Genomic DNA, 72,089 nt, shown 5'->3' with positions numbered 1-72,089 from the left:
TTAGCAGGCTAACAGAGAACCTGCATGCTAAGCTAGTTAATATAAGCTAGTTCATTAACAGTTAGGTTAGCTCAAGTTAGCAATATTACATCATGGCAAGAGAACAGTGCTAATTTGCATATTCATGTCAATTTATAAATCCTTGCATTTTTTTTTCAAAAGGATAAAATTATAGAGATAATACATTTCTATTTTTATTCCTATTTTTTAGGTATTAACACATTAAATAATTTACTAAGTATTTCATGGCCACACAGCTAATGCTAGCTAAACCGTTATCCTTAGCTTCCTTATGTATAGTGTCCATATTTTCTGGTTGCCTAGCAACAGGATTAGCCACCTATCGCTTGTTCAGGTTGTATTTGAACATCCCAGTACACACAAACATAGACATAAGTTAGGATGTTGAAACACACATGTGCACGAATAATGATAAAGCTCTGCCGCAGCATTGCCTGTAAGCATGGAGACACTTGGCACAGTTCGTCCTGCTCTTATCTTACGTATGTTGGTGGGTTTCTTTTGCACAGGGAACTTAATGACGCTTATTTAAATAACTAAACTAAATCAGGCCAATGGGGGAGGGGGGGTGCAAACTTTTGAACCTTTTAATATAGAGACATGTCTGGTGTATTATTTCGGCTGTGTGTTGTAACACTAAGGTTAAATAGAGGGAGAATTCTGTTTCATAGATGAATTGGAAAATTAAGGTGGATATTTTTTAAAGCAAGGGTGCACAAACTTTTGGATTCTTCATACAGTCTTCTGCTAAAGATGTTGTAAATTCTGTAATCTCTGAGTTTTCGCAGGTGGTAATACACTTCTAAGGGCCAATTTATGCTGACAACCCAGTCCTCGCAGATGGCGTCTGCGAAGCCCCCCCCACCTTCGCAGACGCTCTGCGCGCACCTCCCAAAAATTGTGACCACCGCAGACAGCCTCGCAGACAGCGTCGCAGACAAGAGGGCTCTGATTGGTCCACTCTACATCCGCTGTACACGCACTTCCGCTTCCCTACTTTCCAGGTTTGGTTTGTTTTCACGACCGCCATTTTTAAAAACACGAGCGAAGATGGAGCAGCACGAAGAGCGGTTGATCGAGGAAGTGAGGAAGTACGTACATCTATACGACTCCAGTTCTAGTCATTATAAGTAACCGGAGGATAAACACTCCACTAACCACACCCACCAACTATTCCTAGCGATTTCGCGACTTCGCACCCCCTTGCGTTGTGGCGGTGAATAACATCGCGCACGCCTATTACTCCCCGCTCAACGATAAATTACAACTGTCTGCGAAAAGCTATCTGCGAAAGCCTTGTCGCAAGAGCATGCAGAGGCCTTAAGTGTAATGAGTGTGGGCGTGGTTTACTGTCTGGAATCTGGAGGGTGGATTTTGGAGGAGGAGCTACAGGTGTGATGATTAGCATGGCCTTGTTTTCTCCCATAGACTAAGATTTAATATAATTTTTTTTCCATGAACGCTAAGGCCTAGCTGGACCAGCTCTATACCCTTCATAGGGTGCTCGAGGGTTCATGGGAGTTTGCCCAACCAGTCCACATGTGCTTTGTGGATCTGGAGAAGGCATTCGACCGTGTCCCCCGTAGTATTCTGTGGGGGGTGCTTCGGGAGTATGGGGTTCGGGGCTCTTTGCTAAGGGCTGTCCGGTCCCTGTACGAACGGAGCAGGAGTCTGGTTCGCATTGCCGGCAGTAAGTCAGACCTGTTCCCAGTGCATGTTGGATTCCGGCAGGGCTGCCCTTTGTCACCGGTTCTGTTCATAATTTTTATGGACAGAATTTCTAGGCGCAGCCAGGGGCCAGAAGGAATCCTGTTTGGGAACCACAGGATTTCATCTCTGCTTTTTGCGGATGATGTTGTCCTGTTGGCTTCTTCAAACCAGGACCTTCAGCATGCACTGGGGCGGTTTGCAGTCGAGTGTGAAGCGGCTGGGATGAGAATCAGCACCTCCAAGTCCGAGGCCATGGTTCTCGACCGGAAAAGGGTGGCTTGCCCTCTCCAGGTTGGTGGAGAAGTTCTGCCTCAAGTGGAGGAGTTTAAGTATCTCGGGATCTTGTTCACGAGTGAGGGAAGGATGGAGCGTGAGATCGACAGGCGGATCGGTGCAGCCTCCGCAGTGATGCGGTCGCTTTACCGGTCCGTCGTGGTGAAGAAGGAGCTGAGCCAAAAGGCGAAGCTCTCAATTTACCGGTCGATCTACGTTCTGACTCTCACCTATGGTCATGAGCTTTGGGTAATGACCGAAAGAACAAGATCGTGGATACAAGCGGCCGAAATGAGTTTCCTTCGCAGCGTGGCTGGGCGCTCCCTTAGAGATAGGGTGAGAAGCACAGTCACTCGGGAGGAGCTCGGAGTAGAGCCGTTGCTGCTCCACATCGAGAGGAATCAGCTGAGGTGGCTCGGGCATCTTTTTCGGATGCCTCCTGGACGCCTCCCTCGGGAGGTGTTCCAGGCATGTCCCCCCGGGAGGAGGCCCCGGGGAAGACCCAGGACACGCTGGAGGGACTATGTCTCTCGGCTGGCCTGGGAACGCCTCGGTGTTCTTCCCGAGGAGCTGGCCGAGGTGTCTGGAGAAAGGGAAGTTTGGGCTTCCCTGCTTAGACTGCTGCCTCCGCGACCCAGTCCCGGATAAAGCGGAAGAAGACGAGACGAGACGAGGCTAAGGCCTAGGGTTATAAATAAAGGACAAAGCCTCAGTGACGTCACTCAGAATTTCTGAAGAGGGGGTTTGAACCTCAAATAAGGAGGCTACGGGTGTCACCATCTCGGCAGTGCCTGACTCCGCCTAACTCCCAGCTATTCCATAAATGGAGAAAGGGGCAGGGATAGTGAAGCCTGGCTGCTGGAATAGTACAGCTGGAACATGCCTACTAACCTTGAAGCTAACAAGCTAGCCAGCAAGCTACAGGCTAAACTAAAAGAAGCCGCTCCATTGTACAGATACAGACCAGAACCTCAACGGGTGGTTTACAAAAAAAAAAAAAAAAAATCACCAGGCATGTAACCGTCTGATAAACATATTTGATCAAGGAGTGTCATTTTTTAGTCGCTCAAGTTGTCAAATTGTCAGTCTGAGCCTAATTTACTGAGGGGGAGACCCTGACAAAGCTTAATCAGCAGCGACTACATCAAAAATTATTGAAAGGTAAGTGCGATCTAATAAAGCAGATTAAAGTAACTTCCAGGGGTCGGAGTGTGTAAAATTTGTGTTTGCTATTAGACAGAAAAGCTCTGAGATGAAAATAGGCAAGGCTCCATCATTTTTTTATTTTCTGAGGTAAGTTCTGAGGTAGTGCCAGCTAGCGGCTAACCAGATGACACAAACCCAGCTATCACTCAAATTGACCCCGCCCCTCATCTCATCTCATTATCTCTAGCTGCTTTATCCTGTTCTACAGGGTTGCAGGCAAGCTGGAGCCTATCCCAGCTGACTACGGGCGAAAGGCGGGGTTCACCCTGGACAAGTTGCCAGGTCATCACAGGGCTGACACATAGACACAGACAACCATTCACACTCACATTCACACCTACGCTCAATTTAGAGTCACCAGTTAACCTAACCTGCATGTCTTTGGACTGTGGGGGAAACCGGAGCACCCGGAGGAAACCCACGCGGACACGGGGAGAACATGCAAACTCCGCACAGAAAGGCCCTCGCCGGCCACGGGGCTCGAACCTGGACCTTCTTGCTGTGAGGCGACAGCACTAACCACTACACCACCGTGCCGCCCTGCCCCGCCCCCGCCCCAATTATGTATAAATGTATGGCTCAATATAATAAAAATTGTTGAATTATATAAAAATTCACCCCCTGTACAGTTGTCATGAAGACGGAAACTAGCTATGGAGACCCAAACCGGTTCTGTGGGAATTGACTCGCTATCAGAGCCTGCCTCAAGTGGCCATTCGAGGAACTGCAGATTTTAGCACTTCACCATTGGCTTCACTTTTCAGGAGCGGAGGATATCGCTTGTTTTCTCCATATACAGTATTAATGTGATCTCTGTTGCTGTTTCTGTCAGCGAACTGGAAAGTTGTTTCTGTTGAAAAGTTTTACGCATGAGCCTGAATCAAAAAAAGTGATGCATTTCTTCTCTGACTTCGACTCAAGTGTCTCTGACAAGCACTTCTGGATTTCTGTATGTTTGTGTAATTTTCAGCTCTTCTTTGTATTTTTTACTTCGTTTAAATATCTTTTGTAGCTGCATCGCATACAAGTTCAGTTTGGTGTGTGAAGAATGATTCTGTTTTGAAGACACGAGTGAAATTCCAGCACTATGGAATGGAGGCGGTTCCTTCACTCCTGGGAACCCTGCCATGATATCTTCTTCATCAGGAGAGAAAAAAAAATCATACTGAACCGCCCTGTAGTGCATGACTGCTCAACACATTCACACTCTCCAGCATTCTTATCAGAACCATCGCACAGCCATCCAAAGCATAGGTTCTTGTAAACTACTGTGCATACACTCACCAGCCACTTTATTAGGAACACCCAGTAGCTACACCTGCTGTTTGATGCAGTTCTCTAAACAACCGATCCCTCGATGCATCAACTCACACAGATACAAATCAAGAGCTTCAGTTAATGTTCGCAATGTTCAAACATCAGAACGGGAAAAATTGTGATCTCACAGTGAAGTCTGACTTTCTTTCTGTCTCTCACTGTGGTATGGGTGTTGGTTTGAGCCAGATGAGTATGAGGTTTGAGTATTTCAGAAGCTGCTGATCTCCTCCTGGGGTTTTCACACACAACAGTCTCTAGAGTTTACACAGAATGGTGCAGAAAACAAAAAACATCATCGAGTGAGTGAGCGACAGTTCTGTGGGTGGAAACAAACGCCTTGTTGATAAGAGAGGGTCAGAGATCAGAAAATGGACAGATTTTTTGCCAGGAAGGATATACGTAGTAACTCATAATCACTCTTTACAACCATGGTGAGCAGAAAAGCATCTCAGCATGCAACAGAAGAACACATTGGGTTCCACTCCTGCAGCCAAGAACAGGGATCTTAGAGTCAGCAACAAGTTCCTATTAAAGTGGCCAGTGTGTGTGTGTGTGTGTGTGTGTGTATGTGCACTTATATGCATTGTATATTTACTATTTCAATTACAGCTGGTTTAAAATTAACGCCTGTGTGCTGCGCTTGATGTCTCACTCACGTCTAAAAACAGTTCAGCAGAATGTCGTGTGTTGTGCTAACGGTGCCATAGCATCACTAATTTCAGAGGAATGACAAAATATACCAAATAAAATTACATTAGGAGTGTGTTCCTGATCTGTGGTGGGTTTCCCAAAAGCCTCTTAATGCTAAGAGCATCTTAACTAGGAGAGAGAGTGTTCATTGTGTCCATTTAATGATGATCTTTGTGCTACGATGCTTTTGGGAAACTCTGCACTAGATTTTGAAAATTATTATTATTATTATTATTATTTTAGGAACTACAACCCCGATTCCAAAAAAGTTGGAACAAAATACAAATTGTAAATAAAAATGGAATGCAATGATGTGGAAGTTTCAAAATTCCATATTTTATTCAGAATAGAACATAGATGACATATCAAATGTTTAAACTGAGAAAATGTATCATTTAAAGAGAAAAATGAGGTGATTTTAAATTTCATGACAACAACACATCTCAAAAAAGTTGGGACAAGGCCATGTTTCCCACTGTGAGACATCCCCTTTTCTCTTTACAACAGTCTGTAAACGTCTGGGGACTGAGGAGACAAGTTGCTCAAGTTTAGGGAGAGGAATGTTAACCCATTCTTGTCTAATGTAGGATTCTAGTTGCTCAACTGTCTTAGGTCTTTTTTGTCGTATCTTCTGTTTTATGATGCGCCAAATGTTTTCTATGGGTGAAAGATCTGGACTGCAGGCTGGCCAGTTCAGTACCCGGACCCTTCTTCTACGCAGCCATGATGCTGTAATTGATGCAGTATGTGGTTTGGCATTGTCATGTTGGAAAATGCAAGGTCTTCCCTGAAAGAGACGTCGTCTGGATGGGAGCATATGTTGCTCTAGAACCTGGATATACCTTTCAGCATTGATGGTGTCTTTCCAGATGTGTAAGCTGCCCATGCCACACGCACTAATGCAACCCCATACCATCAGAGATGCAGGCTTCTGAACTGAGCGCTGATAACAACTCGGGTCGTCCTTCTCCTCTTTAGTCCGAATGACACGGCGTCCCTGATTTCCATAAAGAACTTCAAATTTTGATTCGTCTGACCACAGAACAGTTTTCCACTTTGCCACAGTCCATTTTAAATGAGCCTTGGCCCTGAGAAGACGTCTGCGCTTCTGGATCATGTTTAGATACGGCTTCTTCTTTGAACTATAGAGTTTTAGCTGGCAACGGCGGATGGCACGGTGAATTGTGTTCACAGATAATGTTCTCTGGAAATATTCCTGAGCCCATTTTGTGATTTCCAATACAGAAGCATGCCTGTATGTGATGCAGTGCCGTCTAAGGGCCCGAAGATCACGGGCACCCAGTATGGTTTTCCGGCCTTGACCCTTACGCACAGAGATTCTTCCAGATTCTCTGAATCTTTTGATGATATTATGCACTGTAGATGATGATATGTTCAAACTCTTTGCAATTTTACACTGTCGAACTCCTTTCTGATATTGCTCCACTATTTGTCGGCGCAGAATTAGGGGGATTGGTGATCCTCTTCCCATCTTTACTTCTGAGAGCTGCTGCCACTCCAAGATGCTCTTTTTATACCCAGTCATGTTAATGACCTATTGCCAATTGACCTAATGAGTTGCAATTTGGTCCTCCAGCTGTTCCTTTTTTGTACCTTTAACTTTTCCAGCCTCTTATTGCCCCTGTCCCAACTTTTTTGAGATGTGTTGCTGTCATGAAATTTCAAATGAGCCAATATTTGGCATGAAATTTCAAAATGTCTCACTTTCAACATTTGATATGTTGTCTATGTTCTATTGTGAATACAATATCAGTTTTTGAGATTTGTAAATTATTGCATTCCGTTTTTATTTACAATTTGTACTTTGTCCCAACTTTTTTGGAATCGGAGTTGTAGAAATGTTCGTCAAAACTAATCCAGGTCCATGCACTTTGTGTTTATTTTATGTATGAGACCTTACATTTGGAGGCTGGTCATTTTACTGGAGGTTATTAATATGCAAATTTCAACATGTTATATGAAATATGATATCATTTCACTCTTACATCTCCGGCACAACAAAAAAGTATGTAATGAGAAAGTTCTAAAGTGCAAAATTGACATGTTGAAACCTAACAACGTCCAAATTTGCTGTGTGCCAGGTAGGTGTTCTCAGGGTTCTTGGCCTCTGTGAGTGAAGCTCATGAAAACACCCTGCTGAAGGCAATGACCTTTAAAACAAACAAAAAAAATTGACATCCAGCTCTGGTTAAACATCCATCCATCCATCCATCCATCCATCCATTATCTATTACACTTATCTGTCAGGGTCGTGAGGGAAGGTGGAGCCAATCCCAGCTGACTTCACCCAAGGGGCGGGGTTCACCCTGGTCAGGTCACCAAACTATCACAGGACTACACAGAGATGACCAGCCATGACACTCACATTTAGATTCACATCTGTGGGGGATTTAAAGTAACCAGATGACCGAATCAACATGTCTTTGGGCTGTGGGAGGAAACCGGAGCGCCCGGAGGAAACCCACACAGGCACGAGGAGAACATGTAAACTCTGCACAGAAAGCCATGAAGTTCAAATCCAGAACCTTCTGGCTCTGAGGTGACAGTGCTAACCACTGCACCATCGTGTCATACTGATTTGAATATGTTTTACATAAAATATTTAAATTATTCAACATGCAAATGAACACACACAAAGATTTCAAATTATTCTGACAAACTGAGAGCATTCTACAAATTAAGTAAGAACAACAGTTATTTTTTTGTTTGTTTATCTGTATTACAGGGAGGCATGGTGGTGTAGTGGTTAGCGCTGTCGCCTCACAGCAAGAAGGTCTGGGTTCGAGCCCCGTGGCCAGCGAGGGCCTTTCTGTGTGGAGTTTGCATGTTCTCCCCGTGTCCGCGTGGGTTTCCTCCGGGTGCTCCGGTTTCCCCCACAGTCCAAAGACATGCAGGTTAGGTTAACTGGTGACTCTAAATTGACCGTAGGTGTGAATGTGAGTGTGAATGGTTGTCTGTGTCTATGTGTCAGCCCTGTGATGACCTGGCGACTTGTCCAGGGTGAACCCCGCCTTTCGCCCGTAGTCAGCTGGGATAGGATCCAGCTCGCCTGCGACCCTGTAGAACAGGATAAGTGGCTACAGATGGATGGATCTGTATTACACTCAAACAGGATTTCAAAAGCAAGCTTCTGTAATTTAATAACCTCGTCAATTCCTCCTTTGGAGCAACTTCCAAACCAGAAACATCTGGATGAACAACTGTATGCAAATATAAAAATATTTGGAGTACACAGACACTGCATCCTTAGAAAAGAGGCACAAAAGAACACCGGGGATGAAGGAACTTTGGCAAAAAACACATAAACTGAAGTGTGCAGGTGATCACCAGCCTGTTGGAGGAGTGTTCTCTGGTCAGATGAAACAAAAACTGAATTGATTGGACGTAAAGATCAGCCCTATGTACAGAGGAAAATGGGTGGGGTTTTTAATCTGAACAACGCCATCCTAACTGTGAAGCATGGAGGTGGTAGCATCATGATGTTGGGGTGTTTTGCTGTCAAAGGGACTGGTGCACTTCAGAAAATCAATGACATCATGAGGAAGGAGGATGGATTATCGAGAAATACTGAAGCAACACCTCAAGATATCAGACAGAAAGATAAACCTGGGCGACAACTGAGACTTTCAGCAGGACGCTGATCCTAAACAAACCTCCAAATTAAACAAAATATTTGCTTAAAGGCAACAAAGTGAAAGAACTGGATTGGCCATCACAAAGCCCTGAATCAAAATACCACAGAAAACCTGTCGACTGAACTGAAAAGGCGTGTCTGAGAAAGTGGAGGCAAGTATTGTGAGAAGCTTGTGGAAGGATATAACAAGAGTTTTTGATTCAAGTTCAAGCAATTAAAAGGCAACAATAACAACATCCATCCATTATTATCCATATGATTATCCTATGCAGGGTCGCAGGCAAGCTGGAGCCTATCCCAGCTGACTATGGGCGAGAGGCAGGGTACACCCTGAACAAGTAGCCAGATCATAGCAGGGCTGACACATAGAGACACATAACCATTCACATTATCTAAATGGTCAATTTAGAGTCACCAGTTAACCTAACCTGCATGTCTTTGGGGGAAACTGGAGCACCCGGAGGAAACCCACGCAGACATGGGGAGAACATGCAAACTCCACACAGAAAGGCCCTCACCGGCCACGGGACTCGAACCCGGACCTTCTTGCTGTGAGGCAACAGTGCTAACCACTACACCACCGTGCCGCCAACAACAACAACAACAAATACTTTCCATGTTCCATACTTTCCAGAGCAATTTCCTCCCAGATCACCAGAGGGCAGCCTCACTTACACTTATCCTTTTGTGAGTAGTTTTGGTTTTCATGTTGAATTTCCTTTGCCTTGCCCTGTCTTTCTTCCAAAAAAGACCTGGAATAGTGATTCATCTGACCACAATACATGTTCTCACTGTATGATGGTCCATCCCAGATGTCTCCGAGCCCAGAGAAGTCGACGGCGCTACTTCTGGACACAGTTAACATAAGACTTCCTTTTTGCACAGTAAAGTTTTAACTGGTGTTTGTGGATGTAACTCTGTATTGTAGCTTGACAAAGGTTAGCCAGAGTAATCCCGAGCCCGTGTGGTTCTATCAGCTATAGATGAATGACGGTTCTTGATGCAGTGAGGGATCGGAGATCACGGGGGTTCAGATTAGGCTTGAGCCCTTTGCCCTTTACACACTGAAATTCCTCCAAATTCCTTGAATGGTTTAATGCTATTATGCACCGTAGAGGGTGAAATATCCAAATCCCTTCCTATCTTTCACTGAGGAACATTGTTTTTAAACATTTCAATAAGTTTCTCACACATTTGTTGACAAACTGGAGATCCTCGGCCCATCTTCGCTCTTCAAACACTCGGCCTTTCCTGGATACTGATTTTGTACCAAATCATGATTACAGTCACCTGTTGGCATCACCTGCTTCAATTCACATCATTATTTAATAGTTTTACCTCATTACTAGCTCTAAATTGCCCGTTCCACTTTTTTTGGAATGTGTTGCAGGTCTGAAACACAAGAATGGATGTGTATTAACAAATGAAATGAAGTTGACCAACAAAACATGAAATATCTTGTGTTCATTCTGTCTGCAATGAAATACAAGTCAAAGTACATTTAGAAATCACGGAATTCTTTTTTTCTTTCTTTATTTGCATTTTCGACGCCATCCCAACTTTTCTCTGATTTGGGGTTGTAAATCTTTAGCTGTTCATAAAAGCAAAGTGTACATACTAGCTGATAGATTACAGTGATGCATATTAGCTCTCATGCTCTCTGTGACATCTATAAAAATTTAGATTCGTTACAAATTTCAGTATGAAGCTGTTTGATGCTAAAAGCTCACCTTATGACTTCAGTACAATTTGATGGAAATTTAGTGTTTGAAAAAGTAAATGAAATGCTTGTTGGGATTTTCTTTTTGAAATGTAGTCTGTAAAAGATAATACAGATACTTCAAAACAGGTGGTGTATTGGTTAGTGCTGTCACCTCACAGCAAGAAGGTTCTGGGTTCAAGCCCAGCGGCCAGCGAGGGCCTTTCTGTGTGGAGTTTGCATGTTCTCCCCGTGTCCGCGTGGGTTTCCTCCGGGTGCTCCGGTTTCCCCCACAGTCCAAAGACATGCAGGTTAGGTTAACTGGTGACTCTAAATTGAGCGTAGGTGTGAATGTGAGTGTGAATGGTTGTCTGTGTCTATGTGTCAGCCCTGTGATGACCTGGCGACTTGTCCAGGGTGAACCCCGCCTTTCGCCCGTAGTCAGCTGGGATAGGCTCCAGCTCGCCTGCGACCCTGTAGAACAGGATAAAGCGGCTACAGATAATGGATGGATGGATGGATACTTTAAAACCTGATTCAAGTACAGTAACAGTATAGTAAGTCATTACTGTAAATTATGTCTGAATAGTGCATTTTAAGGTCTAAAATATTCTTCAGTGAGTGATTCATAAAATATGGAGAGTACAGAGACCCATTATCTGTCAGGTAGAAAAGAAAAAAAACCCACAACATTTTCCCTTTATTTTTGGCAGCAGCAGTATTTCACAATTTTGACTGCTTTATCTAAAAATTCTGACTTCTCTCAGTTTTGATTTCAGTGTCTTTTAGCTTATGTGAAATTCTGGCTTACTGTCTCAAAAGCTGACCTCTTGAAAAGTCTCACATATCTCAACATTCTGACTTATTGCCTCAAAATTCATACTATTGCTATCAAAAGGAAAGAAAAATGTTTTGTGCATTTTTATCCCTATCTACCTGCTGGAAATGGACTTCCACTGGAGACAAAAAAAGGAAAAAGTAAACTTTGGGTCCTAAAGTGTATCTCTTTATTAGCATTAATGCTGCCCTCTAGTGGTTAATAAAGGAAAAACAGTCCATGTTTTATATGCGATTAGCCAAGCCATGCTACGACCACACCTACTTCTCATTTTGTTCTCAACACGAACTTTTAATCATGAAAAATTATAATCTCATAGAAAAAAAACTCAAAATAATGATATATATATATTTTCACATACAGGTGTAGTGGTTAGCGCTGTCTCCTCACAGCAAGAAGGTCCGGGTTCGAGCCCCGTGGCCGGCGAGGGCCTTTCTGTGTGGAGTTTGCATGTTCTCCCCGTGTCCGCGTGGGTTTCCTCCGGGTGCTCCGGTTTCCCCCACAGTCCAAAGACATGCAGGTTAGGTTAACTGGTGACTCTAAATTGACCGTAGGTGTGAATGTGAGTGTGAATGGTTGTCCGTGTCTATGTGTCAGCCCTGTGATGACCTGGCGACTTGTCCAGGGTGTACCCCGCCTTTCGCCCGTAGTCAGCTGGGATAGGCTCCAGCTCGCCTGAGACCCTGTAGAAGGATAAAGTGGCTACAGATAATGAGATGAGATGAGATTTCCACATACACATAATTTCACACTTTATGTTTAGCACCATAATGTTGACACACAGTAATTTAAAAATAGACAGAATGAAAGAAACATGAGATGAGAGTGGAGCAGCTTATAAATCCGATATATCATTCCATAAATCTGATATTTTCCAAATTTAAAGATCTCAAAATTCAAGAGTTCAAGAGTTTTCCCCCATCTTCAGCGTAGGAAGCACCTACTTGTGATTAGAAGATCAGTTGAATTATATGTGCTACAGCAGGGAAAACTGTGCAAATTAGGAGTTCAGGGATGGGGAACTGGTGGGCTAAACTGTACAATATATAACACCGTCGTCAAGTTTTTTCTTTAAGTTAACACACTGGTTAGAAACAATATGTAATGTAAAAAAATACAAAAACAAAGAGGAAAGTCTAGATGATGAAGGAAGAAGTAGAAAAACAATGCCCTGTTGATAAAACCATAAGGAGAAACATCTCAGTTTGTACAATCAGGTCTTGAAGTGTTTCTGTATTCAGGTGTCTACTGGACCGTCTTGTTTACGCACTCCTGGAGTCCATTTTTGAGCTGTGCAAGCTGCTGGGTGTGGCTAGTGAGGGTGCCATTGACCTGTGCCAGGTAGCTGTCTGAATGGCTCTCGAGTTCTGCACGAATCCTCTCCAGCTGATCAGCAAGCTCTCCCAGGCTGCTACACTGGCCTTCCACCTGGGCTATACGGCTTTCAACTCCCAAGACCTCACGATGAGCGTCCAACACTGTTCCCCGGCAGCCCTGCAGTTCCCCAGACAGCCTCCGCCTCAATCCCTGCAACTCACCCTTCAGCTGCACCAATCTGCGCTCTCCAGCCCCAAGCAGTGCCCCCTGCTGGCCCACCAGCTCAGCGATGCCATGCACTTGCGTGGCCAACCGCTGCTGGCGTTCCTGCCAGGTTGAGTTAACGTGACTCATTTCATGGGTGAACAGGTGCATGGAATCTCTCAACCCCTTTAGGGTGCGGTTTACGGAGTTGACATTAATCTTGAGGAGTGTGATCTCACCCTGTATTGAACCCTCTTGGTCCTCTTGAGCAAGCTGAACCAGAAGTCCTTGCAAGGTACCGTTTAGATGGTCCAACATATTAGCATGTGTGTCTAGACGCCCTGAAATCTTCTTTTCCATATCTTTGCAGTCTTCCATCTCCGTTTGGATGAGTGCTACATCAGGACTGGATGCTGGAGAGCAAGCTGAAGTGCAAAGAAGCTCAAGATCTGTTAATTGCTTCTGGAAACCATCCAAACCAGCTTCCATACGTCTACGGATGTTCTCAATCTCTGTCCCTAATGCTGGCACCACCTGGCCTTCCAGTAGTGCTGGAGATGTGGCGTTACTCAATTCCTCCACAGCCACAAACACACGCTCCTCCAGGCTTTTCAGTTTGTCCTCCCAAACGGTTTTAAATCCATCCAAGATTCCCATTCCTCCATCCAGGACATCTGACTCTGTCTTGCCATGCTCTGTGATGTTCAGACGGCCCTCAACATCTCGTAAACGAGTGTCCAAAATCGTTTCCAAGTGGATTGTTCGCTCACTCACTGCAGTCTGTTGTCTCTGAGACTCTGTCAGACCCTTAATGGACTCTTCCAGATGCAAGGTTCGCTGGGAGAGATCGTTTATCTGACCACAGCAGCCTGTGGTCACTGTCAGACCCTGGATTTGAGCCTGAAGATCTCCCAGCTCCTTCCTCAGGCCTGTCTCACGGCCATCCAAGGACTGCTGGATCTGCTCCTGGCCATTCAAGTATTCCTTATGGCAATTCTTCTGAACCTAAGGACAGGAAGCAACAAAGGGTTACTCAGCTGCAAATGTGACGACTGAGTTGAGGTTGTGGGGTTTTCTAAAAGCAACATCAATACACCTATCTTCACAATTTAGTATATTACCTGAGCTGTTGACATGAATGGAATAACCAGGTTTGCCAGGCCTCAGCAACATTTCAAACCCAACTAAAAATCTGAAACTAGCACAAAAGAAAAGGAGATGGATTTTTTTCTTCTTTTTCTCAGTCTTTCTTCTCTTTACTTGGGAAACAAGTTCACCATGGTGTGCATGCTTTGTTGATTTGCAGCATCTGCAATAGACCTTTTATCCCCTGTATGCCATAGATACAGTGTCTGTGCTTACACTTTCCCTTTGTTTGCCATGGCCTTTATTTGCAGAAATTTATTTAATTTAATTTGGATTTTTTTTTTGCCTTAAAATAATATATTGCCAGCCACTGACTATTTTTTTTAATGACCGAAAATACCACCCACAGACTTGTTTTTTTTCCACCAACAACCTTGTCCTAAAACTTACCCGATTTGGTATAAAAACCATGGCAACCCTTGGGATAATGCTACTTTTGACAACACCTATAGTTCTTCTTCTTCTTCTTTTGGCTGCTCCCATACAATCAGAGTCGCCACAGTGGATCTGTTCTGCATATTTGGTTTGGCATAGGTTTTACACTTTGCCCTTCCTGACGCAACCCTCCCCAGTCTATCCAGGCTTGGGACCAGCACTAAGTATGCACTGTCTTTTACAACCCCAGAGGCTGGGTATTTTACCTAATCTGCATGTCTTTGGACTGTGGGGGAAAACAGCACACTCGGAGGAAACCCACGCATACATGGGGAGAACATGCAAACTCCACACAGAAAGGCCCCTGTTGGCCACTGGGCTTGAACCCAGAACCTGCTTACTGTGAAACAACAGTGCTAACCACAACACTACCGCCCTGACAACACCGATGGTTCATGTAAAACAAAAAAAATATGGTTGCTCAGGAAGCATTTTACTGAACGATTCCCAGTCATATTACAAATTTGTTTTCTGAGAAGATGATGAATGTTTGAAGGCTTTTCAAAACATTAAGTGGTGATAAGCATGTAGTTGTGATGGCCTGGGGTACCATCTAACTGGGGTGTATGCCTGGGTTGTGCCCAGTGTTCCTGATTTAGGCTCAGGATTAATCATGCCCCTGACCAGGATAAGGCAGTTATTGAAGATGGATGAAGGAGGTTGTGCCCAGAAGATAATAGAATAATGTACTCCTATACATTCTTGTAGAGTTTGAAAGTGTAAAAAGTAAAATGCTTACACTGGGACTGGGAATTTTACACTGTGCTTCATCATGCTTTGTGATTACAAGACAACTCACAAGTTCAAGAATCTATTCTTGAATGGAGGAAGCCATTGCCTAGAGGTTAGAGAAGTAGCTGTGGGACCAAAAGGTTGCTGCTTTGATTTCCTAGACCAGCAGGAATGGATGAAATGCCCTTGAGCAAGGCACCTAACCCCCAATTGCTCCCTGGGTGGGGTGTGTCAGGGTCCTGTTGTACATCGCTCTGGATAAGAGCGTCTACTAAATGCCTGTAATGTAATGTATTGTATTCAAGACCCCAAAATACAACCTCTACTATTATGACTCACCTGTCCAATCTTTTCATTGCAGTGATTTTCCAGGCCACTTAATCTTCTTTCAAATCCATCCAGGATCTGCGCCCTGATACCAGCCAGCCTTTCATCCAAGAGCTTCTCCAGTAACTTCTGGATGCCCCCAGTTGGCACCTCCATCAGCCTCTTCAGCTGTCCATCATGGCCCATTACCATGCCATGAATCTCATCCAGCATATGACTCTTGATCCTTAGCTCATCCTTGACCTCTGTCACCCTTCCCACCAGCTCACCAAGGACTGGGAAACTCTCACTGCCCTCTGTAGTGTCTGGCAAGCCATCAGGGATGACAGCAAAGCCCACTGAAGAGTCTGGCTGGCGTGGAGCCCCACCTAGCAGGGTGCTCACCATCTTGGTAGTGTCCTCACGGAGAGAGACACGGAGACGTTCCTCTAGGCCAGAGATCAGACCATTCAGTGTCTCCAAACCACGTGAAAGCCCCCTGAGATCCTCCTCTATACGGTCTAGACGCTCGCCAGAGACACCCATTCTTGGACCTAAAGGCAAGAGGTCATGAATAAGCTTTAAGTGAACCACCATCTGGAATGCATCTTGTTTTGATTTACTGTAACTTTATATGGTTACCTGCTGAAGGCACATGTCCGGTTTGTACATTATCATGATGACCTCCAGGGAAAAGAGGCTTGCCTGGTTCCAGCCCTGACCCAGGGATTGGTATCTTGTTGTAACCCCATGGGAAACCCTTCATTCCAGGTCTGGGTCCATGAATGGAGCCCTTGAATGGTGGCATGATGGAGTCTGGGCCAGGTGTAGGGCCATCAAAGCAGTGTTCTCCAGAGTAGCCTGGGCAGCAACGCCATTCCAGTTCTGTTACTGTCTTGTGGCCAACTTTGTAGGTAGGTTTGAAGAATGTCCGATACCTGTGAACATACAGTCTAACATCAGCTTAAGTTATGCGGCCTCCTCACCAGCACTGCCCTGAGTACTGAACACTACTCAAACCACATCCTATCTGGGCAGTATATAAGGAAAATACACGTACCATAAAGTTATGCCTTAGTCTTTGAGAGTGACTTCTGAGCTTCGCATCTGCCTTGATACTTGGCTTCCTATATAGATTAATCTCTTGGATTTGCACTTTGGACAACATTTCCTTTCATTGTATTGTGACCATTTTTGCTTAGCATTTGGATAGTGAACTTTGGCTTTATTTTAATATAAGCTCAAACATCTCTGAAGGCTTGAGTGTTACTCACAGATTTTGGTTTGTCTGTACTGAAGAAGGTTGAGTAATACTCAACGACCCTCTTATTCGATGAAACACTTGAAATAAGTATAATTTACACAAATCAAACCACAGTTACTTAGCCCTGTGATGACCTGGTGACTTGTCCAAGGTGTACCCTGCCTTTCGCCCGTAGTCAGCTGGGATAGGCTCCAGCTTGCCTGCGACCCTGTAGAACAGGATAAAGTGGCTAGAGATAATGAGATGAGATGAGAAACCACAGTTACTTCCAATCAGCTCGAGGAAACACCTACAGGTCTTTATAGATTACACTTATGTCTCTGATTGGGATTCCAAGATCTCAGATCTCCAGATGGAAGAAGAGAACCCAAGATAATTAATAAAAAAAAAATTATCTTACCTTCCACGTGGAGATCCCAGACACGATCCCCCAGCAAAACTGATAGATTTTGATTTGTCTGTACCGAAGAAGGTTGACTTGATAAAGTATGAGTGATCTAGAAATACAAGTCTTCTGCTGCCCAGGAGATTCCGCCTCACGGATCGATCCGGGAGCAAGAGCCACTGACACAGGCAAGCAGTTCAGAGATGTTTCTCAGTTTATTGAAGGACAAACATGAGAATATATCCACATTCAAGAGTGTGTTGTAGTGATATGATTGGGAAAATGTAATATCAGGAAGCAGAGTTGGCTGAGTGTGATAGAGTAACTTCAGTGGGTGATGGAAAATTACTGAGCAGGATCACCTCATGAAAAACAGAGAGCAGATATGTGAGCAAAGATAAGTTTCAAGGATTTGACTGAAACTAGTCAAAACAGGCTGCAAGCATGCCAAATAAATATCTCTATCAGTTACACATAGGCACCTGATGACATTTGGAGCAGGAGACATTGAGAATCTCATGCACACCATCTTTCTGCATCTATGAAGTCTTATAGTTGTCAGCTGTGGTGCTTTCTAGGGCAGGCATTGCACCAGAAATTCTCCACAGCTTGAAATTTTCTGCTAGCATTAAATAAGTAAAGGCCCGGTCCCACTGCACTTACGGATGCAAAGAGGATGTAAAACGTAAAAAAATCTTTGCCATCCGTTGGAAAACACTATGCATCCGTTGTGTACTCATTGCATACGTGCTTCATACGCTCTATCCATCGAGCATCTGTCCACTGTGATTTCATCCGCGCAAAAAGTTTTGAGCTGCACAAAACTTTTAGAACGGATGAACTTTCCGCCGTGTACGATGTAAATCCGCGACATATACGAGCAACAAACGTTCTATGTCCGTTATCATCCGTTAAACGTCTGCTGTATCCTCTCTGCATCCTCTGGGCATCCTCGCAACTCACATCCGCTGCAGCTGAAAACGGAAAGAGGGAGGAAAGATAAGGTACATGAAACGTCTATTCATCGTTAGTAGCACGGACATAGAAAGGATGTAAGCGTATGCATCTCGTATATAAAGTATTCAAAACGGACAAAGCGTTTATATCTGGGATGTATCTCGTATATTTAGGATGTCTGGAGTATGTCTAGAGTATGTAGAAGGACACCTAGCGGACAATCGATATTTTGTATAAAAAGGGGGAGAAAATCATCTGGATCTCTCGATGTAGCCGCCAGCACGTCTTTCCGCTTTATGCTGACGGCGTGCGTGCTGTATCCCTTTATATCCGCGGAGCAGACGCAATTCATACCCCCCGCATGCGCAGTGAACGCTCTGCATCCGATATACATCCGCGCAACATCCCCTTTGTTTCCGTTAGGCGTACGTGATGCATCCCCTTCATCCGCTATGCATCCGCTCTTTCTGCTATGCCTCCGCTTCTCAGTTATCACCGGTAACCCCTTCGGAGCTGTCATCCACTTCCATCCGCTTTCATCCGCTAGGCTTCCTATGAACATGCGTTTAACATCCCCGCTATATACTACCCACGACCGTTCTTTTCCGTTCTGTTTTCGCAAATTTTCACCAATTTTGTCCATTTCTGGAGCAGATGAAAACGGATAGAGCCACCCCCGAAATTTTGCTCGTCCGCTGTGTCCTTTTTGCATATGTTTTGTGTCCATCGGCCAGTGGGACTGGGCATACTTTGTGTGTGTGTGTGATCAGCTTCCAAAAACATCCAGATTCATCAAAAAATGTTACTGTAAAACATTTCACATGATCAGTAATGTCCTCTCATCAAACATCGTGCTAGCTGATGAGGTGGATGCTGCTATGATCCTGTAGCTGTGTAAAGGAGCAAAATATAACAGTGATAGTGATACTGTAGAGACAAAAGAGATGTTAAAGTGTATATCCTGGACCAATTTCGTGTTTTTTATATGAAAGTATGTCCTTTTACACACTCATCCAGAAGGGTAATTTTGCACAAGGCCATCTGTCTACAGCAGAAAAAAAATAAAATAACAAAATGCGTCTGGAAAAATCCCAAGGGAGTCTGGAGCCAGATTCGTGACGTCACCTGCGGAAGCGCCAGCAGGCTGCACGAGCTTGCACGGTTTCAGTACACAGCCTGTGTAGACCAAGTTTAGCAGCTAGCGATTTTGCATTGAAATATAGAATTGTCACCTGAGCGCGATGTTACTTCACCTTTGGATGAAGAATATAATGAGATGTCAGAATTGGGGCTTCATCTGTTTGGATCTGATGATGATTCAAGTAGTGAAGACGACAGAGACAACACTGGGGATGTAAATAATACGGTCGTTTTCTCATAAACAAACCAGCGCTGACGTAGGATTCATAAGGAGACGTCCCACACTTGACGTCATGAAAATCAATGTTTGCCAGGAAATCAAAATGGCAAGTTTTTTCAAAGGCGGACGAATTCGCCTCAAATGGCTCGATTTCAACTGAATTTTTCTGGTATTGCGCAAGGTAAAAAAATTGCACAAAATGCAAAATGTGACAGATATTTGACCAAAGTTTAATATAAAATAGGAGAATTACATTGATCTTGCTCCTGAATTTACCCATGATATGCACTTTAAAATTCCTTCACCACTCACATTTTACTGAAGAGCATCACTGTGCTTTCTACGTAATACCTAGCATTAGCTTTAGCATCAGCCATCTTCTCTTCTTTCAGAATAGAAACAGTGCACTGATCTCATGTCCATATCAGATGACTGATACATTTGGAGGATTTTGTACACCAGAAAAACAGGGTACTAAACTGTATTTTTTTCATGGTACCCCCAAGGGTTCACCTTTCGCACCTTCCTACATGTCAACCTATACGGAATGTCCGTATTTTATACGGATTTGATTCAATAAACGTCGTATACGGGCGTATAAATAAAGTTATACGGATTCTTTAAAAAAACTTCAATATTTATTTAGAGCTATAATCAATTCCCACGATGATAAAAGAGCGCATAACATTTACAAACGTACTGTACACCGCAGACAGCCAGTAAAGAGTCTTATGAAATCACGCGTTATCTTGTGGTAGCGAGACTTCGTTCCACTTTTGATCATGCGCACACCGCATTGCGAGAATCCCTCCAACCGGGAAGTCATAGACATATAAACATAGACGCCGCCTTCTGCGTAGAATCATACGTCATCCTCGCCGCCATATTGGATGTGGCAAAGTGGAGATTCTTCAACCGTCTCTGGTATAGCGTCTAGACAGTAGCCGAGAATAAAGATGCCTCATTCATGTGCTGCGTTTAACTGTACCAACAGATTTACCATCCAAACGAGATCACATGGGATTACCTTTCACAGGTGAGACTGGAAAAATACTTTTCATTGTATTTGGTCATTATAACGTAATTTTACGAACAGATTTTTCTGACTTTGTGGCTAATATGAAGTCTCGCGCATAATAGCCGCTCGGTGAAACCTGTCTCCAAACAACGAAGTATTTCCTTCGTAACTACGCTGATAACACTTTGTGTTTTTGTCAAACATTGGAGCTTTGTATTCATTCTGAAGGTTTATTGTTATTAATATTGAATAAAAAGTAACTGGGATATATCATTGTTAATTATCATTCAAATTTTAGGTAAATTATTTTAATTTGCATCTTATACGGATTTTATAAGGGAAATACGGATTTTGGAGGTTGGTTATACAGGTTTGATTGACCAAAGGTTGACATGTATGCACCTTTAGTGTGTATCTCTTACCCAGAACAAGAACAAAGTGTACCTTTACTGTATTCAAAGCTAATTAAAGGTACAAACATGGTTCTTAAGGTCCAATTATGTGCCTTAAATCAAATTACAGGTATACTATATTCACATTAACATATAAGGCGGCACGGTGGTGTAGTGGTTAGCGCTGTCGCCTCACAGCAAGAAGGTCCGGGTTCGAGCCCCGTGGCCGGCGAGGGCCTTTCTGTGTGGAGTTTGCATGTTCTCCCCGTGTCCGCGTGGGTTTCCTCCGGGTGCTCTGGTTTCCCCCACAGTCCAAAGACATGCAGGTTAGGTTAACTGGTGACTCTAAATTGAGCGTAGGTGTGAATGTGAGTGTGAATGGTTGTCTGTGTCTATGTGTCAGCCCTGTGATGACCTGGCAACTTGTCCAGGGTGTACCCCGCCTTTCGCCCGTAGTCAGCTGGGATAGGATCCAGCTCGCCTGCGACCCTGTAGAACAGGATAAAGCAGCTAGAGATGATGAGATGAGATGACATTAACATATAAAGATACATAGTCGTTTTATAGGTACTGTATTCTGGTAGAAACAAGGAAATCATGATTTGTCAATCGATGATATATTTATTTGGAAAACTGGAAGAACTGATTGAGACTGAGGAAATGCCAAGATGGGTCAAATGAGGTTTCAGATTAGTAAGCAACTTCAAATGTTCAAAAGCAACATCCAGCACAGGACTAAAACTTGAGGCTTTTGTTTTTGATTTTTAAATTCCGCCACTAGAGAGCAGTAGTAAACAGGGTCCTTGGAGTGGTTTTGCTGTCACTGAAACTTTTAATATTTATCATATCATTTAAAATGCAATACAGGAAATACACTGGGCTTTAAAACATTACATCATGATGCTCTTACATCACAACAGGACACTTCTGTCCCCAGATGCACTTGATGGTGTAATCCGCCTTAACGTAGGTGGTCATTCCATCCTGAATGGTGCAAGTGATGTTCTTCTGGACAATGTAGGCACAGTGGTTTCTGAAAGAGAAGAAGATCAGGAGATGGGATTTTAGATTTCTTGGCCATTTGGATGCTGTATTTCCTGGAATCATTGCAAGTTCCTTTGACACACAACATTGAAAGGGAATGGAAACAAGTCTTAAGGAACTACATGTCATGGTTATTGCTAAATAAGAGGGCATCATGCCACACGCAAAACAGTGACCATTTCAACCCCCATTTCAACCCATTCAGCCCCACCACATGTCTCCCCTTTTCTCGCTTCTCCAGTAACAAATTAATCAGGTTCAAACTCCAAGGCGCAGCTATAGCAACTGTTAAATATTAGTTGGCCTCGGAGATTAGGAAACAATAATCAGCGCTCACATGGTGGTGAAATGACAGATTGGAGCCTTTGGGAGATTTGTGCAGCTCCACAGCTGTTCTCACGCAAGACTGGCATCCAACCAGGACTGGAGAACACAACTGGAAATTGATGCAATGCTGCCTTTTTGGTTGGATTTAGTTAACAGAGGTCAAATTTCATAATGGTAGCATAAAAGCTGAAACAGTTTGCGCTCAACACTACACGGTGCAACCAAATTTGTATTGGGCGTTATTCAAATTGGAGTGAGTTGCCGTTTCACCAGGGTTTTCCCACACAACTGGCCAATTTTATTCACAATCCACACTTAAACAATGGCCCAAGAGCATCATAAAGAAGTTAAAGTTAAGGTAAAAAAAAATGGGTTATTAGCTCATCCGGCCGACATGCGATGAGTTTGTGCCATCATCTGTCTGTTGTCCACATTTCACGAAAATCGCTTTTTCTCTCTCAATTCTTCACTAATTTTTCTTCTGTTTGGCAGGAAGGCAGGTCTGCCTGGGGTGCATATACAGTAGCTTCTATCCAAATTTGCATAATTGCAATTAATAATGAAGATATGGAGTAATTAATCAATCCCTAATGAGCAGTTTCCACACAAATCGCTTCTTCTCCCTCAATTCTTCACCAATTTTGATTCTTTCTGGCATGAAGGTAGGGGAACCTAGGGTGCATAGAACTTCTACCCAGATTTGCTTAATTACAATTATTAATGACGTTATGGACTAATTAAGCCTTCATGAGCAGTTCAACAAAAATCACTTCTTCTCGGTCAATTCCTCACTGTTTTGAATACTTTCTGGTAAATAGGTTGGTATTCCTAGGGTAGATATCGCTTCTATATATAGCTTGTATATACGGTAGTGTATGTAGCTTGCAACATTTATTGCACAAGGTGGCCCACTTTAGAGGGTTCCTTCTGGACTAGATGTGGCCGGAGTGAGCTACGCCGTCATTGACGGTCTCATTTAAATAGTAAAGTCGTTTGAGTTTTAGATGATTAAGTGGGTGAATACATTACAGGCATTTAACAGACCCTCTTATCCAGAGTAATGTAGAACAAGACCCTCACATATCCACAGCAATAGGCAGCCTGAGGAGCAGTTGGGGGTTAGGTGCCTTGCTCAAGGGCACGTCAGCCATTCCTGCTGGTCCAGGTAATCAAGCCAACAACCTTTTGGTCCCAAAGCTGCTTCTCTAACCTTCTCTAACCTTTAGGCTATGGCTTGAATAGTGGTGTTACGGCTCTGAAATCTTCTCAGTATAATAATCTAATCTAAAAATATCACACTTTCATGAATATTTAAAGAACACACACACACACAGTGCAAAAAATGACATTTTAGCAAGTAAATATCTTGAACATGATGAAATCTATCTACACTGCCTTGCCAAAAAAAATGTTGTGCAATTTAATATCTGGTTGCTCCACCTGTAGCTTTGATTACAGCATGTGTTTGCTGTGGCATTGTTTTGATAAACTTATGCAATGCCACAATGTTTATTTCAATCCAAAGTTGTATTAATTTTTCACCAAGATCTTGTGTTGACGATGGCAGAGTCGAACCACTGTGTAAGGTCTTCTCCAGCATCCCAAAGACACGCCTCTCAGTAGGGTTAAGGTCAGGACTCTGTGATGTGTGAAAATGATTCCTCATGCTACCTGAACCACTCTTTCACCATCTGAGCCCTAATTTTATCGCAGTGTTATCAGGGAATGAAAAAAAAATCGATTGATGTGACGTGAACCTGGTCATTCAGTACATTCAGATCATCAGCTGACTTCATTGTATTGCCCCGTAACGTTGCTGAGTCTCAACCTGACCAACTGAATCAACCCCAGATCATCACACTGCCTCCAGAGGCTTGTACAGTGGACACTATACATGATGGGTTCATCGCTTCATGAGCTTCCCTTCTTACCCTGACACGCCCTTCACTCAGGAATAGGGTCCATCTGAATGAACTCATCAGACCACATGACCTTTCCCCATCGCTCCAGAGTCCAATCTTTATGCTCCCGAGCAAACTGAAGCCTTTTCTCCTGATCAGTCTCACTAATGAGTGGTTTTCTTATGGACACACAGCGGTTTAGTCCCAATCCTGTGAGTTCTCGTCACAATGTGAGTGTGGAAATGATCTTAATTTCACTATTAAACACAACTGTGAGTTCTACTGTTGAATTTTTTTTAATGATTCAACTACACCAAGCATTTCAGTGATCTCTGATCATGGTCAGTCAGGATCTTTTTCCAACCACATTTTTTCCACGAAGTCGATGGTTCACCACTATCTTTCCAGGTTTTAATAATGTATTGAACAGTTCTTAACCCAAATCTACTAATTTCAGCTCAACTTTCCTTAGTTATTTTCTTTGCTTGATGTAGGCCGATAACTTGACCTTCTGAAACATGGTAACATCTTTTCCATGAGCACAGAATACGTCTTCCAGCATGTTTGTTTAAGAAATGAGAAGCTACTCACTGCATCAGTTCGAGTTAAAAGAATTGTTGTAGCTGAAACACATTAATCACTGCACTAATTATCCAATTATCCAATTTGCTTATATAAATCCAGATGGTGATTTTTTTTTTTAACTTGGCCAGACAGTGTATCTCGTATTTCATATTGTATAACTGCAATAAACCAAATACATTATATAATTATTAAACCTACTTCTAGACATTTCTAGATGATTTTCAACTTGAAAAGGTTTTATTCTGTTGGCAGATAATTTTTCCAGTTTGAAGCATGTTTATGTTTCTAGAAGGAAGAAAAATAATCTGCTAATAAAATAATACATGTTTTAGCTTGAAGTGTGTAAATTCCTTTATATATGTAGATTTGATTATTATGAATCTCATAGATAAGAAATATGAGGTACGTTCATCCATATTAAAGATCGTTTCACTTTTCTGCAGTGCAAATGAAATGAAAGAAAATTATTTGCATAAAAGTATAAAAAGTATATTTGCATGTGCTGTGTGTGTAGAACAAAACTGTCAAAGGAAACAAAGAAACCTGGGGTTATTTCTTCTGCTCGTTTTATAGAAGCTTCTTTCTCTCTGTTTTTAAAGAAAATTGTGAGATGACTGATTTGGATGTCAGTAAAATCCCAGTGATTCTTCAGTAATAATTCCACTCCCCTCCTGTACATGAGAAACTAATCCAGTCCAAATAGTGCTTTACTAAGATATGAAAATGAGACGGAAAATAATTTTGTGTTGATGCTGACTCAGCGCAAGTTTAACCGAAGATTCATTTCAAGCCAAACAGACCATCATGTCCTCTGTAATGGTCAGTAATGACCACAAGAAAAATGTCCTCATGGGTCCTGCTGGTTTAATTAACAGGTGGCCTATAATTGATTTGAGAAGTACTGTTTTTTTTCTTTTTAAGGATTTGGGATTCAGTGGTGTCCCACAGGAGTGTTGTGTGCTGCTCAGTGATGATGGTTTAACGGATTTAATGAATTTCCTGCTTTTTGGAGTGTAACAGGAAAACATGAGTTTACAGTATAGATACAAGAGCTGGCAAATATTTCATAAATAACTAAGATAGAGGAGAGCGGGGGAGACTTGGGATGGAGGAGACTTGGGACAGTTTGTATTCCCATAAATTAATTTCAACCAATCAGGTTTTAGATTCCATCAGAAGTTTGATGTTGTCTCTGAGGATAACTGACTTCCCTTGTATGGAATCAATTTTGTGCCAAAATGTTCATACAATACTTTTGAAATATCAAACAAAAATGACAAATTAAAAATACAAAAAAACAAAAAAAAGTCAATTTTTTTAGACTGGCAAACAAATTATTCGTGTAATCGTGCAAAATATCAGTCTATTACTCTTCAGAAACCTTTTATTTTTGTTCCGCGTCTTTCTCAGTTTTGTTTATGTAATTTATTTTGGTTGCGATTCCAGCTTTCCAGGATTCTGGTGGACTGTTTGACGAGTGGCCAATCCATTGATGGTAAACAAGGATGGAGTGGACTTCAGTGGCGACTATGATATTGAATTTACACTTTGTTGAATTAATTCAATATCATAGTCGCCACTGAAGTCCACTCGATCCTTGTTTACCGTCAATGGATCGGTCACTCGTCAACCAGTCCGCCAGAATCCGAGTAGGGAACGGCTGAGTGTAGCTGTCAGTCAAACACAAGTTAGCCAATGGGAATACATTCCTGGACAGCCCGCCCACACGGGAAGTTTGTGCCAAAACTGTAAGCAAAAAGTCAGGGAGCGCAAACGAGAAAGCTGGAATCGCAACCAAAATAAATTACATCAAACAAAACTGAGAAAGATGCGGAACAAAAATAAAAGGTTTCTGAAGAGTAATAGACTGATATTTTGCACGATTACACGAATAATTTGTTTGCCAATCTAAAAAAATTGACTTTTTTTTGTATTTTGTATTTTGATTTGTCATTTTTGTTTGATATTTCAAAAGTATTGTATGAACATTTTGGCACAAAATTGATTCCATACCCTTGGAGCCCTGAAGTTGGACACTGCAGTAAGGTTCAATATTTTAGCAACCAAAACTTCAAAGTATTTTCTCCTTCGCCTCCACCTCCATTCTGTGGTGTAATGTACGCTGGAGAATTGGGGATTTGTTAGGAATTAAAGTCTGTAGCCAAGAGTTACCAGATGTAGTATTATTTTTTTAAACTTCAATTCTGGGGAAAAAACATTTCATGATTTTTTTTTTCAAAATATCCAGTTGGGACAGTTCATCATGTTACAGGTTTTTTCTTATGGTCTACAAATATAAAATTGCTTAAAAATGTTTGTTAAAAATGTGGGCGTGTCCCTGCATGAGGATTAATCTTGTTTCATTCCTTCTTAAGAATGGAACTGTTTAGTCGAGTCAGGTTTTGGGTAAACTGACATTTTTCTAGTCTGGCTAACGTGACAAAGCTCTACGAGCTATTGGTCTGGCCAAGATATTAAGCCCAACCGTTTCCCAGAGCCCGTGGTTGACCCGCCTCCCTGAAATGCCTCAGTTTGCTACTGGTCGAAGCCAGAAAAGGCTGTGACGAAGCTTAAACCAATCACATCACTCTTTCCTCTGACGTATGTGACGCGACGGGGCTAACTGGTAGATTAAACTCTTACCGAAGCCGGTCGGGAGCAAGGCGAAAACGTCCTTCCTTTCAATAAATACCTCCAGGGCTGCTCTTTGCTCCGTTTTCAATGAGAACTTGCTCCATGTTCGTAATGTTTCTAGTGAATGAAGCGCTTCCGGCATAGATTCTGTAAACAATCTATGGCTTCCGGTCGCAGTTCTACTACGTTAGTGCATTGCACACGCCTCTACCCAGGGCCGTTGGAGATGCTCAAAGTTGATTGGCTCCCGATTTTTCGGGAGCTTGGAAGAGCTGGAGATAGCTTGCCTGGCCAGACTAAGCTCGCAACAGGCCCTCGTGTTGCGTCACGCTTAGGATGGGCGGGCCCAGGCTAACATTTTTCTACCGCTGTACCAGCATTGTGTGCTCATACAGTTCATATGGGACAAGTTTTAATAATGAATAAAAATTAAACGTGTAGGATTAAGCTAGGTATTTTATTTTTGTCCCAAGCCTCCCAACATAATGTCTCATGTCTCTTTGTCTTATACCTCCCTGACAGTAAAAGTGAAGTCTGAAGGCCAGTATGTGTGAAAGCTGAGAAACTCATGTTGTGCTAGGAGGGTAAAGTAAATTCTCTGTAATGCAGTATGAATGTGACGCGACCTGCAAAAAAATTCACACGATCTACAAAAGCCGAAAGCTCGTCCCAAGTCTCCCTTATAGTTTAGTTAATGAAACGATGAATAGATGTTGGATCTGTTGCTGAATCTCGATCATAATCTGCTCAACTTATTCCTTTAAGCTTATACAGTACTGTCCATGTTTTTTTTTTCCCACCTTAATAAAAGCCATACCTGATCTTAAAAGGCAGACAGGATGCGTCATGACAGACTGCAACTGTGGAACGAAAATAAAACTAAATCTTTTACTGATTTTTTTTTCTTCCATAGCTCTGTAAGGCGGATTTTGGCCACGCCCTTGTAAAGAAGCAGTGCAATGAAAAAAATCATTTTACATCCGTTTTCACAGTACAGTATTTATTTCACAACATGGAAATGCACATCATCCAGGAAGGATAAACAATCTGGGAGTGTGTGTTCCTGCCAGAATGCGGGGGATCTGACAGCAGCTGTTCTGCTTCTGACTCCCGGGTCGGCATCTGACAAAATTTCGGGGTGAAACTTCAAGCCGGCTGTTTTCTAAGCGGTCGTGGACGTGTGCCACGCCACAACAGAGCGTCTTTTATTCTGAAGTGAAGAAGCATCTCCAGTGCAGTACATCATCTCAGAGTCTTAGCACATGAGTGGGATTTAAACAAACACAAACAACAAATGTGTATGATATTTATCAATCACACAGCACTGTTCAGTTCTTGAATCTGATTTATATTTAGAGTACTCGCTCTAACAGCTCATTCGCAGGGACTTTTTACAGCAGATGATCCAAATCAGTGGACTTTAAAAGCTTTCTATAAGAATAAAAATATTTATGAAACATTTATGGAAGGAGTCTCCAGTGTCAGCGCTTTATACTATTTTTATTATTATTTTTTAGCTTTCTGTTGGGTGCGGCACGGTGGTGTAGTGGTTAGCGCTGTCGCCTCACAGCAAGAAGGTCCGGGTTCGAGCCCCGTGGCCGGCGAGGGCCTTTCTGTGCGGAGTTTGCATGTTCTCCCCGTGTCCGCGTGGGTTTCCTCCGGGTGCTCCGGTTTCCCCCACAGTCCAAAGACATGCAGGTTAGGTTAACTGGTGACTCTAAATTGAGCGTAGGTGTGAATGTGAGTGTGAATGGTTGTCTGTGTCTATGTGTCAGCCCTGTGATGACCTGGCGACTTGTCCAAGGTGTACCCCGCCTTTCACCCGTAGTCAGCTGGGATAGGCTCCAGCTTGCCTGCGACCCTGTAGAACAGGATAAAGCGGCTACAGATAATGAGATGAGATAAGTTTTCTGTCGGAGGAGTTTACACGTTTATGGTTTTTCTTTATCATGAAAAGTGAGTCTGGTGATGGAATGACTGTTTGTTTATAGCTGATACAACCCCAATTCCAAAAAAGATGGGATGCTGTGTAAAACATAAATAAAAACAGAATGCGAAGATTTGCAAATCAGCAAAACCCTATATTTCATTGAGAATAGTACAAAGACAACATATCAAATGTTGAAACTGAGAAATTTTATTGTTTTTGGAAAAATATCTGCTCATTTTGAATTTGATGCCAGCAACATGTTTTAAAAAAGTTAGGACAGGGGCAACAAAAGACTGAAAAAGTTGTGTAGTGCTAAAAAAACTAATAAGGTTAATTGGCAACAGGTCAATAAGATGATTGGGTATAAAAAGACCCTCCCAGAGAGGTGGAGTCTCAGAAAGATGAAAGACTGTGTGGGCAAACAGTGCAACAATTTAAGAATAACGGTCCTCAATGTAAAACTGCAAAGAATTCGTGGATCACATCATTTATGGTCCATAATATCATTAAAAGATTCAGAGAATCTGGAGAAATCTCTGTATGCGAGAGACAAGGCTGAAAACTGGCATTGGATGCCTGTGATCTTCAGGCCCTCAGGAGACACTGCATTAAAAGCAGACACGTGTCTGTAGTGGAAATCACTGTATGGGCTCAGGAACACTTCAGAAAACCATCGTCTGTGAAAACACTTCATTACTGCACCCACAAATGCAAGTTAAAACCAGATATAAACAATATCCAGAAACCCCGCCCCCTTCTCTGGGCCCGAGCTCTTTTACGATGGACTGAGGTGAAGTGGAAAACTGTCCTGAGGTCTGACAAATCAAAAGTAGAAATTCTTTTTAGAAATCATGGACACCACGTCCTCCAGGCTAAAGAGGAGAGGGACCGTCCGGCTTGTTATCAGTGCACAGCTCAAAAGCATTCAGCATCTGTGATGGTATGAGAGTGCATTAGTGCACACGACATGGGGAGCTTGTACATCTGGGAAGACGTCATTAATGCTGAATGATATAAACACGTTTCAGAGCAACATGCTGCCATCCAGACAAAATCTTTTTCAGGGAAGGCCTTCCTTCTTTCAGCAAGACAAAACCGCTTTCTGCACATATTAAAACTACATGGCTCCATAATAAAAGAGTCCAGGTGCTAAACTGGCCTGCTGCAGTCCAGATCTGTCTCCCATTTAAAACATTTGGCGCATTATGAAGCACAAAATACGACAAAGATGTGAGACCCCGAACTGCTGAACAACTGATATTGTATATCAGGCAAGAATGGGACAACATTTCTCTTTCAAAACTACAGCAATTGGTCTCCTCAGTTCCCAAACGTTTACAGAATGTTGTTAAAAGTAGAGGTGATGCAACACAGCGGTAAACACGCCCCTGTCCCAACTTTTCTGAACTGTGTTGTTGACATCAAATTCAAAATGAGCATATATTTTTCAAAAAGCAATCAAATTTCTCAGTTTCAACTTTTGATATGTTGTCTTTGTAATATTTTCAAAGAAATATAGGGTTTCACTGATCTTCACATTCTGTTTTTATTTATCCAACTTCTTTGGAATTGGGGTTGTATAATGTAAGCGATGAACAGAAACTATTTTCATGAGCATTAAATGTAACTACATACTGTATAAAGAGACAGAAAGTACAGTGAGTCATTGTTGAACAATAAACTATCATAATCATTAATACATTTCTGTAGTATAAGAGGAATAAAACATTATTGGGATGCGTTGTTGTAGGAAAATAATCAACTTTGGTAGAGTAACAGTGAGTCCACTTCATCCCACCAGCCTGGGCATGATTATTTTACTAGAACAGCACAACAAACACAGAGTGGTTTATTCTTTACATATTGAAAATATCACATACAGCAGGCACCATGACACGCGTGGACAAGGAGATCTCCATGGCTTATCGGGAATTGTGTTTGTGATCTCATAACAATTGGACGAACGCCGAGACAGACCCAAAGGGGTTTGTTTCATCAGTACATAAACAGTCTTTCCACAGCGATGTGTGAAACTTGCCAAGCCGGTTAAAGAGAGTGACAGCTAAATATGAACAGGGTCTGGTGCACATCTGGAGAAAATAGATGACCTTCATACTGAGTGTGAAGGATCCAGTTACCGGTGGAGACTGTTGTCACAAAACACACACACACATATACACACAAAGAGTTCATATTTTATCAGGTCTGCCAGTGGTGTTGGATGTGCCAGTGATATTCAATCCCGGCAGGTGATCGTCAATGTTCAGACAATTGAGCTGCTTTGAAACCACATTCTGGTCCATAATCTTTGTCAGACGTTGGCTTACGTTTTGCAAAACCAATGCAGCCACTCCTTCACTCTCTGTAACTTGCAGTTAATCATTTCTATTTGATGAAAAATGAAACAAGTAACATTTTTCATTTTAAAAGGAAAAAAACACTTGCTTGTTTTTCATCTTTTTGTATTCATATTGGGTAAAAAATTAATTTTAGCAAACGATCTTGTGCGTCAGCCATTACTGCACAGATTGAACGTTAGCATTAGCGCCTGATGTAATGCTAATATCATTACTCATATTATATGTTATGTGCTTTATTTATATATTATATATATATAGAGAGAGTGACTAATGGAAAATGAAATGGCAGCTAAAAAATCAACAGCTGCTAAAATTTAAGAAAAATCATCCAAAATAATCACTCACTGGCCACTTTAATAGGAACGTGTTGTTGATTCTAAGATCCCTGTTCTTGGCTGCAGGAGCGGAACCCAACGTGTTCCTCTGTTCTGCTGTTGCATGCTGAGATGCTTTTCTGCTCACCACGGTTGTAAAGAGTGATGATATGAGTTACTATATCCTTCCTGTCCATTTCCCTCTGACCCTCTCTTATCAACAAGGCGTTTGTTTCCACCCACAGAACTGTCGCTCACTCACTCAGTGTTTTTTGTTTTCTGCACCATTCTGTGTAAACTCTAGAGACTGTTGTGTGTGAAAACCCCAGGAGGAGATCAGCAGCTTCTGAAATACTCAAACCTCATACTCATCTGGCTGAAACCACCAACACCCATACCACAGTGAAAGACAGAAAGTCACACAAAAAATTGAACATGGCAAACATGTTAGATTTCTGTTATAATTACGTGAAAAGAAGCTGTTGTTACGCGAATATCCAACTTTTAATTGCACAGCGCAAGAAAACTGGGTCCGTGGCTCGCGGCCATGCTGTGACGTCAGCGGAAGAACACGCTGCGGTTCACTGGCTGTTCTACTCAATGGAAATGGCGCATGAAAACGCTGGTCTACTTGGCAGCTGGCATCACAGTTCTGAACAAAAGAACAACCAAATACTGGGACTTTAAGCAGTGATCATGATGGCATGATTTTATCTGATTTTAAATAAATGAGATTGATAATAATGTGAATGTTCACAACTAGTACATACAAACTCTGCAGCTTCTGATTCAGCAGCTGCGTCATACTCCGCAAAAACATCAGCAAGAACCTACAGTATAAATGGAAATGCAATACACTAAGCTCAAATGACTTTTGGAAAGTATAATTTCTAAATTTTTTCTACATATTCTTGAAGTCGGTCATCGGGGTACTTGCTACCGTTCCCTAACAACGCATGGCAAAGGGTAAAGTGTAGTGTTGCTACAAGTACTTGCTAAAGCCTCCGGTGGAAGATCCTCGATGTGCTGATAAGACATACAGTTCTATATAACACACAAGTGTCACGATAATCACAAAACAGATGCAAATTGTTAAAATACCTAATTTTTAAGCAATCATGTGTTGATCTCTTCCGAATAGAATCTATGATAGCCTACCCTCTTTACCCTTTGCCTCTCGTTGCTAGGCGGCAGTTACATAAAAGCCGCAAGCTTTCACAAGCAAATACATGACTGATATCACGCCGACTTTATGATTACATTTATGACTATCATGAATGTGTACTCTATGATGTGTACTTTATGAGCACTCTGGAGCGAGTCATTTCCAAGATGGCTGCACAGACCGCAGTGTTACTATTTTTAGCATCATGTCGGCGCACTCTATAGCTCTACGTACCTTTATCTTATGTCATTTCTCAACACATGTTCTGACAGGAGGACTGTCTTTGGAGGAGTCGCCTTGTCCCAGGCGACTGCTGGATCTGGCATAACTACTAGTAGACCCCCTCCGGAATACTGTAGGCACTGCTGATGGTAGCAGCACACGTTTGTGCTGAACTGAACACCCAAGAGATTCTTTTAAGCTGGGAAGGGTGTCAAAACAATCCAAATCGAAGTGTTCAGAGCACAGGACGGATGTTGGTGAGGGCTCCCACTTGTCACGAGTGTGCCTGACTTGCTTCACCCACTTCGCATGCAGCTCAGGATCTCTGGGAAACTTGAATAAACTTACCCCATCCTTGTGGGTTTTGGAGCAAAAGCCGGCAACACAACGCAAAGGCATAATAACTATATATATATATATATATATATATCATCTCATCTCATTATCTCTAGCTACTTTATCCTGTTCTACAGGGTCGCAGGCGAGCTGGAGCCTATCCCAGCTGACTATGGGCGAAAGGCGGGGTTCACCCTGGACAAGTCGCCAGGTCATCACAGGGCTGACACATAGACACAGACAACCATTCACACTCACATTCACACCTACGCTCAATTTAGAGTCACCAGTTAACCTAACCTGCATGTCTTTGGACTGTGGGGGAAACCGGAGCACCCGGAGGAAACCCACGCGGACATGGGGAGAACATGCAAACTCCGCACAGAAAGGCCCTCGCCGGCCACGGGGCTCGAACCCGGACCTTCTTGCTGTGAGGCGACAGCCCTAACCACTACACCACCGTGCCGCCCATATATATATATATATAAAATAATGTATAATAATAATGATAAACTGAACACCTGTCGCATCAACAACAAACTGGTAAGTTAGGAGGAAGATTCTTTCGCTGATGTCATATAGCCCCTCCTCCTCATTCGTCTCCTGGGTGCTGCAGCCCCATCAAATTTGCCCAAATAGCCGCGTTTTTTATCATAACTTGTAAAATAGGCACCTTCGTGAATTAATATATGGATCATCGGGAATTACTTTTTATGTTATAAAACATCGCCAAAGATGTCAAAACCGTGTCATCAGCACTTTAAAGGTGCTATGTGTAAGAATTTGCAAGAATTTTAGTCTTAAACAAAATTATTAACAGAACATGAAGAAGTAATTGTTTTAATATGAGGTCAAAGTCATCTATGTATTGTGTGGCAAAGATATTTACTTAAGTTAGCATGCTAACCAGCTAGCTCTGAGATATGATGTACCGTCTATCTGGTAATACCACTTTGTACCTCAAGAGGCGACAGGGAGTCACTGTAGCATCCATGCTGCCTTCAGCTCAAAATGAGAGAAGTCGTCATACATAACTGGCAGCCACAGTCCCAGTCAAAAGTTTGGACACACCTTCTAATTCAATGTCTATATAATTTAAAAAAATTAATTAAAAGTCACTTCATGTCTTAAAGTAATGATGGATGTCGTTTCTCTTTAATTAGTTGAGCGGTTCTTGACATAATACAATATGGATTACTGCAGTTGTGGATGGAATAGGGCTATTTTATTATTTGTATTTTTATTATTTACTATTTACTGTTTGATGTCAAACGCATTAAGAAGGAAAGAAACTCATCCACTAATTACCTTTTGACGAGACACACCTGTTAATTGAAAAGCGTTCCCGGTGACTCCCTCATGAAGCTGGTTAAGATAATAACAATAGTGTGCAAAGCGTCATCGAGGGAAACACTGGATACGCTGAAGAATCTAAAATATCAAACGTATTTTGTTGCTGTTTTTTTTGACATTGTTTTGTTGACAATATAATTCCATATATGTTCCATGTGTTATTTCAGAGTTTTGATGTCTTCAGTATTGTTCTACAATGTAGAAAATGGTCACAATACAGAAACACCTACCGTATAAATGAGTAGAGTAGGGGTATGCAAACTTTTGACTGGTTCTGTATATCACGTTAGGCTCTGAGCTCACATTACCAAAAACTAAAGTCAAAAAGACGCAAATGGGTCGCTGCGAATTGCGTGTTGGTATGTTTGTATTTTTAGAGTAGAGCAGGGGTGGCCAACCAGTCGGAGCCCAAGAGCCACAATTCTTACCGTGTTAGGGCAAAGAGCCACATCGGCACATGAACATGGGCACACAATTACCCTTCCTTCTGCGCGCGTGGACACACACACACACACAGCCACATTGATGTCACACTCCAACTTAACCAATGCCCCACACCAACATGATGATACATTTACTGCAGTACCAAGACCACAGGCCAGTCATTTTCAAGAGTGGCGACTGGTGAAGAAAATTGTAGGTGGGGCACAAAGGCAGACATTGTTTACATGTGGGGATTCCCCCCCATTGGGGGGGTTCCGGGGGGGCCTCCCCCGAAAAATTTTGGATTTCTTAGATGCAATTTCCTGTATTCTAGTGCATTTTGGAGTTACCTGTTTAACATCGAAAATGCAAAAGCCATTTTGATTCAGCTTGAATTCTCAATTGCATGACCTGCACAAGACCTGCATTCAAATAAATAAGTATTCAAATAAATACAGTCAGTCGGAAAATGGAAATTAAAGTGCTAATTTAATTTCCTCAAACAGTACAAGCTCCATAGGCACTGGGAACAGTGATCAGTGCAAGTGCAAATATAGATAAAATATAATACAATGCTCAAATTTTTGAAAGAAGAACACACGCGCACACACACAAATTGATAACTGGAAAACAAATGAACAAATACATAATGTATATACACTACATGACAAAAGTTTGGACACACCTTCTCATTCAATGTGTTCTGTGTTCTCATGACTATTTACACTTACAGTATACTCTACTCTCACTCAAGGCATCAAAACTGAATGAGCACTCACCCACTACTCAGGCTTGCGCGCCCAGCGCGTATCCCAAGCCTCAGCAGCAGGGATAGTACAATACTCACACACGCACTTAGCATCACAAATGGTCACCCGCTACTTCAATGAGAAGGTATGTTCAAACTTTTGGCCTGTAGTGTATCTGAATTCACACCAGCACATACTCAAATGTACACACACAGCAGCAGAAGTGCTACTTGTAGGGGAGTTTAGCATATCATCTCACGCACCTGCGCATTTGTCATGATGTGAAAATACCGTAATGAAACCAAGCGAAGCACCTTAAATAAAATAACCGTAATTAACTGCAGTGAAGCGAAAACGCACATAAAACCACAAACGAACACCAACTTGGACGTGAAGGTGAGAGCCGCATGACACCAGGCAAAGAGCCGCATGCGGCTCGCGAGCCGCGGGTTGGCCACCTATGGAGTAGAGGAAAGAGAAAGGGCGGCACGGTGGTGTAGTGGTTAGCGCTGTCGCCTCACAGCAAGAAGGTCCTGGGTTCGAGCCCCGTGGCCGGCGAGGGCCTTTCTGTGCGGAGTTTGCATGTTCTCCCCGTGTCCGCGTGGGTTTCCTCCGGGTGCTCCGGTTTCCCCCACAGTCCAAAGACATGCAGGTTAGGTTAACTGGTGACTCTAAATTGAGCGTAGGTGTGAATGTGAGTGTGAATGGTTGTCTGTGTCTATGTGTCAGCCCTGTGATGACCTGGCGACTTGTCCAGGGTGTACCCCGCCTTTCGCCCGTAGTCAGCTGGGATAGGATCCAGCTCGCCTGCGACCCTGTAGAAGGATAAAGCGGCTACAGATAATGAGATGAGATGAGGAAAGAGAAAGAAAAGGGACCCGACAAGGAGAAACTCAATCGCAATGAAACACTAAACAACAGTGAAAGCCTGGATTACAGATCCTCCACTCACACACCTGGGCATTGTAATCTTGTGTTTGGACTGAGTGTGTTCACTTTGCATAAGTTTAAAAGTTACAGATCCCTAGAAGCTCATGAACAGTTTTTCAGTGGCTGTGAGCACAGAGTCCTAAAGGTCAGGTGGCACGCTTCTTTTCGGCCTGATTATTAAACCAAATACGTCCTTCAAAAACATTTAGTTGTGTGATTATTTTATTGAGTCATAACAGACCGAAGCTCCATACTTAGGAGAATAATATATGGTAATGCATCGACCTGATTTTTGATGGCTTTTGCAACCATATGAATAATAATAATAATAATAATAATAATAATAATAATAATAAGTTAAATTTATATAGCGCCTTTCAAGAAACCCAAGGACGCTTTACAATTATAGACAAGGATAAAAAATAAATAATAATAATAATAATAATAAATAAATAAAAAAATTTTAATTAAAAAAATAAAAATAAAAAAATAAAATAAAAAATAAAAAGTCCACCAAGTAGGGGTCAGGATGTAATTCCAGTGGTGTAGCAGCCACAGTCCCACCAAAAGGCGTACGAAAATGAGTCCCACATCTCCAGCACCGCCGCCAGCAACATCACTCGAACACCACGCCATGGATCCACAAAGCGAGCAGAGAAGCTCCACCATGCAGAGCGCTGGTATGTCTAAACCGCCTGCACAGCCGCCGCGACACCACCAAGCAACATCACTCAGAACATCACGCCAAGCGTTAAAGCACAGAGCGCTGGACAACCACGAAGTAAAATGAGCAACAGGCTCACTGCAGTCCATAGCTGGGAGCACAGGCATCACCCACAGCGAACCAAGGCCTGGAGGGAACCGATGCCCAAAACTAGGTCCGGAGCTACACCACAACCCAAAACAATGATGCCCGTGTCCCACCACAGGGAACCCAATCATAGGTGCAAGGAAACGTATTTCATAAACACTAAACCACCAGACAATGAAATTTGTGTCTTTATTTCCATAAGATAGATGGGCTTTTATCCAGCGCTTATTTTTAATTTGCTTTTTAAAAAATAACGTGGGATTATTTACGAACACATTTTACAGGAAATACTCATGGAAGTTTCATATAAAGCGAGTTAAAACAGTTTTATTAGTCCACTCGCTTGTTGGACAGGTGACAGCTGTAATCAGACGACTGTTTGTCATCAAGTTTGAAATATCAAGATCACAGATATCAAGATCACAGCTCAAACCCTTGGAGCTCATACGCTGCATTCGGTTGAGGAGTGTGTGTTCTGCTAGTTTTTTCCTGAAGGTTTTTATCCTACTGTTTTTTTCATAGTGGGCAGTGTATCTTTACATTACCTGAACAATTTCTTACTCTGCACACTCATGAAAACATAATTATCATTCAGTTCAATAGCAACGATGAGTATCTTTCCTTAGTTGTCGATAATCTTAACCTACTGTGGATCGATATCAATTAGTTCTTATGTGAGATAATATTGGATAGTAACTCTACAGTAGTGGTGTAAAGTGAAAGCGCTGGTTCACTGCTGTCCCCCAGGCACCCAGCAGAGTCTCACCATAATAAATGTACTGGTGCTGTTTCGGACACATGGCATGCAGCGTCAAAGAACTACAACCCTGATTCCAAAAAAGTTGGGACAAAGTACAAATTGTAAATAAAAACGGAATGCAATGATGTGGAAGTTTCAAAATTCCATATTTTATTCAGAATAGAACATAGATGACATATCAAATGTTTAAACTGAGAAAATGTATCATTTAAAGAGAAAAATGAGGTGATTTTAAATTTCATGACAACAACACATCTCAAAAAAGTTGGGACAAGGCCATGTTTACCACTGTGAGACATCCCCTTTTCTCTTTACAACAGTCTGTAAACGTCTGGGGACTGAGGAGACAAGTTGCTCAAGTTTAGGGATAGGAATGTTAACCCATTCTTGTCTAATGTAGGATTCTAGTTGCTCAACTGTCTTAGGTCTTTTTTGTCGTAGCTTCCGTTTTATGATGCGCCAAATGTTTTCTATGGGTGAAAGATCTGGACTGCAGGCTGGCCAGTTCAGTACCCGGACCCTTCTTCTACGCAGCCATGATGCTGTAATTGATGCAGTATGTGGTTTGGCATTGTCATGTTGGAAAATGCAAGGTCTTCCCTGAAAGAGACGTCGTCTGGATGGGAGCATATGTTGCTCTAGAACCTGGATATACCTTTCAGCATTGATGGTGTCTTTCCAGATGTGTAAGCTGCCCATGCCACATGCACTAATGCAACCCCATACCATCAGAGATGCAGGCTTCTGAACTGAGCGCTGATAACAACTCGGGTCGTCCTTCTCCTCTTTAGTCCAAATGACACGGCGTCCCTGATTTCCATAAAGAACTTCAAATTTTGATTCGTCTGGCCACAGAACAGTTTTCCACTTTGCCACAGTCCATTTTAAATGAGCCTTGGCCCAGAGAAGACGTCTGCGCTTCTGGATCGTGTTTAGATACGGCTTCTTCTTTGAACTATAGAGTTTTAGCTGGCAACGGCGGATGGCACGGTGAATTGTGTTCACAGATAATGTTCTCTGGAAATATTCCTGAGCCCATTTTGTGATTTCCAATACAGAAGCATGCCTGTATGTGATGCAGTGCCGTCTAAGGGCCCGAAGATCACGGGCACCCAGTATGGTTTTCCGGCCTTGACCCTTATGCACAGAGATTCTTCCAGATTCTCTGAATCTTTTGATGATATTATGCACTGTAGATGATGATATGTTCAAACTCTTTGCAGTTTTACACTGTCGAACTCCTTTCTGATATTGCTCTACTATTTGTCGGCGCAGAATTAGGGGGATTGGTGATCCTCTTCCCATCTTTACTTCTGAGAGCCGCTGCCACTCCAAGATGCTCTTTTTATACCCAGTCATGTTAATGACCTATTGCCAACTGACCTAATGAGTTGCAATTTGGTCCTCCAGCTGTTCCTTTTTTGTACCTTTAACTTTTCCAGCCTCTTATTGCCCCTGTCCCAACTTTTTTGAGATGTGTTGCTGTCATGAAATTTCAAACGAGCCAATATTTGGCATGAAATTTCAAAATGTCTCACTTTCGACATTTGATATGTTGTCTATGTTCTATTGTGAATACAATATCAGTTTTTGAGATTTATAAATTATTGCATTCCATTTTTATTTACAATTTGTACTTTGTCCCAACTGTTTTGGAATCGGGGTTGTAAATAAATATGTATCGTAACTGTGATGTGTATTATTAATAAAAAAATGTCACATATCTGCTGTGTTACGAGCCGTAGCGGTCTCATGCTCTACTGATACACGAGTTGCTGTGGATGTTTTCTTGCTAAAAGCTGAGCTCAGTGAGCTGTAATGTAAACTATAGGCTGATGCCACACATGAAGATTATAAGCTAGCAGTGTTTTCTTGATCAGTTCTCACAGTTTCAGCAGTTTGGTCGAATTTTACGTTTTCTTACCCTGATGTTAGTTAGTTGTTAACTTTTTTTTTTAACTAATGATGCTAAAGTTAGATTGTTGAACCCAGTAGAGGTGCGTTTGGGGGTAAGGGGGAGGGGGGACTGTGTATTTCCTTGTTTCTTACGATAAGGGTGGACGCCCCAATTTCTGGTGATGTGATATACTGCCCCCTGTTTGTCTGGAGTGTGAAGTATAAATTCGCCAGGTTGCCAAATTCTTACACATTGCACCTTTAATACCTTTTTCACTTTGGATTTAAGAGGAATAACAATTTTAAAGAAAGCAACTCATATTTATATGATGATAGATTTGTGTTTATAAAGTGTGTACACACAGATTTATTATTATTATTATTATTATTATTATTATTATTTATCTGTTTATTTATTTATTTTTCCTGTGATTATTGTTTCACCCTTGACCTATTCTGCTCTTTACTATTTTATTTGATTGTATTATTATTTATTAATATTTACATCAGTGGAGATTTTGAAAGAAAGTAATTCAAAAGCAGTGTAAGGTTTTGTAAACTAAAAATAAGCTGTAATGTCAGTGTGTTTGGTATCTTTCTGTAATTTCATTTTTATACGTAGGTTGATCTTTACAGAGTCCCAAAAGGGACATTAGTAAAAGAAATCGAAAGTATCCAGTGCACACATTGTCTGTCTGCTAGTTGATTTATGATATCTTCGTGTACATTCTGTGTTCTTGAATATATCCCTCTGTATGGCTGATCTCCTTTCAGAAACACTTCATCATATTTATGGAGTTGAGGCTTTTCTCGGGTTGTTTCTCGTGTGCACCAGAAACTTTTTTATTTTAACACATGTCCCTTTAGGGGCTCCAGAGACCCCCATGATAATTAAAATAAAAATCTATATCTGGTCATACTCACAGAAATTAAAGAAAAAAACTCATCTCATTATCTGTAGCTGCTTTATCCTGTTCTACAGGGTCACAGGCAAGCTGGATCCTATCCCAGCTGACTACGGGTGAAAGGCGGGGTACACCCTGGACAAGTCGCCAGGTCATCACAGGGCTGACACATAGACACAGACAACCATTCACACTCACATTCACACCTACGCTCAATTTAGAGTCACCAGTTAACCTAACCTGCATGTCTTTGGACTGTGGGGGAAACCGGAGCACCCAGAGGAAACCCATGCGGACACGGGGAGAACATGCAAACTCCGCACAGAAAGGCCCTCGCCGGCCACAGGGCTCGAACCCGGACCTTCTTGCTGTGAGGCGACAGCGCTAACCACTACACCACCGTGCCGCCCGAATAAAACTTTAACAGCAAAATTTTAAATTGATGTGTTTATTTTGATGATTTGTAAATTACATTTTTTTAAAATGTAAACAAACTAAATCAGAAAAAAGTGTCTCTGATTGGGTCATAAATCATAACTTTAAGTCCAAATTTGGAACCAGATTCTGAAATGATTACAGACACGGCGAGAAAATATCAAAGACGATGTCACATGATTGTGGTAAAGAAAAAAACTTGTCCTTAAACACTGGTCAGAGATTTTTTCTTTTCCCCTGAAAATAAAACGTGATACACGTTTACACAGACGACCGTACTTTCTGATATTATCATAGAGGTCAATTCCCTTCATCCATTTTCTTGTCTATAATCATTTCAGTATACGGTTCCAAATCCATCCATAAAGTTAGTTCATGGCTCTATTAGCGAAAATAAAAAAATTCAGAAAAACAGATCCTTTTTTGTTTTAGTTCATTTACAAACAGAAACACAACACTATGAGATACGATTTGCAGCAAATAAAATAATTTGAATATACAATTTCAAAAAATATAAAATGATTAAGCCAATTTTTGGATTTTTTTTTTTTTTTACTAATTTTCAAAAGTGAAAGATAAGTTTGAATAATTTTAGATATTTCAAGTGTTTATTTCTGCAAAACAGCAAGATATCTCCCAATGTAATAAAAGCATTTCAGCTTGTAATTATTAAATGTGTCTGAAAATATGTTTAAAAATCAGTCATGTTTGGTTTAGTGTAATTGTATAACAGGAAACACCAGATAAATGTAATTATATTCAAGATATTTTCACCATAGATGTAAAAATAATGAACAAAGCCTCCGTGACGTCACTCATAGGATTTCTGAAGAGTGGGTTTGAACCTCAAATAAGGAGGCTATAGGCGTCGCCATCTTGGCAGCACCTGACTCCACCTAACTCCCAGCTAGTCCGTAAATGGAGAAAGCGGCGGGGATAGTGAAGCCTGAATAGTACGGCTGAGACATGCCTACTAACCTTAAAGCTAACAAGCTAGCTATGCAAGCTAGCCAACAAGCTACTGGCTAAACTAAAAGAAGCCACTCCATCATACAGATACAGACCAGATTAGAAAAAAAATCACCGGCTACATTAATTATTTACATAAATCCATCACATGCGGTGAATTTGGCTTGAGTTCTGAGGTAGTGCCAGCTAGCAGCTAACAAAATGACACCAACCCAGCTGTCACTCAAATCAGCCCTGCCCCAATTATGCATAAATATATGGTGTATGGGCTAATATAATTTAAACTGTTGAATTGTATAAAAATTCACCCCCCGTACAGTTGTCATGAAGGGGGAAACTAGCTATAGAGACCCAAACCATTTTTTGTACCAGGCTGCAAGTGTTTGCTTTTGCTGTAGACATTTTAACATAGAGCTCTATCGAAATTGACTCACTTTTGGAGCCTGCCTCAAGTGGCCATTCGAGGAACTGCAGATCTTAGCACTTCACCATTGGCTTCACTTTTCAGGAGCGGAGGATATCACTTGATTTTCACCTGATTTCACCAGATTTAAATTTTTTGCAGTGTGATGATTGTTTGTCCTGTCTGGATTTAAAACAACAATTAAAGAGCCATTCATGTTTTATTTTCATAATCTCTGTTATTGACATGAAAATACAGTACGAAAGATGACAAAAGAGTGCACGGACCAAGTTGTTTTCACTTCAGTGAACATGGCGTAGACACATTCTCATGCCATCATCTTCTCTCTGAGAACGTTTTGTAGAAAGTTTGCACAAAATGTGGCCAGAAAGTACCGCTCTCTGCAGTGTCCTGATTGGTTGGATGCTGCTCTGGGACGACGCCAAAAAATAACCTCAACCCTACTTTAAAGCCTCCGGATCAAATTCACGATTTGACCTCTGATTGTAGTGAGCCTAACCCATGCGAGAAGTCATGATATAAAGATATTTGCTCATTTACGTTGACATTTAGACCCAGTGAGACCACACAATGAGAAAACCAAAGCTGAAACATGTCCCGAGGTCATCCGAGAATGTTGAGAGTGTGGGTTCATGTGTCGGGTGGGTGATGGTGACGGTGATGGTGACGGTGATGTGTTACAGCTGTGAAAAGTGTAAGAAAATATCAGGTGGATTCATTTGAGGAGAAACTTTGCACCGTTTCTGTGTAATGAGGTGAAGCTTGAGATCTTAAACCTTGTCAGAAGGGTCTTCGACATAAAACTTCACCTCATACTCCACTCATGAACATCCAACCTTTCCCTGGCTTCACTTCAAGCCTGGAGAAAAACTGTTCCCACTGTAAATATTTTCAGGATCAACTTTCGGTCACTAAAACCCTGCTGAATATCCCGGGAGAGAAGAAGAATTCCGTTCAGTTTTTCAGTCAGGATGGCTTTCCCTCCTTTTCTTGCTCTCAAAGTCGCGTTGTTACTTTACTGAACTTCGTTATCTGAAGACGTCCAGTGCTGATGTTTACATCTTGATCGTGATGTGATGTGATGAAGACCAGAATAAATTAAACCACAGCTAAGCTTAGTCGCTTGTCTAAACCAGGATTTGTTTTTAATTGAGACTGGGCCTTAATGGCCGATGATTTTTGAATTCCAACCCGGTCAGCACGGGATGCATGCTACAAAGGGTATAAAGGGTATAAGCCTCTAATGGGACTTGGTAACAGAGAGGTCTTATTGTTTCCAAAGATATTTCCCTTTTCTATTTTCTCCCTATCAAACACAAGTGTGACTGTTCTTTCATCACCCAGTGGACTCGGATCTTGACCGGGCCATTAGATCAGAACTCGAGACAACAATCAGTGGAAGTATAAATATAGAGATTGAGATGGAGACTATTTCAGGCACGTTACACACAAGAAATAGTGAGAGAAAGCTCGTATTTGTTTATAGCTCGTTTCTTGTGGGCGTGGCCTCTCCACTAATGAGATGAGGTACTAACCAAAATGTTCAGCTTTCAGCCCACCACTTTTGTTTTAAGTGTATCGAAATATTTAAACGAATCGAGCTCAGATTTGAACTACAAGCTTCCTTTCTAACATCTCTGTTCACATTTCCTGTGAGGTCGAATATAACTGGATAATATATACGTCAAACAGTAAATGAGAACGAATTGCAAGTAGAACTGAAGAAATATTGGACGACGTGCACTGGAAGTCTGAGAAATCATTCGAAGAGTGTTTTTTTGGTGGGGAAAAAACAACTAAATGGAGGGGTTAGTGCTAGAGTGCTAATACTGGATCGCCACAAGGGTGTGTTTTATCTCCCTTATTGTTTATTTTATATACTAATAATTGTTTTAGCTCTCACCCTAATAGATATTTTATTAAGTTTGCTGACGATACAGCATTGGTCAGTTTGTTGAAAGAGGACGAACAAGACCATGGCCCTGTTTTACAAGAGTTTATTGACTGGTGTGACAAGTCCAACCTGCTTCTCAATACCGTGAAGACAAAGGAGATGTCTATTGATTTTAGAAAGGATAAGCTAACCAGCTGTACTTTCATCAATGGACAGCCCGTACAGCCAGTCACAGAGTACAAGTATCTGGGGGTAGTTTTAGATGACAAGTTGCGGTGGGAGCAGCACACAGAAATGATCCAGAAAAAAGGACAACAGAGACTTCACTTTAAAAAAAAACTGGTTTCATTTCAGGTTGACAACAGAATAGCCAAGATGTTCTACAGTGCCTTTGTGGAGAGTGTTTTAACCTTTGGGATTCTTTGTTGGTTTGGCAATGCAACAGAGGCACAAAAAGGTAGACTTAGCAAACTGGTAACAACGTCTAGCAAGCTGGTGGGCACAAATCAGAAAAGTCTGGAATTCATATACAGGGAACGATCACTTGGTAAAATTGATACAATTTTAACAGATGAAAGACATCCATTATTTTATACTTTTGAGCTGCTGCCATCAGGCAGCAGATTCCGATACCCCGCTATTTTTAAAAACAGGACGAAGCAATCTTTTATCCCACAAGCCATTAGCCTTTTTAACAAATATGTGAAACAAAAATGTAGATCTTAATTTGCGTCCCCCTGTTCAGCTGGCCTGAGCAGGTATGCTATTTTTTATAGCTTTACCATTTATTTTTTTACCACCCTTGCAGCTTTGTACAGCTCTTCTGTTATGGGAATGCTATGGATAAACTGGGATTGTTGATTGATTGTTGATGGCTGACATCTGTCCAATGTCTTGTTATGTATTGGGATAAATGTGGCGTCTTGGGTATATGTGTAACAACAAAATGGGGTTTGTGAGTGTTTTGACTGGTTTTTCATGTCTAACGTTTCATTTTCTGAAAGAAATTTCCCCCACGGGGGACAATAAAGTTTTACTACTACTACTACTACTACTACTAGCAGCACACAGCAGCAACTAGCATAAACCAAGCTAAATACAAGTTCTGTACTTGGGACTTGAATGATAAAGTTTTACATCCCATAAGAGTTTATTCAAACTTTCATCAGTGTTTTGGGTTATAAGCTGGTGTGACTGAGTGTAGCCACATGCTAACCACCAGGTCCTGCTCAACAGTGCACAGGAAGCGTCTAAAGCCCTGTTAAGAGGTTTAACTCAACTCGCCCAAGAAGCACTGGCACGCCGTTCACCATCCTCTCTCCTCGCACACACTAACCCTTTGTGCCTCTTAATCGACTTTAGCGAAGAAAAACTCTCCTCAATGCCCCCTTCAGGCGCACACTGCTAATTAGCAGAGATGATAGATGCTCTGATGGGTCTGCTGAGACCATCTGTACAATTTCAAATCATGGTTAACACAATAATCACTGTTTTTTTCATGTCAGTCAAGCAGAGCTGAAGTCTAGACCAGGCGAAATCGCATTAGAAGCAATTCTCATAGTGTTTCATGGCTACAGTACTGAGCTTGGCGTTCTCACAGCTGTCGCAGCCACCAGAGGCTCATTAGCACAAAGGCCATGTGTTGGAGAGGAACAGTTCTTCCTTGAGGAGCTGGCTGATAAACACTGACTCTGGAATGAATTTCTGTATTCTGTCATATTTTCACTTCTAATGCCTCCTGTGGTGATTTTTGAAGAATGTTCTGAACAAAGTTCTTCATATCAAACCATTGGATCGTGATCACATGAACCATGAGCATATTTTGGGCTTATTAGTGTATTTAATTATGCAAACTGTTTCTTTGTACGTTTTACTTGTATAGCTATATAGATATTATAACTCCACTGCAGAAGAGCCAGGGTTCCACCAACATTGCCAGCATTTCTCATGCTTCTCTGTATGGGTTTCAGCTTTCTAAATGGGTTCTTTCCTATCTATCCTTTCCATAATACTTTTTTGTAAATCATACTATATAGTTATAAACCTTTTCTGAAAGGGTTCTTTGGAATGATTAAGGGTTCTTAGCTTTATAAAGCAGTTCTGCTTGGAAACATCTCCATTCTCCACAGAGTGACAAACTGAAGAACCTTTTAAGTTGCTAGAACAAGCCCTTTTTTCTTTCAAGAAACGTATTTCAGGGTTTCTGAAAAGGTTCTGCTTGGAACTCTTTGAAGTTCTTCTACCTGGACCCTGACCAGGATAAGCTGATGATAAGATGAATGAGTAAATGTTCTAGACTCTTCTTCAGAATTCTTTGGATGGTCCGAAAGGTTCTCCAAGGGTTCTTTAAATGGTTGACTGTTTTATACGGTTCTCCTACTCACTACTTCTTCTCTCCACTCACCAAATATTGGTTCCTCAAAGGGCAGTTAAATGTTCTACACCCACCAAAAACTGGGTCATCAATGGTTCTTTCAGTGGTCCATGGTTCTACACTCTTAAAAATGGTTCATTAAGGGTTCTTTAAAAGTTTGTTGGCTGGTTAAGTGTTCTCCTCTATTAGAAAATTGAGTTCCTGAGGGGTTTGGGTGGTACCTATCTTTGATGACACTCTTACTGTATGCTTCATGTACAGTAGAAGTTACATAGCAGGGTTCCTTCAGAGGAATGAACTGAAAAATGTAAGATGGGCCCTTTTTTGCTTTAGTTACCATGTTAGCTGCAATATGCTGTTATATACCATGGATATAAGTTCAATATGGATTTAAACAGACTTCATTAAAGATGAGCATACAGAACATCATCAACAGCTTCATTATCCAGATTTTACTAACAGCTGGAGATCAATGCCAGGTCGTAGGTGCTGTGAGATCTTTATAATATACAGTATGTTTATCATTATTTCAGTATGTTTCCAGATGTGTTGCTCAAAGGGAACATTCAAGAAGTTTATGAAAAAGAGAAGAGAAAAGGCACTTCATCATTCCATCCAGGCTGTTAGAATAAACACACCAGACTATTGGGATTATGGGTGGAACTGAAAATGAATGCATTATTCAGCATAAACAGATGTGATCTAAACAAATACATATTACAAATTTGAACAGGAGGAACAATATTTCAAGTTCATAGGGAATCTGGTTGAGACTAGAGGTGAGGATCAGGACTGGGATCCAGTGCTGCACGATGAATTTACAGAATTCACTCATGCATCCTTAGTAGTTGCCTGATCAGGGTTATGGTGGTTTAATTTATGCTAATCAAAAAGTCAAAGTCCCTCCCATGCCAGGACCCGGTCTTCCCAGGCAGTCTCCCATCCCAGTACTAACCAGGCACATTGGGCGGCGCCGATCTCTGTTTTTATGTGGAAGCTGTGGCTTTGGGACCAAAAGGTTGCTGGTTTGATTCCCTAGACCAGCAGGAATGGCTGAAGTGCCCTTGAGCAAGGCACATAACTCAGTTTTCTAATAGTGGAGAACACTTAATCAGCCAACAAACTTTTAAAGAACCAGTGGATACACTAACCAGTAGGCTAGCTTGTGGTAATTTAGGCTAATATGTTGTTTATATTTTGAGAAACAGGACAAACTAAGCATAAAGGTGGTCCAGTGTGGATGTTTCTGTGCAGCCATGTAGGTTTCCTATGGATTCTCTGTTTGAATTCCTGCCTCACACCCAGTGTTCTGGAGATAGACTCCGGATTCACCGCAACCCGGATCAGGATAAAGATAAAATGCTAACTGGAAGCGAGGGAGTGAGTTGTTAGAAAATATTGCATACAGGTACAAACAAAAAAAATTAATGGCAGGGTTCATATTTCATTTGAAAAAAATTGACTGAAGAGGGAGAAGAAACCTTTGTAGGTTAGGCAACACCCATTTCAGGTTTAAATCCAAATACCGATACAGATAACGTCATTCCATTTCACCGCTAATTGTGATCCAGCTCAACTAAAACAGCGCACTCATGAGTACAGCTAGGTTTCGTTCATGGCCAAGGAAGCAAAGCCGCCAATCTGGCAGATTTACTCTGACATTAGAGCCATGTGGGATGAAGACTTATAGTAAGAAGGTCTGGCAGGCAGCACGCCGCTTTTAGTGATAAACCATTAGTCTTGAATATCAACAGAACCCGATACGATGAGGCTTTGGCAAGAACGCTGTGAGGGAGTGCTGCTAAAAACGTCTACGCTAAAGCAGGGAGATTTAGACATCGAGAGTAAAATGGATAACATCTCTTTAATAGATGAGCAAAACAGCCACCTTTAAGATGATGAGGTTCCATCTAGAACCCTTCAACAGTGTTTCCCTATCAGAGAGGGTTCCAAATAAATCCACTAACCAAAGAAAAGCGTAAAGCGTCCTTGGGTTTTTGAAAGGCGCTATATAAATTAAACTTATTATTATTATTATTATTATTATTATTAATAAAGAACCACAGAGGAACCCTTTTTCTAAGTGCATGCTTTCATATTACTAATATGTACTGTATAGTATGCTATATGGGGCGGCACGGTGGTGTAGTGGTTAGCGCTGTCGCCTCACAGCAAGAAGGCCCGGGTTCGAGCCCCGTGGCCGGCGAGGGCCTTTCTGTGCGGAGTTTGCATGTTGTCCGCGTGGGTTTCCTCCGGGTGCTCCGGTTTCCCCCACAGTCCAAAGACATGCAGGTTAGGTTAACTGGTGACTCTAAATTGAGCGTAGGTGTGAATGTGAGTGTGAATGGTTGTCTGTGTCTATGTGTCAGCCCTGTGATGACCTGGTGACTTGTCCAGGGTGAACCCCGCCTTTCGCCCGTAGTCAGCTGGGATAGGATCCAGCTTGCCTGCGACCCTGTAGGACAGGATAAAGTGGCTAGAGATAATGAGATGAGTATACTATATGGATAAGGGTTCCTCAAGGGTTCTTTTGGGTTCTGCAGGCTAAAAAAAAGTGCTCCTCAAGGGAAATGAAAAAGAAATGAAGATATTTGTATGGTTCATTGTTTGGCCCTTTGGGGATAAAAAGGTTCTTTATGGTTTTTTTTGTTGTATTGTTTTTTTTTAATGAATAACTCTTCTCTGCTTCAATTTTAAAGGTTATCTGTAGCAAACTCTTACACAATGGGTTCCTTAAGGGTTCTCCTGGATGATTAATGCTTCTACACTCCAAAAAAGGTTTATCAAAGGATATTTGGATGTTCCTGTTTCACATTTTTAGGATAAATTGTTCCTTAAAAGTCCTTTGGATGGTTAGATGTTCTGTATTCTTAGAAAACATGGGTTCTTCAAGAATTTTTTCAAGAATGGACTAACTTTCTACATGTATGGTTCCTTATGGTTCTCTGTCCTACACTTTTTTTTTGGTGTACCTAGCTCTTTTTATATTCCAAGAAAAAAGTGTTTCTTAAGGGATCTTTGGTTTAATGTGTTCTTTACTCTTAGAGGAAGATGTTCCTTAAGGGCTCTTTGGATGGTTAACTGTCTGATATGAAGAAAATGACCCTCTCTTGACCTAAAGAGAGGGACATTCCAAATTGCTGATGAAAAAGTGAGGTGAGAACCCAAACAGCAGGAAAACTTGAGAACTGTCAAGAATAATGGAACTCCTCAAACAAACCATGCAGAAAATGAACAAAATAGTGTAAGTCCACAGAATGAGAGTGATGTTATACATCTAATGAACCTGTCTGAAATTAATCAAGTCCTAAAGAGTGGGAACTCATGACCTCAGCATGATGGGGAACCTTCTGGGAACCAGGAGGTGCAACAAGGAGAGGAAAAGAGAAGCCAGGAAAAAAAATAAAGGGGGAAATATCTAACAGTGATTTTAAAAAGATCAAAACTTCATGAATCTTTTTGAAGTCTCTTAAAATGATGTAGCTTTAATTGGTTTGGCACAGTGTAATGATCTAACACACTTTCATGACCATCACATGTTTAATCATTAACACATAAAAGGGTTTTTAGAATAAATGCATCAGACTAACATGGGTTCCTCAATGGTTCTTTAGGTGGTTAACCATTATACACGTCAAAATTGTGGGTAGTGAAGGTTCTTTGGATGGTTAAATGTTCCACAGGATTACTCAGAAGAGAAACTGTTAAACAATAAAACTACAAATAAAAAAGAGTTCCACGTGGTTCTTTGGTTGATTTTGTAGGTTCTACAAAACAAAAGCTTCATTAATGGTATGGTATTAATTAATTCTATGGTATATTTGGTTCTACACACTTTAAAATGGTTCCTTCAGGATTTTTATTTATTTATTTATTTATTTATTTTTGGATGGTTGACCAAAACAAAGCTGCTCACAGTTTTATTTTCTCTTAGGAGATCAATGTTTAACTGCTCTACACTTATGGTTCATTAAGGGTTCTTTGGATGGTTAACAGTTCAACAGTATTTGGGGGGGCTATTCCCAGAGGGTTTTGGTCAGTCTTTTACACTTTTAGGGGAAAAATGTTCCTTAAAAGTTTTTTTTTTTGATGGTTTTGATGGTTCCTTAAGGTTTCTCTGAATGGTTAATTGATTTGTTTAGTGTTCTACCTTTCTAAGAAAAGTGGTTCCTTCAGACTTATGAAGACGGTTAACTGTTTGATGCTTTATTTTAGAGGGAAAAAAAGACATACATGACACATTTGGTTTTTTTGAGAACTCTGAAAGGTTCTATGTCCACTACTACCTCCTGTACATTAGAGTGCTTTGGTGGCAGAGATGGTTGTGAGTAGAACCCTTCAAAAAGCTATCAAAAGAACCCTTAACGAACCCTTTTAGCTTGATATTTTTAGCACAACATTGAAGAAGCGAACATCAGATGCCAAAGATTTAGGCTAGACCTAAAATCAAAACGTGCACACGCTTTGTATTTTTTTTTCACTGAATTATTTCTATAGAATCCTCTAGAGATTGGGGGTACTTACTTGTGGCGAGTCATGGGTTTGCCTGGGTTAAAATGTGGCCCAGCACCAGCCTTGTACAGATTAAATCTGTAGGGGTTTCCATAGAATGTTCCCTTGGCATCCACCAAAGTGAGTCCCAGTAAAAGAGGCAGCAGAGCGAGGCAGCAAAGTGCACACGTCATATTTCAGATGAGAACTGAGTGAAGGATGGAGGGTTCTGTGCTTCTGAGGTTCTGCGGTGTGAGAACCAGCTGTGTGTAGTCATGAGGAGTTTATTTTATTGATTAGATCCTCCAGTGAAGCATGCACTCCTTCAGACACAGGAGGAGTACAGCTCCCGGTGAAACATCTGCTGCTCTAGAGCCATCCTTTCTGCATCCAAGAACCTCTGAGTGTCCTTTAAGGAAAGAGTTGGAACGTGAGAAGAAGAGAAGTGGTGAGGAAAGCAGAGCAAGAAAGAGGAGAAGGAGGAAAGGAACAGCAGGTATGTACAGGAGACGGGATGGAAGTGTTGTGATGGGGTCAGCACTCGCTCTCTCTCTTTATGTTACAGTCAGCTGTGTGTGTGTGTGTGTGTGTGTGTGTGTGTAAGAGTGTGTGTGTGAGGTTGGGCTACCAGCAGCAGTTTGCTCGTGACTCCCCCAATAGGGGCCGGCTGCCAGATTTGCATAACCCTCCCTCAGTGTAAGCCAACACGAGACAGTCTGGTGTGTGTGTGTGTGTGTGTGTGTGTCACTTGGTCTTTCCCTCTCTCGGTCCCTCTTTCCCTTTAGTCAAGCAGTTGAAGATCAACAACATAAAGCAGCAAAACATCTCAAAAGTTCTTGAAAAGTTTGCTCCAGTTCAACATTGCATAGATCACTCCTTCTATCCATAACTGTTTTGAAATAAAAACAAAAACCGAGAAAAGTTTCCATTTTATTTCTGCAAAGCAAGCTGCAGATTGTTTTATATCAAAATATCAAACAAACATCTGCATCCCGAATCAGCTGTTTGTTTTTCATTTTCCATTTCCATTTTTACAGTAAGGTGTGAAATACAAAAAAAAAGAAAAAAAAAGAAAATCAAAGAAAAGGTCACCAGCAGGGGGCGGTATGAAGGTTTGGGGAGGGAATACGCAGGCAAAACAGCTAAAATACATTTGAAAGAAATCGTTGGAGCCGAATACGAGTGTCATAATTAAAAGCATTCGATGATGTAATGATGAGAGATATTTGGCGATGAGCGTCCACACATCACTGGCCACGTCCATTTCAACAAGGGTGTGCTTTCTTTTGGAACAAAACTGATAAACTGTTAAATTATACAATACATCTATAATAATAATAATAATAATAATAATAATTATTATTATTATTATTATTATTATTATTATTTCAACTTATATAGTGTCTTTATCACATCCAAGGTCACTTTTCAATTACAAAAAAAAAAAGTCCACCAAAAGAGGGCCAGGATGTAATTCCACTGGCGTAGCTGCCCAAAAGGCACACAAAGGGAAATCCCACACCGCCTGCACAGCCGCTGTGACGCTACCGAGCAACATCGCTCAGAACACCGCGTCAAGTACGGAAGCACCGGTGCACAGAGCGCTGGACAACCCCGATGTTAAGAGAGCAGCAAGCTCACTGCAGTCCATAGCGAGGAGCACAGGCATCACCCACGGCGGACCAAGGCCTGGAGGGAACCGACACCCAAAACTGGGTTGAGAGCTACACCACAACCAGCAGACAAAACATTCACACAAAGAACAAACATCAAACCATACAAACACAAAAAAGAAAAAATAAATAAATAAATAAAAAGCTCCAGTGAGAAGCTTATATAACATAACATCTTTTATTGTTTTCGCGGTCCAAATCCTGCGCTCTGATTGGCTGGCGAGCGGGTCCGTATCCTATGGTACGGACCCGAGTTACGGACCCCGGTTACGGACCTCTGGTGACTCACTCGTTCACAACAACAACAAACATAGTAGCATTTTTTGTCATTTATCTTTTTTATAAGATTTATTTATAAATTATCAAAAATCTTATAAATTTTTGCCAGCGTTTCTCAGGAGAATAGCATTAATTTTACAGCATGGATAGCGATAACAACAGTGTTCACAGTGAAAGCGAGTTTTACTCCCCTGAGGAAGAAGAAATAAAAGAAAACATTTCAGGAGAAAGCTAAAAACCTGTATCTGTTGCTAACGCCGAGCAAAAACATGGCTGAATCCTGAATGACTCCTATTTGTATAAATAGGGGACTACATAGGCGTCAAAATGTAGTTTTTTTCCTGCCATGGAAGTGCACTTGTATACCGAGGAGGAAGCCATTTGCATTACAGCCATGAATGAGGATTCAAAATGGCAGCTCGGCTCGGTTTTCCCTTTCGGGCGCTCTCGTTTTCTGTTAGAATTTGGTAAAGAAAAAAATAAATATATTATTTACCAGCTTAAGGTCGGTCCGTATGGTGAAATACCGTGACCTCGGCCTTGAATACTGACCTCCGCCCAGAGGGCCTCGCTCAGTACTTTCAAGACCTCAGTCACGGTATTTCACCATACGAACCAACCTTAAGCTGGTAAGTAACATACATTTCTTCTCGCTTTCTTTCCGTTACTGTAGTCACTCTTTCATGTTTCATTCGCACACTCACATCCTCCATCGTTCTCTTCTGTTTCAAATTTGTATCCCACAATGTCTTGCGTGAACGGGGAAAGCCCACCACGTGATGTGATGCATGATGTAGTATCTTGAATTGGGTCATGGTGAAGCAGGAAAAAATAGCGGAGCCATGTGGACATAAATTCATTAATTGTTCTCATCTCATCTCATTATCTGTAGCCGCTTTATCCTGTTCTACAGGGTCGCAGGCGAGCTGGATCCTATCCCAACTGACTACGGGCGAAAGGCGGGGTACACCCTGTACAAGTCGCCAGGTCATCACAGGGCTGACACATAGACACAGACAACCATTCACACTCACATTCACACCTACGCTCAATTTAGAGTCACCAGTTAACCTAACCTGCATGTCTTTGGACTGTGGGGGAAACCGGAGCACCCGGAGGAAACCCACGCGGACACGGGGAGAACATGCAAACTCCGCACAGAAAGGCCCTCGCCGGCCACGGGGCTCGAACCCAGGACCTTCTTGCTGTGAGGCAACAGCGCTAACCACTACACCACCGTGCCGCCCCATTAACTGTTCTATTTTTTAAAAAAACTGGAAGTCTGATTCGAATTCAGTAGCTTTTGGTCACTAAACAAAAATAATCAGATGTTGGGAAAATTCTTTTTATGACCTACACTTGAAAAATCTGAAAGGCAGTCTACCTTTAAAAGTTCCAGCTTCACTTCTAACTGTTTCAAAGTGCTGACACTGGAGACTCCTTCCAGAAATATTGCATAAATAAACACGTTTCTCCTTCAAGAAAACTTCACCATATACATGAATGAGCTGTTACTATAGAAACTGTAACGTATCAGAACATATTGCAGCTGCATTATTACTCACTCCAGTTATTTGAAGATGCTCTTAGCGTCTTAGCATCATAATCCTCCAGCTAGCTAACCTTGTTCACGTTAGATACGTTTGCCTGCTTGAATAAAATTTCGAAGAAAGTGATAATTCCACCTGTACAGCTTTTAGACCAGCAGTGAACTTGCCCTCAAACTTTCCGGCATTTTTAATAAAGATAGTGCAGAAATGTTCCTGATGATTTTTAGTCATTTGTTATTTATTTAATGGCTTAAAAATGACACATTTAAAGCACACTTGATTTTTCATTCATACATTTCCACTTCATACCTCGAAGTCTTCGCAATCAGTTCCAGATTTGCTCTTTTTTTTCTTCCCCCCCCTTCCACACTTCTGCCCTCCAGCTCTCTCTTCCTCTAATCCCACATCTATAAATCTCACTCAGGTGCTGAAACACGTTTCGCTTTCAGGCGTCTCCACCGCTTCATTCCACACCAGGCCTCCGAAGCCAAACGAGAAGCGATTAAAAGCCACATTTTCCACTAAAGCTGCTTTTACACATCGACCTTCATCACTCAGGTTACTGCAATCGAATGAAAACTGGAAAAAAAATGTTTCACTGGAAATGTAAATTTACTAAAGGATCCTGAGAGCAGTTTATAAAGTAGAGTTAGACACCAGAGCTGGAATTAATTAAGAGTATTTTTATCAGGGTCAGATTTTTTTGTGTGTGTGTTTAATGAATTAAATACAAGCAACTTATAATATACTGATCAACATCTTAATGTTGGTGAGGTCATATGTTTTTTTTCCTAAACTTATTATTCATTGCATTCATATTATATAAGCCACTGTAATTTCTCATCTCATCATCTGTAACCGCTTTATCCTGTTCTACAGGGTCGCAGGCGAGCTGGATCCTATCCCAGCTGACTACGGGTGAAAGGCGGGGTTCACCCTGGACAAGTCGCCAGGTCATCACAGGGCTGACACATAGACACAGACAACCATTCACACTCACATTCACACCTACGCTCAATTTAGAGTCACCAGTTAACCTAACCTGCATGTCTTTGGACTGTGGGGGAAACCGGAGCACCCGGAGGAAACCCACGCGGACACGGGGAGAACATGCAAACTCCACACAGAAAGGCCCTCGCCGGCCACGGGGCTCGAACCCGGACCTTCTTGCTGTGAGGCGACAGCGCTAACCACTACACCACCGTGCCGCCTGGCAAAAACATGAATAAATTAATTTAATTTGTGCTCTTTTTTTTACTCCATTTTCATTACTTTCAGACGCAACATTTCTCCATTTAGATTTTTTTTTTACTATTATGATCATTTTTTTCTCTTCAGGACTCGAGGACCTTTCTGATCCATGAGGACATTATTCACAAAACCATCCTGTGTGTAACCTGAAATATGTGAATATGTAAAAATTAAAAAAAGTAAAAAAAATGTAGGTGTTCATATAAACAGAAGGTCAGACAGAGACACAGCAGGAGCAAACAGCCAGTGTGTGTTTACTGATAAAACAAAAGCGAGCACGTTACTGCAGTGAGAGGTTCTCATTATTTACACGCTGGCATTTACCCTGAAGTCACGAGTCACTGTTAGGAAGAAAGAAAGCCAATTTAGTGCTGAGTTTGTATGAAAGGTTGCAGAGAACCTGCAGAGAACTGCTCTACTTCAGTATTATTTTGGAGTATTTATACTTTACATAAGTATTAAGTTAGGGTGGCACGGTGGTGTAGTTGACCAAGTATATTATTTTTGTCTCATTTGTTTAACTGGGTTCTCTTTACCTACTTTTAGGATTTGTGTGAAAATCTGATGATGTTTTAGGTCATATTTATGCAGAAATATAGAAAATTCTAAAGGGTTCACAAACTTTCAAGCACCACTGTACGTCAGTTACGTCGCTACGTTTGCATAAACCTTGGCGTGAATATCAAAGCAAAAACAACACGGAAGAAGCAGCAGCAACAACAATAATAATAATAATAATAATAATAATAATAATAATGGCTGACTTCGCGTTTGTACAGCTGCGGCTTCTCGTCGCTTAAAAATGGCGATCTTCCACGGTCTTGCTATTGTTGTTGGTCTTAACAACTCCGCCCCCCCGCTGACGTAAGCGGTTCTTTCCTCTGGCCCAGCAGAGAGTTGGTGCTAGCCTGGAACCGGTTTTTCTGGCCCCAGAGCCAGTTCTTTGTCAGTGGAAACAGAAAACCCAGTTCCAAACTAAGCACTGGCCCCGAACCAGCCCTGGAACTGCTTTGGTGGAAAAGGGGCAACAGGCGTTGATTTTAAACCAGCTGTAATTGAAATAGTGAATATACATTGATACCAGCACACACACACACACACACACACACACACACACACACACACACACACACACACACACTCACTCCCCGGCCACTTTAATAGGAACTTCTTGTTGTTGATTCTAAGATCCCTGTTCTTGGCTGCAGGAGTGAAACCCAATGTGTTCTTCTGATCTGCTGTTGCTTTTCTGCTCACCACAGTTGTAAAGAGTGATTATATGAGTTACTATATCCTTCCTGGAAAAAAAGCTCAAACCACCTCAAATCTGTCCATTTTCTGATCTCTGACCCTCTCTTATCAACAAGGCGTTTGTTTCCCCCCACAGAACTGTCGCTCACTCACTCAGTGTTTTTTGTTTTCCGCACCATTCTGTGTAAACTCTAGAGACTGTTGTGTGTGAAAACCCCAGGAGGAGATCAGCAGCTTCTGAAATACTCAAACCAAAAATACTCATCTGGCTCAAACCAACACCCATACCACAGTGAGAGACAGAAAGTCACACTTCACTGTGAGATCATAATTTTTCCCGTTCTGATGTTTGAACATTGTGAACATTAACTGAAGCTGTTGATTTGGATTGGCTGATTAGAGAACTGCATCAAACAGCAGGTGGACCTAATAAAGTGGCCAGCGAGTGTAAGTTACACTACTTTGCTAATGTTGACTCTTTGCTAATGGCAGCTTCGACCAGCATTGATTCCAGTAGCTCACGTAATTGGCTCAGCAGTAAGTCACCTTCTCACTAATGGTAAATCGATGCTTGCAGGCAAAATAACATATTTGCTTTAAAACAAAAATAATTGTCTAATAATTTTGGATGAATAATAAAAATTACTTTGCATATGAAAACAATTAACTTAATTTCATCACTTAAAAATATTGACTTTTTTTAAAAATACTTGACTACATTTAAAAGTAGTACAACCCCGATTCCAAAAAAGTTGGGACAAAGTACAAATTGTGAATAATAACGGAATGCAATAATTTATAAATCTCAAAAACTGATATTGTATTCACAATAGAACATAGACAACATATCAAATGTCGAAAGTGAGATATTTTGAAATTTCATGCCAAATATTAGCTTATTTGAAATTTCATGACAGCAACACATCTCAAAAAAGTTGGGACAGGGGCAATAAGAGGCTGGAAAAGTTAAAGGTACAAAAAAGGAACAGCTGGAGGACCAAATTGCAACTCATTAGGTCAATTGGCAATAGGTCATTAACATGACTGGGTATAAAAAGAGCATCTTGGAGTGGCAGCGGCTCTCAGAAGTAAAGATGGGAAGACGATCACCAATCCCCCTAATTCTGCGCCGACAAATAGTGGAGCAATATCAGAAAGGAGTTCGACAGTGTAAAATTGCAAAGAGTTTGAACAGATCATCATCTACAGTGCATAATATCATCAAAAGATTCAGAGAATCTGGAAGAATCTCTGTGCGTAAGGGTCAAGGCCGGAAAACCATACTGGGTGCCCGTGATCTTCGGGCCCTTAGACGGCACTGCATCACATACAGGCATGCTTCTGTATTGGAAATCACAAAATGGGCTCAGGAATATTTCCAGAGAACATTATCTGTGAACACAATTCACCGTGCCATCCGCCGTTGCCAGCTAAAACTCTATAGTTCAAAGAAGAAGCCGTATCTAAACATGATCCAGAAGCGCAGACGTCTTCTCTGGGCCAAGGCTCATTTAAAATGGACTGTGGCAAAGTGGAAAACTGTTCTGTGGTCAGACAAATCAAAATTTGAAGTTCTTTATGGAAATCAGGGACGGCATGTCATTCGGACTAAAGAGGAGAAGGACGACCCAAGTTGTTATCAGCGCTCAGTTCAGAAGCCTGCATCTCTGTGCTCCTCCTACTCAAGCGAGTAGGACACTTTTTTGCTTTGCTCCTGCTTTCTTGATCTTTATTTCTATACTTTACTTTCTCATTTAATTTCCACTATTTTTTTCATTTTATTTTTCATCTTTATAAGCTTTTAATTTAATTTTAATTTCATTTCCACTATTTTTTCATTTTATTTTTCATCTTTATAAGATAAGTTAGCTTTTAAAACAAAATGCCAGGGGGCAAAAAAATCCTGCAGAAAATGCATAGGACTAGAACAGAGGATTTCTATCCTGGAATCAAAGATTGATGCTCTGCCAAAGATGGACGAATTAAAAGTGATATCTCAGGAAAGGAGTACAGAAACAGTGGCTGAGAATGCAGAGATTGCACTCCGACAGACCGATGGCATTGCAGATCGAGTGGATGAATTCATCGATCAAGCTGGGCAAAATGTGAGTACAGAAAACTGGCAAATGATGGGTGGCAAGCCCAAAAATAAAAACAGAAGAGTAATTACCTCAACACCAGCTCGTTCTACAAATTACAATAGGATTTACAATCCTATGGAAAATCCACAGCCCATAAGGCTTCAGAACAAATTTGAATGCCTCAGGGATGTGGAAGAGGATTTTTCAAGCGGACAAACTGTTAGGACTAGGACTGTTTTGGCCTCTAGAGGCCGCTGTTATTTCCTTTTCATGTCGTGTTTATTTTGGCCTCTAGAGGCCGCCACTGTTCCTGTGTTTTGTGTTTGTGTTAATTGCCTAATTATCTTCACCTGTGTCCTTAATTAGTTTGTCTATTTATACCCCTGAGTTCAGTCCTCTTGTCACGGAGTCTTTGTGCTGTTATGTTTATCTCCAGTTTCCTTTGTACTGTGTTTTTTGATCTTCTTAGCTTTTGAATTTTTGCACTTTGCTTTTCTTTTGGATAATACTCTTTGTTTTTTTTTTTTTTTGTCTTTTGTTTTGCCCTGTATATAGTGTATATAGTTTAAATAAACCTTTTGATTCTTTTTCTACTTCCGCCTCACGCCTCTGCATTTGAGTCATCCCCCTGGTGGCCTAGTGGGGGTTTGCTGGATTATCACACCAACGAACCAGGTTCGAATCCCAGCAAAACCCTAACAGAAAGACTCCGTCATGACCGACTCAGCAGAGGCTGCTTCAACTGTCTACCCGGCCAACCTTCAGGGAATTATGGCAGCTTTGACACGCTTCGGAGCGACCATGGACGCTCATGGACGTACGCTCACCAGCCAACGTGAGGCCCTCGCTCGCCACGAGGAACTGCTTCAGCAAATTGGGAAAACCCTGGCACAGCTGACATCTCTGCCTGCATCTCCTGCTCCTGATCCAGTTCCTGCTCCTGATCCAGCTCCCACTCCTGCTCCAGTGCCTCCTGCAATGCTGCCTTCTTCACCTCGCGAACCCAGCCTTCCTGCACCACAGAGGTATGACGGCAAGCACAGTGAGTGCCGAGAGTTCCTTACCCAGTGTCAACTCACCTTTGAGCTTCAGCCTACCACCTACACTACGGATCGCCGCAAGATTGCCTTTGTGATCACCTTATTAGCTGGTAAGGCGCGAGCCTGGGCTACTGCTATCTGGCAAAGACAGGGACCTGAGTGCTTTGATTTCCAGCTGTTTTCTGAAGAGATGCTTCGGGTCTTCGATCAGGCAGACATCAGTACCGACGCAGCCCGAAAGCTCATGTCCATCCGGCAAGGAGGAAGCGTCGCAGATTACGCCATCTCGTTCCGAACACTCGCAGCAGTAAGTGGATGGAACGAGACTGCCCTGGTGTCAGCCTTCCACCATGGTCTGTCTGACCCCATCAAGGACGGTCTGGCCTCTATTGGATGCCCAAGTGACCTCGAAACCCTCATCTCGCATGCTATTCGTCTGGACAACAGGATGAGAGAACGCCACCAAGCCTTGAGCCCCCCCAGCCTCCCTACCTCTACCTGGAGACCGTCTACCTCCTTCAGTGACTGTCCAGAACCCATGCAAGTGGGTCGTACTCGCCTCTCCGCATCTGAGAGGGAGCGCAGAAGGAGGGACAAGTGCTGCATCTACTGTGGCAAGCCTGGTCACTTCCGAGCATCATGTCCCGAACTCTTGGGAAAAGGACCGCCCCGTCCAGCCGAGGGAGGGTTGTGACGGGGCCTACCCTCTCTCCCGGACTCCCTGGCCAAGGAATCTACATCCCGGTCTCCATCTCCTGGGGTGAGTCTGTCCACTCTTGTCAAGCTTTGATAGACTCAGGGGCGGCTGGGAACTTTATGGATATTCACTTCGCCCAAAGCATCAATATTCCGACTGCACCTCTTGAAGTCCCACTGTCTGTGTCTGCCCTCGATGGCCAAGCGTTAGGTGATGGAAGAGTCACCCAAGTTACTTCTCCAGTTTTCCTCCAGTCTCAAGGTCACAAGGAAGAAATATCCCTGCACCTGATTCCTTCACCTGAGTTCCCAGTTATTCTAGGCCTTCCTTGGCTTACTCGCCACAACCCTCGCATAGACTGGGTAACAAGCCAGGTTGTGGAATGGGGCCCTGCATGCCATGCCTCTTGTCTGCTCTCTAGCTCTCCTGTGTCTCCTGCCGAGCCCCCTGATCTCACCGAGTTATCTCAAGTTCCCACAGAGTACTGGGATCTCAAGGAGGTATTCAGCAAGAGCAGGGCCGCCGTTCTTCCTCCGCACCGGGCCTACGACTGTGCCATCGACTTGCTCCCTGGGACTACCCCTCCTCGTGGCAGACTGTTTTCACTCTCTCAGCCAGAACGCAAGGCCATGGAGGAATACCTCAAAGATGCCCTGGTCTCTGGGTTTATTCGACCCTCCACTTCACCTGCTGGAGCCGGCTTCTTCTTTGTCGGCAAGAAGGATGGGGGGCTCCGACCATGTATTGATTACAGGGGCCTGAATAAGATCACTGTGCGCAACCGATATCCCCTTCCGCTGATGTCCACAGCTTTCGACCTGCTCCAAGGCGCCACCGTCTTCACCAAGTTGGACCTACGGAACGCATACCACCTCATCCGTATCCGACAGGGAGACGAGTGGAAGACTGCCTTTAACACCCCGTCTGGGCACTACGAATACCAGGTGATGCCCTTCGGACTCACCAACGCACCAGCTGTTTTTCAGGCCCTAATCAACGACGTCTTAAGGGACATGATTAACCTATACGTTTTTGTCTACCTCGACGACATCCTTATCTTTTCCAAGACCGTGCAGGAGCACCGCCACCATGTCCGCCAGGTTCTCCAGAGGCTGCTACAGAACAATCTGTTCGCCAAGGCCCAGAAATGCGAATTTCATGTTCCCGAGGTCTCCTTTCTGGGATTTATTGTACGGACAGGCCAACTCCAAATGGACCCTGCCAAGACCCTGGCCGTCCGGGATTGGCCTACTCCCAAGTCCGTTAAGGAGGTTCAGCGGTTCTTAGGATTCGCTAACTTCTACCGCAAGTTCATCAGGAACTTCAGTTCTGTGGCAGCACCCATGTCAGACCTCACCAAAGGGACAGGTGGATCTTATGGCTGGTCTCCTCAGGCAGAAAAGGCGTTCAAAGACCTCAAGGACCGCTTCTGCACGGCACCCATTCTGGTTCTCCCGGACACCTCCCAACCATTCATCGTGGAGGTGGACGCCTCGGACAGTGGTGTCGGCGCGGTGCTCTCTCAACGTTCGGAAGGAAAGCTGCACCCCTGCGCTTACTTCTCCCACCGCCTGAGTCCTGCTGAGTCCCGGTACGATGTGGGGGATCGAGAACTGCTAGCGGTCAAACTGGCCCTTGAGGAGTGGAGGCACTGGCTGGAGGGAGCACAACATCCATTCCTGGTTTGGACTGACCACAAGAACCTGGAGTACCTCCAGCAAGCCAAGAGACTGAACCCTCGACAGGCTAGGTGGGCCCTGTTTTTCAGTCGGTTTGACTTCACCCTCTCATACCGCCCCGGCTCCAAGAACACCAAACCTGACGCACTGTCCAGACTGTTCTCTGCCACTAACAGGGAGAATGAAGTCGGGCCTATTATCCCTGTGTCCCGGATTGTGGCCCCTGTTCGCTGGGGTATTGAGGAGGCTGTCCGACGAGCCCAACGCCAGGACCCCGGTCCTGGGACGGGGCCACCAGGCCTCTTGTACGTCCCACATCAAGCCCGGGCCAAGGTTCTCCAGTGGGGTCACTCTTCCCCTCTCACCGCCCACCCGGGAGCTCGGAGGACCCTGGACTTCCTGAAAAGACGCTTCTGGTGGCCTAACATGGAGAAGGAAGTAAGGTCATTTGTCCTGTCCTGTGAGGTTTGCACCAGAACCAAGAACCCACGACAGCGTCCCCAGGGTCTCCTGCATCCTCTGACCATTCCCCGGCGTCCCTGGTCCCACGTGGCAGTCGACTTTATCACGGGTCTCCCTGAGTCACAAGGTAACACGGTCATTTTGGTCTTAGTTGACAGATTCTCCAAGGCCTGCCGCTTCATACCACTGTGCAAACTCCCCTCTGCTCTTGAAACTGCGAAACTTTTGTTTAATCATGTCTTCCGAGTCTTTGGTCTTCCACAGGACATCGTCTCAGACCGAGGGCCCCAGTTCTCCTCCCGAGTGTGGCACGGGTTCTGCAAGGTCATCGGAGCCACTGCCAGCCTCTCCTCTGGGTTTCACCCACAGTCCAATGGTCAGACGGAGAGGCTCAACCAGGACCTGGAAACCACCCTGCGAGGCCTGGCTATGGATAACCCGACATCGTGGAGCACCTGGCTGCCATGGGCGGAGTACGCCCACAACACCCTGCAGTCATCGGCCACCAAGCTGTCGCCATTCCAGTGCCAATTCGGGTTCCAGCCACCTCTGTTCCCGGACCAGGAGGAGGACGCGGGGGTGCCCTCGGTCAACCAATATGTGAGACGGTGTCGCAAGACCTGGAGCAAGGTCAGGAAGACCCTCATACAGACCTCCAGAACCAACCAGACTCAGGCCAACCGCCATAGAAGACCTGCACACGCTTTCTGCCCTGGGCAGCGTGTTTGGCTGTCCACTAAGGACCTTCCACTGCGGGTGGAGAACCGCAAGCTTGCTCCTCGCTACATTGGCCCCTTCAAGGTGGTGCGCAGGGTGAACCCTGTCTCCTACCGGCTCCAGTTGCCCCGGACTCTGAGGATCAACCCCACTTTCCATGTTTCCCTGTTACGGCCCGTACTGACGTCTACATATGCCCCTGCCCCTAGGAACCCCCCACCCCCCCGCATCTTCCAGGGGCAGACTGTGTTCACTGTGAATCGCCTGCTTGACTCCCGCCGGGTCCGCGGCGGGTTGCAATATCTGGTGGACTGGGAGGGCTATGGTCCTGAGGAGCGCTGCTGGGTTCCTGCTCGGGATGTCCTTGATAAAGAACTATGCCGGGACTTCCATTCGGCCCATCCGGATCGCCCTGGGAACGTCAGGAGACGCTCCTAGAGGGGGGGGTCCTGTTAGGACTAGGACTGTTTTGGCCTCTAGAGGCCGCTGTTATTTCCTTTTCATGTCGTGTTTATTTTGGCCTCTAGAGGCCGCCACTGTTCCTGTGTTTTGTGTTTGTGTTAATTGCCTAATTATCTTCACCTGTGTCCTTAATTAGTTTGTCTATTTATACCCCTGAGTTCAGTCCTCTTGTCACGGAGTCTTTGTGCTGTTATGTTTATCTCCAGTTTCCTTTGTACTGTGTTTTTTGATCTTCTTAGCTTTTGAATTTTTGCACTTTGCTTTTCTTTTGGATAATACTCTTTGTTTTTTTTTTTTTTTGTCTTTTGTTTTGCCCTGTATATAGTGTATATAGTTTAAATAAACCTTTTGATTCTTTTTCTACTTCCGCCTCACGCCTCTGCATTTGAGTCATCCCCCTGGTGGCCTAGTGGGGGTTTGCTGGATTATCACACCAACGAACCAGGTTCGAATCCCAGCAAAACCCTAACACAAACACATCGTAAAAAGAGATCGCACCAAGATCGAAGAGCTGTGGGAAAAGGCAAAAAGCTGCTTGTAACATCACCTGATCCCACAGCCCTTGTTCTTGGTGATTCCACTGTAAGACATTTAAAAGGTCATGGGATGATTATTTGCTGCCTTCCAAATGCATCCATCTCTGACACCAAAGACAGCATTTTGAAACTCATGTCCGAGCATAAAACTATCAAACGTATTGTTGTGCATGTGGGAGCAAATGATGTTTTCAGAGAACAGCTGTTTGTCCAAGATGATTTCAGAAAACTTTTTTCTGATCTCTATAAGACTGGAATACAATCTTTTATTAGTGGCCCACTCCCAGCAAGAGGAAGTTTTGCATTTTCTCGACTCTTCAGTCTTAACACCTGGCTTGGAAAAACTTGTTTTTCATTTGGTATGAACTTCATAGACAATTTTAACCTTTTCTGGAATCACAGAGAATTCTTCAAGCCAAATAGCACTGAACTCAGCTGGATTGGAGCCAAAGTCTTAGTAGACCATTACAGACTTGCAATCTTTTCTCAGCCAGCATTGAGGAAAACAGTTGATCAGATGTCGCAGACTGACATAGTTACAAAAAACAATACCTCTGCAAAGCCAAAACAATCATCTTTGCAAGTCGTCATCAAGGACACACAGACATCTGACCTGCCAGACTGCCAAGATTCAAAGACAGACTGCCAAAAATCAGAGACAAACTGCCATACAAAGAACTCACCGATTTCTCGCTCTTCTGACTTCACTGCGCCATCTCCATCTCCCACCCGCATGGATTTCCCTAATAGTATGCAAAGATTGCTCCCAATGGCTACACTCTCTTTTTCCAACCCAAATCTGTCGCGACAAGCAGTGTACCCAGTTCATCAAAACTGTGTTCACCCAGGACTTTCAGCTGGCTACAAATCTTTTTCACCATCTAAAAGATACATGTCATCTCCAATCCTTTCACCCTCAAACCAAATGGAACATTTAGAAAGTCTTGTTTGATGTACTCTGGGTCCCTGCAAATGGGTGTAGTTTTGAAAACCAGCTGAGACCCAATATGCCTATGCCATTCTCTATTCCTGTGTTGATAAGAAATAGAAAACATAGAGCACATTTAACCCAGGGGGTAAACCAATCTAATCTCCTTCCTGTTTTAAAACAACATCAGAGTGCACAAGCAGATATTACTTCTAGACTTTCTGTAAAGCTAGCTCTTCTGAACGTTAGATCACTTTCAAACAAGTCATTTTTTTAAATTAATGATCTTATCTGCAAACATGGCGGCATGGTGGTGTAGTGGTTAGCGCTGTCGCCTCACAGCAAGAAGGTCCTGGGTTTGAGCCCCGTGGCTGGCGAGGGCCTTTCTGTGTGGAGTTTGCATGTTCTCCCCGTGTCCGCGTGGGTTTCCTCCGGGTGCTCCGGTTTCCCCCACAGTCCAAAGACATGCAGGTTAGGTTAACTGGTGACTCTAAATTGAGCGTAGGTGTGAATGGTTGTCTGTGTCTATGTGTCAGCCCTGTGATGACCTGGCGACTTGTCCAGGGTGTACCCCGCCTTTCGCCCATAGTCAGCTGGGATAGGCTCCAGCTTGCCTGTGACCCTGTAGAAGGATAAAGCGGCTAGAGATAATGAGATGAGATGAGATCTGCAAACACAATCTTGATTTTTTGCTTCTAACTGAAACTTGGCTGGATCAAGCAAATAGTGCTACCACCCTTATTGAAGCAGCTCCCCCAAATGTTAATTTTTTGAATGTTACCCAACAAGGGAAAGGTGGAGGGATTGCAAATATATTCAAAGTCTCTTTTCAATGTAAACAATCCTCACTTGGTGATTTTACATCCTTTGAACACTTATGTGCACTTGTTACATGCTCTCCTAACATATTATTATTAACTATTTACAGGCCTCCGAGACATTCAGCCAAAGTTTTTCTGGAAGAGTTTGGTGAACTGTTGTCAGTCATTTGCTTAGAGTTTGATTGTCTTATTATATCTGGGGATTTTAACTTGCATGTAGATAATCCTGAAAACACTTATGCCAAAGAACTACTTGCACTTATTGACAACTTCAACCTAGTACAACATGTACAGGGGCCGACCCACTCTCGTGGTCATACCCTTGACCTCGTCATCACAAAGGGTCTTACTGTTTCTACTACTGTTGTTGACCTGGCCTTATCTGATCATTTTTGTGTTTTCTCTGATGTTTCTATGTCTCCTCACATTCAGAACAGCTCAACGACTATGGGTAGGAGAGTCATAAAAGACAACACGTGTTCTCTTTGAGCAAGCTCTCTCTCAGAACTCAACCAAAATGTCAGACTCTGTAGATGATTTACTGGAAATTTTTAATTTAAATATGACCCAAATTATGGATGAAATTGCTCCATTCAAAATCAAAAGAGTCAATGATAAGCAGAAAGCACCATGGAAGCAATACCCAGCTGTTAAACTGCTAAAGAGAGAATGTAGAAAGACTGAAAGAAAATGGCGCAAATCTAAACTTCACATCCATTATCAAATCCATAAAGAGATGCTTTGTAATTATAATTATGAAATTCATAAAGCAAGACAGTCTTTCTTCTCCAACATCATCAACAGGAATATGAACAATGCCCGTGTGCTATTTTCAACAGTAGAGAAGCTAACTAATCCCCCACCACAATTAGCACCTGAACTTCTCTCAGTTAATAAATGCAATGAGTTTGCATCCTTCTTCAAAGGTAAAATTGATAAAATACGGCAGAATATTGCTCATAATATATCTCAGTTGCAAAAAATTGAAAAACTGCAATCACCAATGACACAGATAGATAACTTCAACGCAATGTCAGAATTTTGTTTAATTGATTATGAGACTCTTGAAAAAACTGTACAAAATCTCAGTTCCTCAACATCTGAATTGGACATTCTGCCCACCAACTTTTTTAAGTCTGTTCTTCATCTTATAATTACAGATGTGCTTCAAATTATAAATACATCCCTAGAGACTGGCGTTGCTCCTGTGTCCCTGAAAAAAGCCGTTGTAAAGCCCCTACTTAAAAAAAATAATCTGGATCCTTCAGTATTAAATAACTACAGGCCAATATCAAATTTACCATTCATCGGGAAAATCCTTGAAAAAATTGTCTTCAATCAATTAACTGCCTTCTTGATATCAAACAGCCGTTTTGATAATTTTCAGTCAGGATTTCGTGCCAATCATAGCACTGAAACAGCGCTGATTAAAGTTATAAATGACATACGTCTTAATACTGATGCAGGCAAAACATCGGTCCTGGTATTACTGGACCTCAGTGCAGCTTTTGATACTGTTGATCACAACATACTGCTATATCGACTTGAACACTGGGTTGGGTTGACTGGTAAAGTTATCAATTGCTTAAATTCATACTTAAAAGATAGAAGCTTCTTTGTTACCATGGGAAATTGTTCCTCAACGTCAATGTCCTTGACCTGTGGTGTCCCCCAGGGGTCGATTCTTGGACCATTACTATTCAACCTTTATATGCTCCCACTTGGGCAAATTATCAATAACAATTCAATTTTGTATCACTGCTATGCAGATGACACCCAAATTTATTTTGCTTTATCACCTAATGATTATGCCCCCCTTGAATGTCTCTACCAGTGTATCGATCAAATCAACAACTGGATGTCACAAAATTTTCTTCAGCTGAACACAGATAAAACAGAAGTAATTCTATTTGGAAAAAAAGATGAAAGACTCAGGATTACCACTATTCTTGACACAAAAGGGATTAAAACTAAAGAAATGGTTAAAAATCTTGGTGTTTTCATTGACAGCGAGCTAAACTTTGACAGTCACATGAAAGCAATCACTAAAACGGCATTTTATCACCTAAAAAACATTTCCAAACTAAGAGGACTTATGTCAAAAAATGATCTGGAAAAACTGATACATGCCTTCATCTCTAGTAGGGTTGATTACTGCAATGGCCTTTTCACAGGCCTGCCAAAAAAGACCATCAAACGACTTCAGCTGGGTCAAAATGCAGCGGCGAGGGTTCTCACACGAACAAAAAGAACAGAGCACATTACTCCAATTCTAAGGTCCCTTCACTGGCTTCCAGTGAGCTACAGAATTGACTTTAAAGCATTGCTGCTGGTGTACAAATCTTTAAATGGTACAGGGCCCAATTACCTCTCTGATATGTTGCAGCGGCCTAACCCAATCAGATCTACCAGATCGCAACAGAAAAATTTACTATTAAAACCTGTTGTTAAAACAAAGTGTGGTGAAGCAGCTTTTAGCTACTATGCAGTGCAGCTATGGAACCAACTGCCAGAGGACATTAAAAATGCTCCTGCTGTTGGCAGCTTCAAATCTAGGTTAAAGACCAAGCTGTTTTCAGATGCTTTCTGTTAAATAATTAATATTGTCTTCTTTACATGTTTTATAATCTTTACTTTTACAGTCTCTGCATGTTTCAAATTTTACTTAACTTTTATTCTATTTTATTCTGCTGTTTTTCCCCCCTATTTGAACTTCTACTTCATTTTATTATTTTATTTCTACTATTGTTTAATTCTTATTATATTTCTTCCCATTTATTTTATGTAATTTTATTCTCTATTGTTTACTGTTTTGCTTTTACTTCTGTAAAGCACAGTGAACTGCCACTGTGTATGAAATGTGCTATATAAATAAACTTGCCTTGCCTTGCCTTGCCTTGCCTGATGGTATGGGGTTGCATTAGTGCGTGTGGCATGGGCAGCTTACACATCTGGAAAGACACCATCAATGCTGAAAGGTATATCCAGGTTCTAGAGCAACATATGCTCCTATCCAGACGACGTCTCTTTCAGGGAAGACCTTGCATTTTCCAACATGACAATGCCAAACCACATACTGCATCAATTACAGCATCATGGCTGCGTAGAAGAAGGGTCCGGGTACTGAACTGGCCAGCCTGCAGTCCAGATCTTTCACCCATAGAAAACATTTGGCGCATCATAAAACGGAAGCTACGACAAAAAAGACCTAAGACAGTTGAGCAACTAGAATCCTACATTAGACAAGAATGGGTTAACATTCCTATCCCTAAACTTGAGCAACTTGTCTCCTCAGTCCCCAGACGTTTACAGACTGTTGTAAAGAGAAAAGGGGATGTCTCACAGTGGGAAACATGGCCTTGTCCCAACTTTTTTGAGATGTGTTGTTGTCATGAAATTTAAAATCACCTAATTTTTCTCTTTAAATGATACATTTTCTCAGTTTAAACATTTGATATTTCATCTATGTTCTATTCTGAATAAAATATGGAATTTTGAAACTTCCACATCATTGCATTCTGTTTTTATTTACAATTTGTACTTTGTCCCAACTTTTTTGGAATCGGGGTTGTACATGTTTTTTACTTTTACTTGAGTACATTTTTGGAGTACGTTTAAGAAAAAAAACTGTCTGAAATTATAAATCAATACTGAGGTCGGGTTCTGTAGTCTGTAGAACCCTGTACAGTTCTCCAGAGGAACATCTCAGAGATCTGAAGTTGTTGAAGTCGTTTATGGAAGAAGAGTTACTGCAGTAAAAGAGGTATCGCTGAGTCAGTAAAGGTAAAGAGAACATGATGGTCAACGTCAGTCACTGGAAACTAATCAATGACAAAAGCAGAAGCATGTAATGACTGTAAACTTGTCTTTCATTCCATCCATCCTTCCAGCTTCATTCCTTCTTTGCTTGTGAAAAAATTCCATTGCAAAAATAACATGCCATATGAAAGAACAAATTTTATTTCTTTCTTTTACTCTTCCTCTATCTATCTATCTATCTATCTATCTATCCTCCATTCTCATCTCATTATCTGTAGCCGCTTTATCCTGTTCTACAGGGTCGCAGGCAAGCTGGATCCTATCCCAGCTGACTACGGGCGAAAGGCGGGGTTCACCCTGGACAAGTCGCCAGGTCATCACAGGGCTGACACATAGACACAGACAACCATTCACACTCACATTCACACCTACGCTCAATTTAGAGTCACCAGTTAACCTAACCTGCATGTCTTTGGACTGTGGGGGAAACCGGAGCACCCGGAGGAAACCCACGCGGACACGGGGAGAACATGCAAACTCCGCACAGAAAGGCCCTTGCTGACCACGGGGCTCGAACCTGGACCTTCTTGCTGTGAGGCAACAGCGCTAACCACCACACCACTGTGCCACCCTATCCTCCATTCTGTCCCTCTATATTTTCTTTTATTTCTCTGCTCTAACCACTAAACCTCATTCCTATTAAATCCCAGGCCACACCTTTGTATATTTTCAGATGAGTTCCTGTG

At 42.4% G+C, this 72,089-nt stretch overlaps 1 protein-coding gene across 1 annotated transcript; it reads right to left on the bottom strand.

The window, feature by feature from the left end:
- Nucleotides 1–11,959: 11,959 nt before the first annotated feature.
- On the bottom strand, nucleotides 11,960–52,528 carry LOC132895978 (EMILIN-3). Its single transcript, XM_060936705.1, has 5 exons — nucleotides 52,191–52,528; nucleotides 21,836–21,958; nucleotides 16,192–16,487; nucleotides 15,583–16,103; nucleotides 11,960–13,935 (listed from the first exon to the last, which is right to left on the bottom strand). The coding sequence occupies exons 1-5, from the start codon at nucleotides 52,349–52,351 to the stop codon at nucleotides 12,655–12,657; spliced, it is 2,382 nt and encodes a 793-aa protein (XP_060792688.1). The 5' UTR covers nucleotides 52,352–52,528; the 3' UTR covers nucleotides 11,960–12,654.
- Nucleotides 52,529–72,089: the final 19,561 nt, after the last annotated feature.

Source organism: Neoarius graeffei, chromosome 13 (genome assembly GCF_027579695.1).
Source record: "Neoarius graeffei isolate fNeoGra1 chromosome 13, fNeoGra1.pri, whole genome shotgun sequence".
NCBI classification, from domain to species: Eukaryota; Metazoa; Chordata; class Actinopteri; order Siluriformes; family Ariidae; genus Neoarius; species Neoarius graeffei.
The sequence above is the reverse complement of the archived record's forward strand: the minus strand, read 5'-3'. Positions and strand labels throughout refer to the sequence as shown.

Bases quoted from the DNA above. Each gene is read 5' to 3' on its own strand.
- LOC132895978 (XM_060936705.1), bottom strand. From the start codon at position 52,351: ATGACGTGTGCACTTTGCTGCCTCGCTCTGCTGCCTCTTTTACTGGGA. The intron at 16,488-21,835 runs GTAAGAGCATCA...GTATGTTCACAG, and splicing joins CAGAAGTGTCCTGTTGTGAT to GTATCGGACATTCTTCAAAC. The intron at 16,104-16,191 runs GTAACCATATAA...TCTTGCCTTTAG, and splicing joins CGGACATGTGCCTTCAGCAG to GTCCAAGAATGGGTGTCTCT.